Source organism: Emydura macquarii, unplaced genomic scaffold (genome assembly GCF_026122565.2).
Source record: "Emydura macquarii macquarii isolate MOO-44397 ecotype Brisbane River unplaced genomic scaffold, CSIRO-AGI_Emac_v2 contig_561, whole genome shotgun sequence".
In the NCBI taxonomy this organism is placed as follows: Eukaryota; Metazoa; Chordata; order Testudines; family Chelidae; genus Emydura; species Emydura macquarii.
This window is the reverse complement of record NW_027130698.1, coordinates 11,149,379-11,221,110: the sequence shown is the minus strand read 5'-3', so window position 1 is coordinate 11,221,110 and position 71,732 is coordinate 11,149,379. Positions and strand designations below refer to the sequence as shown.

At 39.8% G+C, this 71,732-nt stretch overlaps 4 protein-coding genes across 5 annotated transcripts; 2 read left to right on the top strand and 2 right to left on the bottom strand.

The window, feature by feature from the left end:
- Positions 1-5,274: 5,274 nt before the first annotated feature.
- ATMIN (ATM interactor) lies at positions 5,275-25,168 on the bottom strand. The gene is made up of 4 exons (XM_067540137.1): positions 24,898-25,168; positions 18,783-18,908; positions 16,867-17,066; positions 5,275-15,864 (listed from the first exon to the last, which is right to left on the bottom strand). Exons 1-4 carry the CDS (start codon positions 25,141-25,143, stop codon positions 14,028-14,030), a joined length of 2,409 nt encoding a protein of 802 aa, XP_067396238.1. The 5' UTR covers positions 25,144-25,168; the 3' UTR covers positions 5,275-14,027.
- Positions 25,169-27,625: 2,457 nt separating this feature from the next.
- On the bottom strand, positions 27,626-46,941 carry CENPN (centromere protein N). The gene is made up of 11 exons (XM_067539952.1): positions 46,802-46,941; positions 45,946-46,126; positions 44,345-44,390; positions 41,547-41,606; positions 40,952-41,028; positions 38,939-39,115; positions 37,064-37,165; positions 36,430-36,487; positions 31,825-31,937; positions 30,204-30,327; positions 27,626-29,864 (listed from the first exon to the last, which is right to left on the bottom strand). Exons 1-11 carry the CDS (start codon positions 46,840-46,842, stop codon positions 29,749-29,751), a joined length of 1,095 nt encoding a protein of 364 aa, XP_067396053.1. The 5' UTR covers positions 46,843-46,941; the 3' UTR covers positions 27,626-29,748.
- A 195-nt stretch (positions 46,942-47,136) lies between these two features.
- On the top strand, positions 47,137-71,465 carry CMC2 (C-X9-C motif containing 2). Of its 2 annotated transcripts, XM_067540136.1 has the most exons (5): positions 47,137-47,300; positions 52,915-52,974; positions 53,883-54,019; positions 65,496-65,567; positions 71,016-71,465. In XM_067540136.1, the coding sequence occupies exons 3-5, from the start codon at positions 53,939-53,941 to the stop codon at positions 71,100-71,102; spliced, it is 240 nt and encodes a 79-aa protein (XP_067396237.1). In that variant the 5' UTR covers positions 47,137-47,300; positions 52,915-52,974; positions 53,883-53,938; the 3' UTR covers positions 71,103-71,465. The 2 variants fall into 2 exon arrangements, with proteins under 2 accessions (XP_067396237.1, XP_067396236.1); XM_067540135.1 differs by lacking the exon at positions 52,915-52,974.
- Positions 49,566-52,126, top strand: LOC137147646 (SCAN domain-containing protein 3-like). The gene has a single exon (XM_067539951.1). It carries the CDS (start codon positions 49,789-49,791, stop codon positions 51,463-51,465), a length of 1,677 nt encoding a protein of 558 aa, XP_067396052.1. The 5' UTR covers positions 49,566-49,788; the 3' UTR covers positions 51,466-52,126.
- Positions 71,466-71,732: the final 267 nt, after the last annotated feature.

Genomic DNA, 71,732 nt, shown 5'->3' with positions numbered 1-71,732 from the left:
CATTAGAAGTATTTCACATGATAAGCTTCTTATGCAGCCAAGACTAAAACCCAGATCTCTTGCCTCCAAATCCTGTTCTCCAACCACAGAACGGCCCTTCTTTCCCTACACTGTCTTCTGTTAAGTTATTCTGGATTTAGGGTAGCAAGGCTGAGATCAGAATTTGGCCTTGAGAATAGAACGCATTGTAGCTGTTTGGGTGAATGTGGAGATGGTGCTACCGTGCGGAACACCACAAGAGTTGCTCTGAGTGAGATACAACTTCCTACACAATTGCAGTAACCAGTGAGGATTTCATAGCAGATAAGAAAAATTCAAATAAGCCTTTGCATACAGAGTCTCAAGTCCATTTGGATTGGAAGGAAAAAATTGATGATGATGATATAGGATGATATAATAAGGTGTTGAAAAGTCATGGAAATCTGTGAAAGTCATGCCCCTAGATAACTGCCCCAGAACTTGCAGAGCAGTCATCTCTTAATCTGACCTTAAAAAGAGTGAAGAGGCCTGCAGTCTCTCCTGCAAATTTAGGACTTGCTGGAATTGCTGAAAAGAACTTTTATAAGGAAGGAAAAGAGGAAAAAAATTCTTGGTAATTTCAGGCACTTTGGTTCTAAAGAGGATTTGATGAATTGTAACCAAAATACTAACACCACAACTGCACTTAGTCACTGCATTAATTATTAGTTTTTTATTTTTATGGTTATAAAATCCATTTATATTAATATATATTTAACATGCTTTTGTACTTCCAGGAAAAAGGCTGGGGTAAAGATGCTCCCTTCACCTGCTACCAAGTACAAAATAAGTCTAAAAAACCAAAGAGAAAGGAAATAGTAACTCACTTACCCCGCTTAGATATAGTGCCAGTTACCAAAAAAAAATTGGCCCAGGCAATCAAGTCTACAAAAGATCCATCAAAGCCTAATTACAAATTAACTACACGTACAGTAGGAGACACAGTTTCAGGAAAAGAAAAGGTTCCAGCCTGTTGTAGCGACTCTTTCAATACTCCTATGACAGATGGTGCTAAAGAAGAAAGGAGTAATGGCAAATTGCATTTGACTCAGACTTTCCAAAGTGAAAAAAGTACCAAAAACTTGCAAAGAAACAAGTACAATAAAAGACAACTGGAAAAGCTGATAAACAAATCCCTAGAATGTAAAGGTATGAGCCTGCCACACTTAAGCCATGGTAATCCTCATGAATGCCAGAGATGTATGACCTTAAAGACATTACTGGTCCTACTTCCACTGAAAGAAGCAGCTCCCTGTTTGCATCTAGATTCTTCTTTTAAGAAGAGGAAAGCAATTTCCATCCAGGGAAATGAGAGAAGTCTCAATGCTGCTTCAACTGAAACAGCTTCCTATATCAGAGCACTAAAACAAAGCAAGAGGATGAAAAGTGAATTTTGACAGCATGAACAATCCAGAGATGGATCGAATAAAAATTAATGCACCACCATTTTTTGATAGCTCCCTTCCAAAAGTCTCATTCTTTGAGAAATTGCATTTCTATTCCACAGCAGTTGTGTGTGTGCTCCAGTGCATAGTTGGAGTTTTTACCCTTAGCATTGCCCATCACGTCAGCCCAAGTGCCCTCTGCTTTCTCGCATACACCATGCAGACATAAAAGGCCAAGCCGCCAAAGACCCCCTTCAGTTCCTTCCTACCATCTGTAATGGTGGTTGGAGCTCCTGGTCCTTACTTCTGCAAGTCTTTTACTCGATACACGTTAATAGTTAATGGATAGTGTCGTGAGTTTAAAAAAAAATTGTGGTTTTGTGTGGTTCTGACAACCCATTTTGTGTACTGGCTCCAGTATTGGGGATATGCCACATTTTCTGGATTTCTAGCTCTACCCCTCCTGCGGTAAGACAATGCCTGTTAGTGACCCTCACCCTCAGCTGCCTCAAGTCCTTGTGGGAGGTTCATGTGAGTGACAAGTGTGGCATTTGTAAGGCCTTCAAGTTGAGGGCATTAGTATCAGAACCTTCACATATATTTTATATTTATATATATATATATATTTTTTTAACACAGATAAAATCTGCCTCTGTCCGCCTCCATGTTTGGTTGATTTTTGGGGGGATGGGGGAGGGGAGTTGTTTTGTTTTTTAATGAGTGATCTTCTCTTTCCATGTCAACCAACCAGTTTTCTTACCAATATTCTTTGCAAAGACCTGCAATCAGGGCGAGTCAGTCCTCACTCTAGCTGTTAGAAGAGTGCGAGCATTCTACCTGGAGCAGACTAACCTTTCCAGGTCTTAGTCTCACTTGATCATTGCATTTGCAGACAGAACGAAGGGCTGCCTGGTTTCCACACAAAGGATTTTTGTTACAGATATCCAGTTGTATTCACCTATGTTAACAGTTTGCTAATGTGAAGTCTTAGGATAGGGTCCTTCAACTAGATCCCAAGCAGCCTCTGTGGCATTTCTGGCTCAGCTGCTCCGTTGGACATTTGCAGAGTAGCAACCTGGTCACCATATCACACATTTGCCTCCCACTATGCAATCTCTCAGCCATCTAAAGACTTAAATTTGGATGAGTAGTCCTCCCATTCCTGTTCAAAGACTCCAGACCCCCTGCCCATAGGGCTGCTTGTGAGTCATCTGCAATGGACCAGACATGTGCAATCACTCAGAGAATTGAAAATGGTTACTAACCTTTCCATAATTGTTGTTCTTCTAGAGGTGTTTCACATGTCCATTCCACAACCCCCTCCCTTTCTTCCCCTCTCTATCGGCATCATTCTGGGAGGAAGGAACTGAAGGCACTCTTGAGCGGCTTGGCCTTTTATGCCTATGCAGTGTGCAAGACACAAGGTACTTAGGCTTCCTCTAAAAGTATTGTACTGCTAAGAGTAAAAGCTGACAACCGTGCACTGAAGCACACAAACACCTACAGTGCAGACATGTGCAATGCATCTCGAAGAACAGTTACAGAAAGATGAATAATTTTTTCCCGCAAGATGACCCCAAACAGTGTCGCTGGCTTTGTGTTTTGTCGGATGGAAACACTGCAACTAGTTCTAATGCTGTGGCCTTGAGATAGAAAAGTCAACTTGCCAGCATGCAGTTTCTGTGAAGAAAGGGAATGCAGAACACTGAACATAATGTAGCCAGGGCTGCTTTCGTTAACAATAAAACTCTCAGTGAGGCAACACACAAGGTAGCAGGACAAAAATTACAGGTCCCACTGATCTCAGAACAGCTACTGCCTTCCTTAATAGTCAGCAAAGTCACAATCCCTATCTATCCCCTCCCCTTTTTTGTGTGTGGACAATGTAACTTCACTGCAATAATCTGTTTTAACATATGATTTGACCACATTGGGCCAAATCTGTTCAGTTAGGCTGCTGTAAATCTGGAGTAACTCCACTAGTCTAATTGAACAGTTTGACCACTACAAGACACATCAGGATCATTGGGAAGGGATGTGGGCAGTCTGTCTTTTCATATGTAATGATGAAAAATAGTTATAAAGTATTTTAAACTAGGATTTAATTTCTAGCTAGTGACCAAGTACTGACTTCCTAAATCATCATGCATATTCTGGTGAAGCTGTAACACCATCTGTAGAACAAAGGGAAGCTTGCAGGTAGGGAAGGCTCCAAAATAAACACTCTTAAAATGTATACTTTCCTTGAAAACATTCAATACAATTCATTTAGTCAAAGTAATTGAAAGGCATCTCTAGGCACTTAACACTCCCCTGCAAATGCTTACAATCAAATATATTACATCCATATATTAGAGCATGAGAACAAGTGATATTTTTTAAAGTGTATTTCCAGGCATAGCATGCCTTTAAACAGATAATTTGACATGGCCATAGTGCAGCTGAGCTGGGCAAATGCAGTGCTAACACTTGTGGGGTTGAACCCTGTCCTAACTTACACCTCTGCACCACAACTACATCAGAGCAAGATCTAAGCCCATTGTGACCCTGTGCATGTAGTCAGATGTTTCACATATAGATTTCACAGCCCTATCCACAGCATCTATACTAGAGCAGAATAATTGAACATTTACTTTCATTTGTTCTTAGTGCTCTGAGTAAATGGGGATTTAGGCAGGATATTGGTACAGAATATTGGGGATATAAAGTAGAAATTAGTACTTTTTTTGGGGGGGGGAGGGAGGAGGAAACAGGCTAAATAGATGGAGAAACTGCATTGGGCATGTCAGAGAAGAGATAACAAGTGGTCCAAACCAGCATCCCATATTCCAACCCAGCTTGATATATAGTCATGTCATCCACACAGACAAAATTATCTTGGTTAGAGGTTTTAATTGTTTCCAATTCTGTTTTTACTTCTGTCCATTTAATATATTAAAACCTGACTTTCTCTTATATTTTGAGACATGCATTTCCATTGAATATTAGACTTTGAGGTTTCATGTAGCTATGGCAAAGTCCAATCTTCTCACTACCTGGGAAGCTAAGCATAAAGAAATGTTTGCACTGTGACTCTACACTATCCTGAGGATGAGACCCGCTGGACTTCAATGCAGCAACACTACACAACAGTTCCAGGCGGGAAAATATTGTATCCATTTGAAACTGGAAGGAGCAATATGGAGGCAGAAGATTCACACCCATTTTGGAGTTAATGATTAGTACGAGAAATTCCAGAGGATCTTAATGACAAACTGTCAGAACCTCAGTTTAACATCTCTTCTAAAACATAGCCCTTCCGAGAACATTGTGCTCCTGGGGCATGATGTCAGTCCTGATTCACAGACGAAAGAACTCTGGCCAGCAGCTAGCTGGCTAGCTAGATTTGAAGACTTGATAGCAGTTTTAGTAGTGCCTATCTCACTTACATAGTTAAAGTTAGTTTTGTTCTTAAAACAACTATTAGCTACTCAGTGAGAATACAGTATAGTCTCTCCAAAATTATAGTTTTTACTCTTTGGATACAGATCAATTTTCTGAATATCGATGAGTAAATCCATTAGTTTTTGAAAAAAGGGTTAATAAATTTAGCTCTTTGTCAGGCCATTTTTGTCCCACCTCCTCAGACTTCCTGGCAACTGGCACTGGCAACATTTGATTTTGTTTTGATGATTAATGGAGTTTTTACCCTTCATAACTCTTTCTCCTTCACTAGAGGCTGAAGACTATGGAATACCACATAGAATTGTCCTTTCCAAACCAGGCATTTTTCATTTCCCTTAGAGCTCTTATAAGTGATAATCTACTGCTTTCCCAAACAGCATACTGTTGCCAATTCAGGCACAGTCATACAATAAACACAAGACAAAAATAGATTGAAATGAACTTTACTCCAACATATTATGCATCATTTACAAGATTATTTAAGTGTTTCATTGGTGAAAAGTGCTGTAACACTTATAGCTTTGTGTGTGTAACATTACAACTTCAAAAGGTAACAAGACAAATGCAAAAAAAACTTTTGGCACAGGGTTTTAGTGCATGCATTATACTAAACAGTTTCACAACTATCAAAACAACATTTCTTCTTTGGGATTCCCACTTGTAAATTCTATATAAAACAAAAAACTCACTTGCTTCTGGCTGTTTATTACAATTTAACTGACTAAAATGGCAAAAGTCAAACAGGAATATCCTTCTGAAACTAAAGTTTGTCCACTAGATGCTCAAACTCCACACAGTGAGAAGTAAAATAGACTTCTGATGACATTTCAAATGCGACTGACAAATCTAGCTGCTTAAACATGCTTTGGGACACACTCATCCATGGAGTTTGGTACTTACCCATTCCAAATAATTTTAAATTTAAGTGGACCATAATCAGAAACTAAATTCTAATAAGTGGTTAAAAAATGAAAATAAGGCCTGTTTGAAAACATGGCTCATAACCCACCTCTCCCGTATGTGCTCTTGCAAATACATGTATTGAATACTGTCAGCACTGCAGCCAAGTGAGTGCTTGAAGCACACATCCGCAAAAAAGCACATTCCAAAATGGAGGCCACTGTAATCCACTTTTGTATTGTATCAGCAGTTTCAGAAGTTATCTAATGTTTTCTACCAAAAGATAGTATAAAGAAGGACTTATGGGACTATATAAATCAGAAGCAGCTCAGGGGATTGCTGATATTTTTAAGTAGTAGAAAACTCATTTGGAGATTTCCACTATTGCAAACTGTCCAATTCAGTTTTTAGTAACCTGGAAGAGGTATGCACATAAATAATACAAATTCTGCATCAATCTGACTACAAGTCAATACAGACTTGAACAATCCGGCCCTTTGATTCCATTCATTGTATAACAAAAGCATTTTAATAAGAGTACTTGCTGGCAAATCCTTCCACTAACTTGTTGGCCACTCAAGTTCGGGGACTTTAATTCACATCAGCTAGTTTAAAAAAAGCTTCAGAGGTTTTGAGAACCATTTAAATTCCTGCAAATTTGCACCATGCATAGAGAGAGTGGACTGGCACTACTCGCCCCCTCCCCCTATTTACCACCCAGTGTTTATAGAGAGCATTATGAAACCAAGCGTGTTTGCAGTAGGTTTGTTGAAATACAAGCATAGCAGCATTTTAAAACAAATCAAAGTGAGACTACAAAGGCCCACCTCAAACGACTTTTGGTGCAAGTTTATTTGGAACAACAGAAATCTGTATGTGAAGATTTGTGTTGTCAAAATGACAAAGAGCCCCAAATTAGATTAAAGCAAAGGAAACTATTGAGAATTACTCTGCACAACTTTCATGATAAAAATAATTTAAAAATAATTTGGTTGACCTCAGTATTGCAATTTCAGCACCAGATATTCCTTTTGTAAATTAAGAATAACTTACATTGACTGAACAAAGCATATCCATATTAGTCGCATCCGTGCTTTATTCAAGTATAGTCTACACCTGTTAATTCATATTAGATAACCTTTTAATTTAAAATCCCAATCCTTCCAACATATATGCACTTAAAGTTCAGAATGTGAGCATACCACTGAAATAAATAACATTATTCACATGCTTAACATTAAGAATGCACCAAAATATTGGCAGGACCAGGGACTAAAATACCAGAAAACAGCCACTTTGTTCCTCAGAAGCACGCTCTATCATCTTTTTGTTAATTCAGAGTAACCACAGGTATTAATCTGGATATACACATGAGTAAGAGCAGAATTTAGACTCCTAAAAAAGGATAGTATATGTGTACTTAGAGGTCAAATTTCCAAGGGAGTATGAAAAAGGAAACTGGGAAAAAACAGATGCGGATCTGGAGTGGTTTATAGCTTAAACAAGTTCAGCAAGACCAGTTTTACAGTGTCTTAGTTTCTTTAAGATGCTTAACTCTAAGCTTAATATAAATGCTTTATGCTGCTTTAGGATTTCAGATAACTTGGAACGGAAGTATTTCTAGACACCAACTACTTTACTTTGTGTACATAAATGTACATGTATATTTAATAGTTAGATTTATTATCCTAGACTGCCAATTTCTGTCAGGCTGAGGAAACAAAACTTCCCTGCAATTGAAACACAGTATTTTTTCATGCTATCAAATAATAGCTCAAATAAGTATTTACAAGTGCATACACACAGAAACGGATGCCTACATAGCTCCACAGTATAAACAAACATGCCTCTGCTCTGTTACCAGGGCTTAACGTAAACTTCTAACTACATAGTGACACCAACAAATGCAAGGCAACTCATTAAGTTTGACATATCTCTAGTTTTTCAGCTGTTTTTGTGCTTATATTTTGCAGACAATAAGGAAAGGGGCTGTGTCCTGAACTTATTTATGTTTCCTTTGTATTAACGAATGGAAGTGCAATATGTTTAATTTGCATACAAATGTTAGTATTCTTTCACGAGCTAAAGCTAGTTTTGGGGGTTTTTTTTGAAGCTGATGTATGCATACGTTCATGTCCAAATAGCCACATACATGCACATTAACAATATGCCACTTTTCTGCCCAGATGAAGGGAAAAATACCCCATTTACAACATAAACATCTAAATCCCTAATGTGCATAAGTTAGAAATGTCCACAATTGCATTACATAAGAGCAACCATACTAGATCAGACCAATGGTCCTTCTAGCCCAGTATCCTGTCTTCCAACAGTGGCCAATGGCAGGTACTTCACAAGAAATGAACAGAACAGGTAGTCATCAAGTGATCCATCCCTGTCACCTATTCCCAGCTTCCAGCAAACACAGGCTAGGGACACTTCAGAGCATGGTTTTGTATCCCTGCTCATCCTGGCTTATAGCCATTGATGGACCTATCCTCCGCAAACTTATCTAGTTTTTTTTTTAATTTTGTTATAGATTTGGTCTTCACAACATCCTCTGGCAAAGAGTTCCACAAGTTGACTCTACTTTGTGTGAAGTACTCCTCAATTTAAATGTTTTGTCCTTGTATTTCTCTCACTAAATCTACATGCCATCAGTCTTATGTGGATGTATCCAAGAGACAGTACAGACTAATCTCCGGATTACTATCTATTACTATTACTATTTACTATCCTTTGAAAAACTGGATGCTTTAGACAGACAAGGTAACATGCAACTTTACCTTCCCTGGCTGGTTGTAAAAAGAGCACCTTCATCTTAACTCGTGCTTCAGGGCACAATAAACTGATTGTAACAGAACAGGGAAGAATTTGTCTATTGAGACATTGAGAAAAAATGTTATATGGTTGTCTAAGGGCCTGATCCAAAAGCCCCCTGAGATCAACAGAGACACTATCTATTTCAATGGTTTTGGATCAGACCCCAGAAGCATTTTAGGGATTTTCACTTTCCTTTGAAGGATCAGATAATGACCATTGCCCACAGTAGGATACTGGATTTAATTAACCAGTTGGTTGATCCATAATGGCAAATCCTACATTCAAGTTTTTCCCACACACAACAGGTCATGAGATGCATGATCAAATGTACCAATGACAGCTCATGTGAGCACAGAATGGAAGTGGAGTTCAGAGTGGCATAACAGGCATAACAGATCCAATAGCTGCAAGGATGAGAAATTGGGATAAAGCAGGAAATGCAAGAAAACAGTGCAAGTATAACTGTTTGGAGAAAAGTTTGTATGGAGAAGCTATGAGGAAACATGGCTATTTTGGGTGCCAAAAACAAAGTCTCCCTTCTACTTGCCACCTAACTCATTACAGACATCTTCACTACTCCACAAAGAAACTTAGCTAAGCAAAAACTGCCAACCTGCAAATTGAAATCTACAATGTAAAACTCAGCCAAAACAACAATATGCAACAGAAGTGTAGTAAAACATTTAAGTCATCATTAATAACTCTGGGAAAGAATCCAGCCTAAAATCAATTTTACAGACTGACACACTTAAGGTAGTGCAAATTATTTTGGAAGGGCAATGCCAAAGAAAAACCTTTAGTTTGGAAGAATTCATGTTTAACTGAAGGTTTCAAATCAAATTTTAATGTGTTTTTTCTGTGCCTAGCACAATAGGGCCCAATTTGTTTGTGATCTAAGTGGTTGTTCATTACAAGTGTTAATAAATCCAACACTAGCGATATATTGATGATGTGGAACCCATTCCTTTAGTGTAAGGAATTTTCCACAGCCTCATTTTCATAATTTCAAATGAAAATAATTTTCTACAATTAGAATGAACACACCACATTTGCTTAGAATGCAGGTAACTTTGGGACTAAAGTGACCCATGCCCACCAAAAGAAGATTTATTTATTAAATTGTTTTCATGCCACTGGATTTTATTTAACAATTTCAAATTGTGATAGTACCATACTAATTTAAGGGGATACCTAGCAATTAAATATTAATCCTGTGAGGGTTGGGAGAAATGGGGATTATTTATATTGCAATGGCACCCGGAAGCTCCAATTCTGCATTAAAGCCCTATTGTATTACTGTGGCCTGTAACTGCATATTTCGGAGAAATTAATATCATACCATTGAATAAGACAACTGTACATGGTAACCAGCAGTGTAAACTCATTTCTACTGAAAAAAATGCTGCTGGTTTCCTACAGGCCATAGTCATTGGTAACCATGCATGCACAATTTGCTACATAAAGAGTTTTAGGCTTAAACCAAAGAAAGGATAACCTGCAGCTCCAAATCAGGAGCCTGTGGGGTGGACAGCTATTCTACTCAGGTGGCTAATTGGGGGAAACTTATCTGCTGCAATTCCACTCTCTGAACGCATCACAAAAATTGATTCCAACTCTTGATTTTTGGGCTTCTGGAACAAAGCCTGAACTTCCAAAATGTAAATTGGTGCAGAGCCACTGACCCCCCACAACACCATCTCTTCCAGGGCAGATGGTACATTTCACCTCTGTACAGCATGCTCGGTCCCCAGTTGTTGGTTCCTCTTGAGCAAGAGGGTGAAGCAATTATGTATGGGAATCTATGTTCCTCTCTGCTTCCTTCTGAGATGTCAGTATAATCAGTGTATCAGTTGGATAACCACAGCTGTCTATGCACTAAGAAATGCATTCTCTGGATCTGCCATGAGCCAGCAAGAAAGAGCTTTTAAAACCAAAGCATAAACATTGCTACAAATAGCAATGGATAGGATGGATTCATCTAACCATCATTTATCTCTCTCAAGAATTGGGTGGGTGAGTAGGAATCCGGTCATATGATACCTTCAGAGAATCAGAATTACATCCAAGTAATTTTCCCTTCTCTCAATATACCATGTTGACTGGGTTCCTGCTGCTAGAGACCAAGACACTTGAGGGCAGTTTCCACAAACCAGGAGACTCATCAAATCATGAAGAAATAGATTTGTGAGAGGCAGTTTTGTATACTCAGGATTTGCCCCATCTGAGAATGTCAGGGAGATATTAAATAGGGGACAAGCAGCATACGGCATGCACTGCAAGGCAGGTATGTAGAAGGATTTGTTGTTTTCATTACCTAATTTTAAGCAGGGCATACAGATGTCAACCAGCTGAGCCTGTTGGCTTGATTACAGTACATTAAGGAAGCAGGAAAAGCCAAAAGCCTCCCCAAAAAAAGACTGATTTGGCAAAGGAATACCCGGCAATAGAACTGTCCCCTTCATCTAGCATATAGGTTAAGTCCCATACAGTAAAGAGGGAAACATTCTCAGTTTTGCCCTGGGAGCTGTGCCCAAAAAGGAAGGGCTATAGATCACTTCCATCAGGCCTCCAGAAACAAAAGCTTCTACATAGATGGATATATGTTTGACACTGACCAGTCACTCAATACCTCACCTCTTCCTGCTTGGTGCTTTGGTGGAAAGCACAAACCTTATCTTCTCCAAACACCCTGCTCTGGCAGACGCAGATGGGGCAAAGCTCTCCAACAAGTTGTAATTGGAGCCACTCCCATGCACATGATACACTGATGTCTATGTATCTGACTTCTTCCTCTGGATGAATCAGGAATCTGGTGCCCAATGTGCCAAGACACCCTCAGGCAATGCTTTGCTGACTGGCACAGCAGTGCTCCAAAAAAGGAATGGACTATGAAACACTGGCCTGAAGAGTGGGCTGCAGAGTTCAGAGGCATAGAAATTGCGTATCTGCTCTCCCAGGCACACCAATCTAACCACAATACATCACACTAAGCCACCCCTATCACAGCAACCTTTTGGTGTACTGTGACAAGTGATCATGCAGAAGCTAGCGCTGGGAAGAGGTGGTCTGAAATGCTCTGAAACAAAGCAATTCAAGCCACGACCATGAACAACTCCCCCACAGAGAAGGCTCTACAGTGTGCCAACCCATAACCTTCTCAAACTTACCTCCTCAGCACTGGTGCTGTGGGTGAACATCTGCCTAGTGCACCGGGGAACAGCTGGGTAATGCACCTGTACATCATTGTGTAAATTATTCTACAGCACTGAAGTCTGGTATGTTAAGGGTGACCTCTTTGTAAACAAACAAAGTCCCCTCCAAGATACTGACTGGCATGCTAGTCAGAAATGCACCAAGGCCTCTGTTCTGAGCCACGACCACATAGCACTGACCCAGCATATTAGAAGTAGGAGCAGCAAACAAGATCCCTGGCTCCAAGATGTGCCTGTGCTGGGAGAGTATCACTGAAGTGCCAAGCTCTGAGGCAATCCAAGATTGTCCACTAGTGCACCAAGCTCCAATGACACACCAAGCTCTAACAGATCTGTGACACTTTCAGTGCCCTAAAGCTTCACTACACTCTGATGTAATGCTAAAATAATCTAGGCCCTAACATTACAAATTCATATAATGTGCAGAGCTCTGACAACACACTAAGACAACAGGTCTTGCTAGTGTGTTGAAGCAATCTGACCCCACTGCAGTGTTCCAAACACCCATGGAGCCACATCTATCTGAATCCTGGAATTCCACTGCAATTGCCACCACCACTCAGGTTGCACCAGACCAGTTGCACTTTGAGTCTCCTACCAACACAGATAGAGGATTGTGCCTTTTACACATTGATCTTCAGAGCTGTGCCTTTTCCATAAACTGGAGACAGAGGAGCATAGAATCTGTTCCAAATATTTCTGGATGGCACACACAGGTGCTCTAAGACAAGGCACAGCTGCAACCAGCCTTCCAAACTGAACTTCAGGGCAGAACTGGATGCTCCTGAAAAAAAGTTACAAGAAAATACAAAAGTTAACAACACTTCAGAAATACCAAAAGACCCAAAAAAAAAAAAAAAAAAAAAAAGTTATGTAAGGCTGAAGACTGGCTCTCAGGGCAGAAATTCACATCAGAATAACTGCCTCTTCACTGACATATACAACTATTGTAACTGACCAGTTAGGAGAGGAGATGACCAAAATCTCCATGCTTTCTTGAGAATCATCAGTTTTAAACAGATGACTGCTGAAGGGGGGACACTTTACAGTGAAGCCAGCGGCATGGGGGGCTGCTGAGCCCACTGTGCAGAGGAACGATATACCTGCTGCTATATGGGGAAGTCAGCAGCCCCAAACACTCTTAACTTGGGGAGTTCTTGCTCTCGAAGCGTAAGACTTAAGATTAGGAAACTAGTCAACAGGCTATCAGAGAATTCAGTCATTACAAGTCTAACAGTTTCTAAGGTCTCTGGTAAGGTTGATTGTTATAGTATAACCAATATACTATTCCTCAAATTAGCAAATAACTGTGCTATTGGTAGGTAAATTACAATGTAATTTGATGGTTTATTCTGATCTTTCACTCAGACATTCTAATATTTAGTATTTCCTTGATTTTGTCTGCATTACAAACAGCATTTCTTGCAAATCAGTTTAGGAACACAAATCCCTCCTTGAAAAGTCCAAAAATACTTCAGACCTGTCTGCTCTCTTTTATTACAGTATGTGCAGTGAAGTTACTGTATGACAACTTTAAGAGTTAGGTATCTCAAAAGTTCTTTTTATATCCCCTTAACATCAACGCTGATTATACCAGTTCAGAGAGAAGTAAAAGCAAGTTTCCCTACTCACACTGGTTGCACTTTAAATTATATATGCAATAACCAGCAAATTTGTGTTACATGTTCATTTTCGGGCCAAGTGCTTGGAAACTACATCTACTAATATATTATTCAACATCTATTTTTATATAGGACGGATATCTTGCCATGTTATAATCTTGTCAAATCTAAGTTTATAAGCAGTTTATACCAGTAACAGCTTTTTTGGTGACAGGGAGGTATCAATTAAATAGACCTACTTTTGCTCCAAGACTTTGTAAGCCTAGATTTGAGCCAGAAGTATGTAGGTATGGACAAATGTAAAAGCCTGAACTCTGGTTCAATGGACATGTTGACATAGCTTTGTAACTCAGATCAATAACAGTAGGCACCACGAAAACATTCACATTCAAGTTCAAACTTACATTAACAGGTTACAAACATATACACATTTATGCACACGTTCTATGTTTAAGTTACATATAGAACAGTTGAAGTACCTTATGCATGAAAAGATTTTTTTTAGACCAACTGCATGTGGGCAACTACATTCAACATAGATAACTTGGTCAGTCCCTTCTCTCCCTCCTCACCCCAATAACTTAGTTTTAAACCACAAGAAAAACAATTTTATAAAATAACACTCAATGGCTTGTTCCAAACTTCTGACAAACCAAGGAACACAATTCTGCACACGTCTGTGTTTCTACTGAACTGAACTGTGACTCCATTGTATTCCAGGCCAAGTCAGCCATAAGAAAGTCATCCATAGCTGTCTGTGTCTCATTGCTAGTAAGGAATAGGTTTCCAAGGGTCTCAAAGCAGCTATCCATAGTCTGTGTTTCAGCACTATTCAGCTGGACTTTATTTTCTATATTTTGACTAGATATACTTTTAGCAGCAGAGTGTATTTCTGTCTGGGTTTCAGTATCAGATGAGTCAGTGCTCATGGAGAAGCTGGACTGCTTCAAAATACTTCCCAAAGGCAAATGGGTGCTACTATCTAAGAAAGAATTTAAATCTGTCTGTGTCTGGGTATCAAACATTTCCAAACCTAAGAAGTTAGAATTTCCTCTGCAGCTATAGGATTGAGTGGCACTGTCCGAAAAAAATAAGTCAGTCTGGGTTTCAATGTCCAGAGATTCCAAGACCGGTTCAGAGTTCAGGTTACCAAGTTCACTCTCCTCAGTTTGAGTTTGAATATTAGAAGCTGAAAAAAATTCTTCAATGTCGAAGTCTATTCCTGTGGTCTGTGTTGGGCCAGATGGCAGATGTGTGTCAGCATTTGAGCTAGTATCAGACAAAAGACCACGATTTTCCAATGTCTGGCCAGACATGTTACCTGAAAAGATGTTTTCCAGATCACTTAGTAAGTCCATTGTCTGGGTTTGATTATCTGTCATATTTTGCTGTGGGAGTATATTAGTCTGTGTACTAAAGTTGATAATGGGCTCAGATTTTATTGTATCCTGACTCAAGATCTTGCAGTTACTTCTTTGCAGCAAGCTTTGATCCATGTTTGTAGCCATTAAACTGTTTTCTGGGAGCCCAATCTGGGTTGAAACATTATAAGATGAATGAACACTGTCAAAAATGTCATTGCACATTACAGCCTGGTCCATTTGTACTCTCCCATCAAAAGAGTTCTGCGTCCCATTAGTTTGAGTCTCTCTAGAAACACCACATGACTGGAAACAAGCCTGAGCAAAAGCATCAGTCTGGGCAGCTATGGATGAAGTCAGTCTAGAACTGGGCAACAGTGTCTGAGTCTGAACACTAATTGGTAGTGAAACCTGTGAACTGAATGTTAGGTCTGTCTGAGAGCAAGAGGATACAGAAGAATCAGGAGTCCAGGCTGCAGCTGGCACAAAGTTCTGTGAAACGTAAGATAAGTCAGTTTGTACATTTATTGAAGAGATTTTATTCTTGTGACACACACTCCCCAGCTCTTGTACTGTATTATTTGATGCTACCTTATCCACGTTGACTTGGACACTAGTGCTAATTGGTTCATCACCACCAAAATTTGCCATTTTTGAAATAGGCACTGCGTCTTTAAATACAAGGGCTTCTGCCTCCAATGCTGGTATCAGAATTCCTACAGACTGAGGTAATAAGTGAACGGTATTCATAACAGAGCCTTGATTATCAACAGCCACTACAACAGGTTTGACAGAGGAATCTGTTGCTGATACAAAAATAGGCAAGTGAGCAAACTGCATTACTGGAAGTTTAAGCAAAGCCATTTTGGGCTTTGGCAAAAGCATCTTCGGTGTACACTTTGGCTGTGAGAGAGTTTGCTTACTGATATTAGAATTGCAAGAGCCTTCAAAGGAAGCCATTAGTTTCATCTCAGATGATTCCAAATCCTGAGTGCAAGTACTACTGGAGCGTGCATAGACGAATGCTTCACTTGCTTTCTCTCCCAACTGTTGATTGTGCACTGAGGTTTCCATTTTCCTTTTCTTACTAGGTGGATCCCTGTAAACACGATATATTAAGAATTTATCTCTCAGTTTAGAGACCAACAACAAAATCCTCCCTCCCAACTCTTTTAGTCATGGCATACACCTTAGTGGTGGAGATATAAATTAAATCCTTCCCTAGGTCTGAATTGGCAGAATAATTAATCTTGACCATGAGCTTTTTTTCCACTTTAAGGAGCGAATGAGGAAAATGCTAAAAGAGTAATCTCTCAGCATTTTGGGTTATGGTGTTTAAGAAAACGTTCAAAGAATTTTCAAAGTAGGTAATTACAGTCTTATAGAAACTCGGAGCCTAGGTTTTCCAACCCTGGCATACAAGAATGCATAGGTATAATCTTGCAGCATCTTACTCTGCAAATCAAGATATAATAGGATTCAGTAAATAGATTGTTTCATGCACAGACACTATTAGAAAGATGTATACACATTTTATAGATGGCAATTTTTAATGTGATAGTTAATAAAAAGATAACTGCCAATCTTATTGTCTTACTAATAGAAGTAACTAACGTATGGTGCTGCATAAGTGTTAAGCGTAAAAATATTTAATTAATACTGCTTACTTCAAGCTACAGAACCACATCAGGTGCACATTCCCAGTCCAAGAGAATTCCATTTCTATTTTCATGGGAGTGCAGGATGCACAGTTCCAATAAGAATCCCTAGTAGTTCTGCTAACAAATACAATAAATGTCAACAGCCATAAGAGGACCATAGCTGGTAGTCCTTCTTGTGCTAGACACTAGAAGCTTGATCTTACATAGTATTGCACACTCAATTGCCGTTGCCTTCAATGGAGCTAAAACTGCTGTAAGCAATGGAAGGAAGCAGCAGCAAACTGCATTAGTGTTTGTGGGAGTTAACTGCATATAGTTAGGAGATAGTTAATTCCTTTCTATTGATGGGATGTAGGCCTATGATGTACATATAGGAAGATGTCAAAATACTTCATATAAAATAAATGAAGTCACTTAACCAACAATAACTTCACTACTACCTGTGCTCTGCAGGGATCTCGTGGCCAGTTCTGTAAACATGAGACAGTAATGCTGTTCTGCTGGCATAAGGGCACCCACAAGTACACTGGAAAGTCTTGCCACAGTCTTCTGTATGTCGTTTCAAGTCCCATTCTGTGCCATACGAGTTGCTACATTTATCACATTTGTGCTTCTTTTCAGCATGCATTTTCATAAAGTGCTAAAATTCAATGAAAGTTGGACAAGTTAGCAATACAAAGGAATTGGTTAAGAGGTCATTTCTTTACAAGACAGAGGGTATGCCTACACTGCCGGTGGCATTGCCAGAAGCACAGGATCAATAAGCAGCAGTGGAGACCTGCTCAGTCGATCCTGGAAGTCAACACCATTAACCTCCCCTTCTTCCCCCTGAGAAGAGTAATGCTGTGTTGACCAGAGGGCGTTTCCCTTTGGTGCAGTGCAGCAGGAACGCTGTGGTAAGTAGAAGTTAGTAAATCAATGGGAGATACGCTAGCTACTCTACAAATCCACTGGCAATGTAGACCAGGCCAGACAGTGCTAGCGCATGCAAAACAATTTAGGAGATACGCTATTATTGGAGAAGAGTGAGAAAACTATCCTTAATTAGAACCATTTTTCAGAATCCAAAAGAAATATTTAGGAATTTCACTGAAAAGAGATTTAAGTTTAAACATTTTCTTGCACTGCTCAAGGCACAAAATACAATACAATACTGTTCTAGAACCATGAGAACTAGAGACTGAAGAGAAGTTTAGTTTCACTGTCCACGTTGAGGTGACGTCAAAAAGTAAATAATGAAAAGTTGCTTAAATTAGTTTTAATAATGGTTTTAATTAGTTATTTGTACAAATAAAACCAGTAGTTTAAATATGATTTTACACCATCATTGACCTAATTGCTTTTCATTAAGTTTTACCTGGGAGTAAGCCTTCATACAATACCAGAGAATGAACTTGTTGGCAAACTCATACACCTGGTCATTAATTTTATGTCCTCAATTCCCACAGCTTTTAACTATAGATTAACTATGGCACTTAACACTTACAGGGCCTTCTCCTATACCATTGACATCAATGGGAGGCTTGCCATTGAGTTCAGTGAGCACAGGATGATTTATTAACATTAGTTAAATCATCAAAATACCCATCCGGAGGGAGGCACTCTCGAGAAGACTAGAACAAAGAAGAGAGGCTAAGTGAGTTGTCCAAAGTTCTCAGAGTAAGTAAATAGAACCTCTTATTTATGGCCCTGAGCTCTAGCCATTAGACCACATTACTTCCATGCTGGATAATATAGTTGACGGACACTGAAGATGAGTCACAAATACTGGGAGTTGGGTTTTCAACAAAATTTAATACTATTCATAGAGAATGCATAAGTGACGCATTGCTTAACAAGAGATAATCATGATTAACATGCAACAGAAAGTCAGCTGGGCAAAGAAGTGTACTCGAGACAAAAGTATAGGAGTAAGCCTTAATTCTTATACATTTAACATGGCTGAGCATTTTAAACAAGCTTATCGCCCTTGGAGTCATAATGCTGACTTTTCTTGTTCTACTTGGACATTTATAGAAAAATGTCAGCCATGTGTCAGCTCTTTAGAAATGTTTTATATGACTGACCTTTTCTAAGTTGTTCATTTTTTTAATCAGATTTTTTTCAAAAATCAGAACATGCCAGTGTCTGCTAGACACAAAGACCCAAGTCTTCCAAAGTGGATGTGCAAACTGCCACCTACACACAAACTGGGGTTTCTCCACACACTTCCTCTGCAACTTGAGTATACACATTGGGACGTCTGGCACATGTGTTTGGGAACAAGAAGGTATATACACTCTTGAAAATTTGGCCCATCTTGTCCCCAGCTTTCTCTTACACTATTACTCAAAGAAAAGTAGCTCAGAAAAAATACCTGTTTTACAAGTGAAAACTGGGAAAACGGTCTGTTTGGTCCTCTAGGGCAGCCTTCAATAGGACAGCAATAGAATTTCTGTGTAGTCTTCAAACCCTTCCTTATGGATGCACTTATTTTTCCATCCTGAAAAAGCACATTTTTATTAAAAGTTGGCAAAAGCCTGTGGATCTGCACTATTAATATAGTGTTCAGAATACAGATTAAACTTTGCTCACCATTTTGTTTACCTGTCTTGACATTCAAGCTGACAGCTCTTTGCTAAGTAAATTGGTAGGGTAGCCAAATGAAGTTACTTATCTGTTCAGATACTATTTTGTAACTATACGAGCAAAATTCTCCAGTAATCACAACAGATGCTCCTAGAGCAGTACACTATTTTACTTCCAAATATTAAATTCTCCTCCCCATAGAACAAATACTTTCAGAATCTAAGCAATTTACACCAGCTATTTCTTAAACGTTTAAAGTCCAAAATGAATGCATCTAAAGTTCCAGACTCTACATTGTATTTCATTAAATATTTAGTGTGTTCCAATACAATGTGGTTTTAATTTTCAGTATTGCATTGTGGTTAGCGTTTTTATCTAATAAGACTTCTACATTACATTTTATATTTGCCTGCAACAATCACACTGCCACCAAAGTTGCTGAAGCCAGTAAAATTAAAGGACTAGTATTCTGTGTGCCACTTAATTTTTTTTGTTAGTTTGTGTGGTTTGCATGCCGTCTAGATGTTCACAGCAATAGACTAAAGAACCAGAAAACCAACAGGGACAGACTCTGCTTAGTTGTCTGTGGAAGAGACATCTCCCTCATTAACGAAGATTGGCGCATTCTCGATGACATTATTCTGCTTTCCACAGATTTCAGCCACCTGTGCCTGGACACTAAGCCAGGTCACTAACCAAGAAGGCATTTTGGGCTCAAATACTCAGCCATACCACAGCAGAACGCAGTGCTTCAGAGAGGCATAAAGACAAAAATAGCAGAGTTCTCTATTCTGTCCCTCCAGATCCTGGAACTGGCTGGGGAACCAAACCAGTTCCCAGTGCAGTTTATAATACTTTGTAATGGTTCCCTGGCAAGAATGATAGGAGTACAGCGTGCTCCAATCCCATCCACCTTTCAGTCTCTATCATACTGCCTATCTCAGGTGCTGTAAGATTGTCTATCTTGGCTATTCACCACCAAAGGATTCGTCAGCTGCCCTTTTAGGGCAGCTTTCCAGCTGCTTTGTAGCGCAAAGCATCACAATGGGGTCAGAGGATCTGGTTCATTTTCTTATAGTAGTGCTTCAGTTAGAAAAAAAAAAGTTACTTGCTATGCTGTTAAATTCATTGCCTCTGCAGTATTCCCACTGGGATGCACCCCAGAGCACTGGAAATTTTCAGGAAAACAGCATCAATTGGAACCACACAAGCATCCTCTCATGGCACTGAACATTAATAGAGTGAAGGTCACAAGAGGGCTGTGCATCAACTACTCAAATGCCTTCCACTGAACAGGTACTTCCCTAGAAGAATGCACACCAGGATATGCCAATATGCTCTAATGATGTTTAAACTCCTGAACTGACTACAGATGGAGAGGAACCTAGAGTCCTAGGAATTAGTACCATTGACAATGCCAGAGTAACCCTTAGCACTTATGGGGCCATAGCAGGAAACTCAGTAGCGCACTGACAACTCATGGGGATGTGCCTTGCTCTTTCACAATGATGCTCAGAACACCTGAATGGAAGACCCATTAGAACTCCTCTTTCTTGTGCTTGAGGGCAAGTGAGAGCATCATGTAAGCATCTTTTAAGTGGATCTGCTTGAGGCAGAGGAGACTCTGCTAACGACAGCTTACCGCTGGCCTTGTGTTACAGCACTGACTTCCTTGGAACCAAGGCTTGTTCCTAAAGAACATACTCTTCACTGCCAGAGTCTTCAGCACTTGCATCAGTAGGTGTCTGCTTAACACCAAATTTCTTAGAACCTGGCAAGTTCTGAACACAACTGAGGCACTGATACGATGACAGATTTCTTAACAGCTGAATCCCAGCTCAACACAAATAAAGTCCCACAACCAGAAGGTGCCCATAGCAAGCTTAGGCACCACAAACCTGGAGATATGTCTTTGGCACCAACTTCTTCCGTGTAAAATTAGACTTTGACTTGACTGGAATTGAAGCCTCTTTTCACAGAAGCAAACTGCTAATCTGCTGCTGGATCCAGGGACCAGCCCCATAAGGCCTCCTTGATGAAGGCTCAGATCCTTTGCTGCTTATCAATTCAAGCTCAAGGTGTGAAAGTCCTATCCATAGGAGCAGCAATCCAAGGAATGGTTTACCACTGCAGGCAGAATAGCAGGTACACACATCTGCCTCCAAAACATAGAGGGACACATCATACACTGCTTAAATACATCCTTCTTACCTGAGACCTCAGAGTCCTGATAGACATTTTGGTAATAGCCAGAGAACCTTAGGGCCAAAATAAAAATTTACTAGTACAACAGTGAAAGTTACTTTACACTAAACCCAATTAATTAAAATACAGTGCAACACTAGAAGTTGAGTTTTGGATTAAAAAACCCCCAAGAAATCACTCTGGGAAGAGAGAGAAGGTCCATGCATCTGGCCACAGAAATGCACAAACTGAGGTAGTTTGGGACTGCAGATATTTGACACAGAAATTATAAAAATGCTGTGAAATGAGAAGGATGCTTATGCAGCTCCAACAGGCATTGTTTTCCAGGAAGTTCCTGCAGCATAGTGTGAGGTAAATCCCACACAGGAATTAACAGATGCCACATTAATGAGCTGATTTTTGTCAAAGTGAAGAATTAATAGATGCCAAACCAAGATAACTTACAGTTTCATTTAACACAATGTAATCAATGCTATACAAGTAAATTGAATGTTTCTACGCATTCAAACCTGGCTTCTGGTAAAGGACATTTTGTTGAAAGTTAGTTTTACTCATGCTACAAGTCCATACAATGAAATTCAAAAGAATCTAATGAACGAGACTGGTCAGCCATCTCATTTCACCAAAAGAGAGTTCTGTAAACTGAATATTTTTTAAGAATGTTTTGTGGCATTTTGGGACAAAGCTTTTATTTCCACCTATTTTCCTTTGACTCCTGAAAGTATCAAAAGAAACTGCCTTCAGAGAAAACTAAATACCACAATGTTCCAAGTTTGTTATCTTGTTACACCATGGTCCACCACCACCAAGTTACTAAAGGGTCAGATTGTTTGTTCATTTTGTAAAGGTATATTAGGTGCCTAAAAAAGCAGATAATCACCCACTAGAATTCTCAGACGTACCACTGACTCTCTAGGTGCTTTTGAGAATTCCATTAAGCGACTATCTGCTTCTTTAGGCACTTATTTAACAATGCAGCCCTAATTGCTAAAAGGATTTAGTAAAAGTAGTAAGATATAAAACAATACTGAATATGGAAAAAGCTCAACATATATTGGTAAAAAGTTTCCATAGTTGAAACTATCTGCATGCAGCTCTAAAGATTCATTCAATCAGTCATGACCAGGTAAACTATCTTTAGAATCTAACCTCCATAGACACAGTCAAAGTTTTCTCAAAACAATGCTGCATCTAATTAGATTAAACTTCACTTATTTACAAAAACCTGAATAGAATCTTGGAATCTTAGACATACACTAATAAGTCTTTTCCATATATATCTAGTTCCATCCCTCATACGTGCAGAACGGTACCTTTATAGTGCAAATTTCTGCCCTGTGATAAGGAATGTTTATGAAACAAATGCATAACTGAATAATTGTGAGGAATGTGTGCATTTGAAACAGGTCCTCATATTATTTGTATGTGAAAGACAGAAGAAAGTGAAAATCTATGCTGCTGGTTGAGCCAAGATTAATTTAGCAGGGCTCTTTGGTATATTGTCTAATTTAACTCTTGCCCTGACAAATTAGACAACTGGGTTTTAAGCCAAAGGAGGACATTCGAGTATGGCTACAATATAGCACAGTACAATTACTTAAAAAAAAAAATTTTAAACCAAAGAAATCACAGAAAAAAAATATATTGACTGTTCTTTTCTAACAGTGAAAATTAATCAATATGAAGCCTATATTCAGATCAAATTATTTCTTTCAGTGAAGAGTGCAGATAAAGATTTAAAAAATCCAAGTCACTAGACATTTTAGAAAATCTAATCTGCAAGCCTTCCCAGTAATAATGTTATAGATGTGTCTGAGCACCACAGTGTTCAAATACTAGCCTAAGCTATTACCAAATGGAAGAGTCACATACAAGAAATCTCATGAGTGTATATGGCACTGTGATAACAGATCTGAGAGCTATTACAGCAGTTCATGTGGGGAAAGAAAGCATTGTATTTTCTTCCCTGATAGCAAACTTGGAACAGAACAGTTAAATACCACAGTAATCGTGGTTCAAGATGACAGCCTGCATGGATCTAGAAGTGCTTGCATGTGTCTCAGAGCACAAGCCTGAAATGTTTAGAAGAACAAAGTCTGCTGGAACTGCGCATAAACCCTACTCATTCCTTGTGTCCCTCCACCCAAGGAGGCATCAGCTGATGCCACTCAGTTCCCGCTAACTGCTTTTGAGCTGAGATCCACACAGACCAAATTTAAAAAGAAACACCAGTTAGCCAGGAAACCACACCAAAACTTGGAAACAAAAGACTGAATGTCTTTTGAATCTGAAGAACATTTAAAATGAATTTTTCTTCTGGCCACTAACAGGGGCAGAACGTGTCTAAAACTTGACCAATAGGAAACAAATCTAACCGGATATTTTCTTGAACAAATATGAGCTTTTGGTGTCTGGGGGATTATGATATTTGGATTCCTGTAGCACAATATGGCCAGCGCCTCCAGGTGCCACAGCAATACAAATATTGAATAAAATGATAAATGATCTTTAAAAAGACAAAAAACCCAAGCCACTCTTAGATATATTTCAAGAATACCTGATATTGTTATCTATCTAGCTCTATATCTATATTTATATCAAAAGATATCACACACAAATACTACATAGACTAACCAAACACTAAGTACATATATACTGTTTAAACAAGATTATGTATTTCACGTTGAAAGGCGTTTAAAACAAAAATGCTGTTGCTAGAAAATGCATCAGTCTTCCCACTGTAACAGAATAAAGATGATACACTATTCTAGAACAGCTCATCAACACCTAGATAAATCTTTACAGTACCCTTTGAATAACTGTGGCTTTAAAACAACTGTACACCTTACTGTGTTTCTAAAGGATGCCAACTATCCCTTGCAGAGGACTTCAAACCTGGGAGCTTCCCATCTAGATTGTGAGATAGATCAGAAGGCAAGAAGGACCCAGGAGACACAGATGCTGGACAAATGGTAGGCAGTCAATGCTCAAGTACACATCTGGAGTCAGGCTGGGAGCATAGGTCATTATTTAGACCTGGTCTGTATTACTCTGGTGCATGATCAGGGCTCTGGGCACCACAGGTGGCAGTCCACATCAGTACCAAGTGGATTGAGCTCAGTTGTAGACTCAGGGAGTTTGATACTTGGAACCAATAGTCTTATATAGGGAGTCTGGATCTACACATGCTTACATACATCCACAATACTGGGTCAGCAGTGGCGATATGGCAAGGTGGAGTTTGAGTCCATGGCCTTACTCAGGTGTTTGTTAAAGGCCAGGATGGTTTTTTTGGACATGCATTTGTGGGAGGAAAGCTCAATAAGTGGTCCTTCCTTGGATCGGGCAGAGGGGATTTTCGAAGGGTGTGTGTGTGTGTGTGTGTGAGAGACCTGGGTGGTTTTGTTCAGGTGCATGCTCAGGGCGGGGCAGAAAATGGTGTTAGTAGCTGGACCCGGTAGATCCTGCTCAGGAACAGATGCAGGGCAGGGAGGGCTCGGTACCCAGACCCAGCGGGCCGGGGGAGGGTCAGTACCTGGACCCGGTGGGCCTGGCTCAGGTGCATGCTCAGGGCCGGGCCGGTACCCGGACCCAGTGGGCCGGGGGAGGGTCAGTACCTGGACCCGGTGGGCCTTGGCCAGTGCATGCTCAGGGCCGGGCCGGTACCCAGACCCAGCGGGCCGGGGGAGGGTCAGTACCTGGACCCGGTGGGCCTTGCTGAGGTGCATGCTGAGGGCCGGGCTGTTGGGCAGCACCTTGCCGCAGCCGGGCACCGTGCACAGAATGTTGGTCCGCACGGCCCGGGACAGCTCCGTCACCGACGGCCGCACGAGCTCCCGGGGCACAGGACGCTCCCCGTCAGCGGCCGAAGCCCGGGGCCGCCTCAGCCCCTGTTCGCGCCGCCCGGGCTCCGCCTCCGCTTCAGCAGCACCAGGCGCCGCCATGTTGTTTTCGGCCGTTCACAAACAAACCGGCCGGGCCCAGCAGCGACAGCACTTCCGGGTACCGCTGGAGGCGGCTCATCCATCGTCATCTTGCGTGTTGAATATTCATAAGGGGCGTGACGAGGCGCACTGTGGCCACGCCCCTCAACCGTGGCTCCGCCCACAGAAGCCCCTTCACACCCCACCCTCCGCCCGGCAGCGTCCAGGCTTGTTCCGTTTCCCTTCTCCCGCGGCGCTGCTCGGGTCGCGCCTCGTTCCCAAATAACCGCCACTCTTCTCACGGGCAGGGGACGGGGGCAGGAGTGAGGAAGAGGAAGGTGGGGACGGGGCAGATGAGGAGGGAGGATGGGCAGGGACCTGACAGGGCGCTGAGCGCAGGCATGCCTCTAAAGCAAGGCCAGATGCAGGGCTGCCTTCGACAGGCTGTTCCCACCCAGCCACAGGGCAGGGGAGGCGCGGCAGCCTCCCACCTTTGGCTGAAGGGTGTAGGCCTAAGGGGGCTGAGGCAGAGTGGTGACCAGCGGTCCTGAGTTCATGGGGCACTCCTGACATGCAGGCCTTTTTCTTATATAGGCACCTATCACCCCCCACCCACCCCTGTTCTGATTTTCCTGGTCACCCTAGGGTGTGCTTTGATCTCATACAATGAATGAAATCCTTCTAATTAACTACAAGTGGATCCAGGCTCAGAGCATTCCTGAGGGTTATAACCATTTAGAAGTTGAGAGCAAGGTTTTTGCTTCAGGCATTAAAATTTTATTTTAATCTACTTACACTTTTTTTTTATTTTTAATTTCGTTACTGCTGTCCTTTTGTCCCTGGGGAAGGATTAATTTGAATGCAATGTACACTGGACTGAAACAAATACTCGAAATGAAACTAATTAAAGCTAGATCTACTTACTATGAATATTTGCAACTAATTCATTAAGAAACGGATGGCTAATGAAGATGTACAATGTTATGATATTAAATTTTATACATTAAACGTATGTTTCTACTATATTGAATATGGAAAACAGACTTCTCTAAATAAAAGCAACAAGGAAAGAATTAAAGTTATTTTATTCTTCAGCTCCTCTCCTTATGGGTAGATAAATCTGTCATGAAAATCAGATTCATGTGTGAAAACATAACAGGTTGTTACAAGGAGGAGGGAGACAAATTGTTCTTGTTAACCTCTGAGGACAGGACAAGAAGCAATGGGCTTAAACTGCAGCAAGGGAGGTTTAGGTTGGACATTAGGAAAAACTTCCTAACTGTCAGGGTGGTTAAGAGCTGGAATAAATTGCCTAGGGAGGTTGTGGAATCTCTGTCATCTGAGATTTTTAAGAGCAGATTAGACAAAACACCTGTCAGGGATGATCTAGATAATACCTAGTGCTGCCTTGAGTGCAGTGGAGTAGACTAGAAGACCTCATGAGGTCCCTTACAGTCCTCTACACATCTATGATTCTGTATGATGGTCAAAGGTCAAAAGACTAAGTACATTCCTCCCTCACCATTATCAAAGGAAAAGGCCACATGGCTGCCTTGTGCCTATATATTGATATAGTCTCTAATTAGCTGATCACATACTATTTTTTCCAGAGGACCCCTGCTTCATTCAGTGCACAGGATAGACAGTGCTCTCTTAAGAGAGCACTATTTGATATTTTGTTTCCTCCCTTTTCAGTGAGTGAGCCTATGCCTTATTTACTGCACAGTATTTAAGCCCAGTTCTGAAGACAATTATTCATTAGCTCATGGGGTTTTTTATGGCGCTTATTACTATACTATGAGTGCTTATAAACTTATTTTCACAACAACCCTGTGAGATAAGAAGCTACCCAATACGGCAAGAAGCTATTCTTCACACACTTGATGGAGTAAGAATAGTGTCTTTTTAAATCACCACTACAGGAGAAATCATTCAGGAATATGCCCAGCCTACTTGTAGTACTCATTGATTGTGATAATAGTAAAGTGTGCCTCTAGATGAAAAAGGTGGTGTTACATTCTTAGGGTCCTAACTTTTCCTTTACTTGTTTTTGTTAAGACAACCTCTGTGGAAAGCAGAATCAGGCAGCAGTCAAAGCTGCTAGCAAAATACTTTGATAATGAAACTGTGCCTTTCTATTATAAATCAGTATCACTTGGGAGACAGCACCAAGGAACCAGACTGCACAGACAGGGATATAGGGTAGAAAACTTCATAGGTCTACCATTTATAATGGCATATGATGATACAAGAGAGAAAGATATCAAGAGGTGGTTACCAGTGGAAAACTGAACATTAAGCTAATCTTTGTAGAAATGTAGTCACTAGTTGTCCACAATGGAAGTACAGATTTGTACATTAATCTTTTGTGGATTATACTTTTATCAATAGTCTTTCCCTTCTGATAGCGATTGTGGGCAGGCCTGGGTTTGGATCACAAATTAAAACATGGATTTTTAATAGTAACAGCTTAGTATTACACTTAAAAACTTTCAGTTCTCCTGTAGTGAATTTTAGTTAAAAGTATACTGGCAAAATAGCAGCATATGGTCCAATAGTGTACAATACTCAGAATTCAGTTTATAATCATTAAAAAAAAACTATTCAGTATAAATTTGTCACACTTCAATCAGTATCTCAAGCCAAACAAACTTCAACCAAGAAATTCCACTTGAAATTTTTATTGGTCCTTTCATATGTAAGAAAAACAAAACATCATACAACCTAATAAAATAGTTAGATATACTATATCATAACCTTTCTGAAAAACTCTGTGCATATGGATATTATCTAAGTGAATACAAAAATTCTAATACACAAAACATTATAAATTGCTAACCAACACAGAATGTAAAGGTCACTTTGCACAATGAAAGTGATCTTCAAACCAAATACTTTAAATCTGTAGCTTAAAATACTAAGAGTTAAATTCAAAATTTCTATTTAATTATGAACATTTAGAACTTTACTGCAAACCCTATTTCTGCTTTAACACTACACTAGCCTGGTTCTGCAATCTTTACATACACAAAGTCAAAAGTTTTAGTGTGCAAGTGGTGTGGCGGGATCCAGACCCTAGAAAGAGACGCATTCAGAAACACTACTTCCCCAAAGTAAAAAAGTTACATGAGCTGCATTATGTTTTAAGACCTACGATGAAATATCAAGATAGTCACAGAAACAGACACAAGTATAATTAGAAGTATGCAAGCTTGTTATTGGTTGTTGCTCTTTGCGAGTACAAATTTTGGGTCTGATCTTACATCCACTAAGGTCAGATGGAAACTTCCCTATTGGACTTCATTAGTAGCAGTTTTGCAACTGTAACTTTTGAATAGTTCTTTCAAGATAAGATCACCCTTCAGTAAGGTACAAACCACATTCCTGACTTTATGCACAGGAATAGTTCCATTGAAATCAATGGGACTACTTACATGTTCAAAGCAGGGCATGCACTTTGATATATTGCTCAACTGGGTCCCAAATTAGATAGTTTAGCAGATTACCTCAGCCTTTTATAGTTTATTACAGCTAGTATCTTGTCCGATTCGTGGTTAGAGATTTGTTTAACTATATAATAGCTTGGATTTTGCGAATCTCATGTCTAACTTATTTCACCTCATTAACAGCAACCAACATTTAGTATTCACCACAGAATTTTTTCCTACCAACTATATTAAGGATATTGTAATAACTAGGGATATGTACACAACTCTAATAATGCACTTTGCAGGCCTTCGTAAGATCTCAAGTGTGTTACTGCTTTATAATTTACTCAAATCATTTGCTTCATCAGAAAGTTTCAGCTTCTTTTACTTTTATGGAGAAACTTAAATAACTATCTTTAATTATTTAGATACCTAATTACTCAGTCATTTGATAAAATAAACCATTAAAAACCTATTGTACATTAAATGTCACATCTGTTTGTTGGATATTGAACACCATTATAAGGATATGAAAAATATGCTACGTTTGATACTAGCTTTTTGCTAGTCAAACAATCAGAAGTCCAAAACTTCATTTAAAAAAAATAAAACAAGCATTCAATTACATGCATCTCACTATAAATGAAGTCATGACAATAAGAATATTGTCACAGGAAGGAAGTCTTCTGTTGAATGAAAGTGTCAAGGCGAGGCTGGAATGTTCATTTTCCAAGTAGCTTATGTTGGCCTCGTGACATTCTCACTCAGAATTAGATGTAGGTTTAACCATTTTATTAAGTGATGCTGGTACAGTGAAAGAATGCTAATCTGCCAAATTATTAGACCAATTGCATTCTGATTAGATCTGTCCTCTAATTTATGTGCACCCACCAAATACATTGTGATCCATAGAAGAACTTCAATGAACTAGTTTAATTAGCTGAATTTACTATTTCAGCTATCTGCTAGATAACAGGCCATTAGTCAATATCATTGGCTAACCCATCTGTTAAAAACGATCAGTAGGAAAAAAGTATTACCTTAGATTTAAACTATCGTTTAAAATGCTACCAGGGATTACCAAGGAATAAATTAGTTTTAAAAAAGGTTCTTCCATTTATGTTTTGATTAAATACAAGTAGTTAAATACGTTATATACACATTTCTCTAAATGAGTCTTTGCAATTAAAAAAAAAAGTCAGGGGCCTAGACAGCTTGCTGAAAGTAAACCTTTCCTCTCTTTAATTTTAAAATAGTTCCTGGCTTTTTGCGGTATGCATGTAAGTAATGGTGAAAGAGGTGCATCGGCCATACCTGGGAGGGGAGGGGGAGAAAGAAAAAAATAGGAATTATTGTCTAACTCATCCACCACTTTACCTTTCATATACATTTTAGATTAAAGGTACAAATTGAGTATCCATGTACAATCATTGTAATTCTGTAAGCAAATTAGACATGTAAACTCATGCTTTTGTGCAAATTGGGCCTTATCTGCTAAAGTTATCTACAGAAGAATTTTTGTAGTTTACTAAAATTCTATTTATATGTACACAGAATTAGATTAACCACTCATAAGTATCCCTTATGAACTATATGCAAGCAAAATGGAAGACAACATAGTAACTAATTTCCTATTAACACTGTAGCACTCACCTGCTGGTGCTAAGGATTTCAATGCTTCTAAAAGATGAGGACTGGAAAATTTGACTACACATCTGAATGGTTCTTTTTTAGCCAGGATGTCCATTTCAGGTTCACCTTTAAACATTGTTTCAAGCTGTTAAGACAAAATATTCAGAGGATATAAGCAAAGGATATGTTATATGTACATGGTATTAAAAACAAGGCAATATTAAGACTATAACCATGCTTTTTTGTTGGATGCTGTCATCTTTTCTCTTTGCTAAAAGACCTATAAAAAAATCTATGGAAACATCAGTTTAACACCATACCAAAAAGGACAATTACTATTTAAAAATTGGCTGTCATAACTGTTGTGCTAAATTATAAGACAGGCATTTCTTGGTAGTAAGTGAGGACCCCTGCTGGCCCTCATCCCCTCTAATCAGACATCCAGTTGAACTTCTTAAAAAAAAATTAAAATAGGCCAGTTAGTGTTCTTTATTTATTTAAATATTAAAGGAAACTGCAAAAATTAGAGACACATTTAATTCTTCATTTAAAAGAGATTTCAAGTACCACACTTACCCATAACCAGTCAGCTTTGGTTGTTTCATAAACACAGTTTTATTTAAAAAGAGTTTCTCTCCCCATTTGCTGAATAAAAGACCCATGGCAAACAGAAAACTGACTAATGCATCAAACAAACAAATTAAATTCTCTAATCTCTTTCAGTTAAAGTCACCCATAGTGTTGCTTGGAATTGTAATAGGTAAACACGTTTTCAAACATAATCACATTTAAATTTAGTGTCCCTTTAACCCCTTTTGAGTTAAGCACAGAAATGATTAATATCCCCATTAACTAGGTTGTGGGAGAAGACATTCCAATCACAAATTTCACTTATTACTATAGCTATAGTTGGTGTTTTACAAGAGCAGCTGCACCAACATGCTGCTGTGATTAACTTCTGACTTCAAGTTTTAGGCTTACACTTAAAAAGTTAGTTTACGTGGCCTGTTAGAATGATTTTATTTATACTTTTCAACAACCGGTTTGCTAGCATTAAAACATTTTTAGATAGAAGAATACCTTGTTAATGAAATCAGGGGTGCCCCCCTATAGCAAACAATTCTCCACTAAAAAAAATGCAACTATGTCCAGTGTATGTGGTAAAACATTATGGGTCATCTCTTGGAACCCCTAGTGATACATTAAGAGTTTGTTTTGTTATAAACAGATATATTTCAACTTATCTATTGTGTGTATTGGTAGTTAGCTTTATAAGTACTCTGTATAACCTAGACTTCCTGTGCTACATTTCATCAATACTTCAAATCTCATTTTATTATAGTACAATATCCAAAATACATTGCTCCCAAGATTCTGATCAAATTAAAGTTACTGTCATTCAATTAGTGTGTACAATGCAAGACTGAGATATGATCCAGCATTTTAAATGTAAATTCTTTGGGGACTAGATCTCATGAACTCTGCATTAGAAAGCTCTAGTTGCAACTAGTTTATGGAAAACTAGAAAAATTTTGTGCAAAAAACTGAAGAAAAACCGAGAGAATTCATTATAATTGTGGTCTAACATGTCTACTGATTAGTCGTTTTAACCAAATTAGAAGGATTAAAATACATTTATCACCTTATATTGCGCAAATTCTAGTTTTGGCTGGTGACCATCACCAAAGACCTCCTGATTCACTCTCTGGATTCTCTCTTTTTCCCTTTTATTTTCTTGAATTATCCTTGGATCCACTGGGGGGAGGGGAAAAAAAAAAAAAAAACACATCCTGTTAGATGAACTATGCCACATGAGAGTTATTACGTACACATTCCATTTCTTTGGGAATGATTTTTGGAAGTGACATACCCAGAAAAGGTCTAACTGTAGAGAATGCACAAAATGATCATCTGGCAGACAGTCAGCTGGTGAAACATGAAGATTCACCACTTAAAAGCAACTCCAAACCAATAAAACAGAAAGACCAAATAAGGAAAAAAGTTTAGTATTGTGTACTTTGTGGGCGGGGCAGTATATGCTTGCATGCTACCCCTCATAGTCTGCCTAGTTCTAAGCAAATGCTATAAGCAGCTTAATTTTATGAGCATCAATCCATTTAGGCTTTTAGAAGTTAGATCATTTAAATTTAAAAAGTAAAGATTGCTTTCTGGTAATTACCAAGATTTCAGTAGCTGTTTTTCAAACAAACACTTAAAAAGGTGCTAGGGAAATCACATAAATAAGTGAAGGTATTATTTTTCTGACTCAAAAAACAAGCTTAGGAATAATAATAATTTTTTTTAAAAAGTCATAATTCAAGACGAGTTCTCTGTTCTCAAAAGGTAACAGCTTCATAACTGCATGCTGGATTTCTTAGTTAAGACAATGCTGTAGAAGCCAGCCTGGAAATCAAACAGCATGTTACCTCACAAAGGAAAGAAACTTTACAGCAGCTGTGATTCAAGATGTTTTGTCCACATGGATCATGCACCTCATATGTGCAAGACCAGAATCTTTTGACCAGAAGCATTCACTGGAGCTGTGCCTGTGCCCTGCTCATGCTTTCCCACCCAGAGGCAAATAGGGCAGAAGGCCCAAACCACTTCAATTCTCTTGCTAATTCGTCTTCAGAATCAATCTGTGCTGAGAATGAGTGGGAATGTAAGGCAGGTCTTAGGAGCCAGGTGGACAAAACATTTAAAAAGAAACAGTTACTGTAAGGTAGTGCAAATCTACTCAACCAGTCAAGCTAGCATAAGAATCAGAACCGTGAGATGAGTGTCCAAATGATATTCGGCAGGTTAATAAATAGACCTCAGCCAGCTTTGGAAAGGGCGGAGGCATAATCTGGCAAGAGAAAAATCACGGAAGTACACAATGCCATAAAACCTAGTGGTTTGAGACAGTTTCTTGCTGTTATTGCAGGGTTTTCACACAGATGTGGAAATCAGGGATGTGATGGTCTAAAGCCTAGATGGAAGAATACATTTGCTGACCTGGAGTCTAGAAGGGCCCCTGTAAATTCTATGGACTAGGTAGGAGTGAGGGATAATTTAACTCACTCTAGTCTAAGGAATGAAATAAGTTTAAGACTGGATAGGGTGCTGGAAGCTTTCTGTGAGATATCCCTCTCAGAAATCAGTTGTCCACGTACAAGACGATATGTATTCCTTTCTGGCTCAGATGGGCTGTGACTATTGCCAAGCATTTTGGGAATACTCTGGGGCTGTAGACAGGCCAAAATGTAGTATGCTGTATTAGTAATGGTTGTGTCCCACCATAATCTGGAGATATTTTCAGTGGGCCAGATGAATTGCTGTAAGAGTCCTGAAGGTCAAGAGATGCAGACTAGTCCTGAACTTCTGATATTCAGCAAGATACTCAGAGCAAGTGGCTCTTCCATGTGCCTTCTGTGGCTCTTTGCAACACATGATATTAAAACACAGATTTAATTATTAACCAATCAGGATGCTTTTACTATGTTATTAACCAACTGTAGCGGATAAAATAATAATACCTGGTCAGTCATTTTGCTGTAAGACTATTATTTTATATTATAAATATATATATATATATATATATATATATATATGTTTCATGTTTATATGTAAACAGTAAATGAAAATGAATTCACACAACTGTAGTTCTTTCGGGTAATGTGGATCACTAATTCGGCTCCTAAACCACAGAGGTCTGAGTATCACTGTTCTAAAGAGAAAGTGATGGAGGCTACTGTCACCATTTTGAGTTAGTCAGCAAATGAACGTTAGTCACTGCAGGTTCAGGATAGGATGCATTCTTCCTTTTCTTTTGGGTATAAGGAATCAGAATAGAAATTCCTCCTTCTGAACACCTGAGGTACTTCTATAGCTCCTATTTTCAGTACTGAATCCACTTCTCTCAGTTTAAAAGACACTAAAAACTACGCCTTGCTGCCTAAGAAGTCAAGTCTTTTAGGATCTTTGTCCTTAAGAGTGGCTTTAGATGCTCCTACCTAGATTTCTCCTGTAGTGCAGATACCACCTGGCAGCCACAAGTCAGATGAGAAAAAGCTTTTTTGAGGTACTTGGTATCTTTTCTCTGCTTGTTTGAACATTGGGGGTAAGATGCTAGAGTCTGTACAAGTCTTTTGCAGGCTTTCAGACCCCATTTATTGGCATTGCCAACCTGTCAGGGAGATTAGAATGTCATATAACGTATATGCTTTTTTCTGCACTACAGATAATTCAGTGTCCAGAGTGGTCTATCCTTACCAGCAAGTTCTGAAATGACTTGAAGTTGTCAGGAGATAGCATGAGACCAGGTATCACTGTCTCCTCTGGCAAAGTGGAAAACGGATTTTAGGACTAAATAGCTGGAAGGATTTAAGAGGAGTCTCCTGTGAATCTAGGAGACTGATTTTTCCACCTGAGCCTGTGAAGCCTGCTCATGTTGCTCTCTTGTTCCCATGGGAGGTCCACTTCACTGAATGCACTAGTTAGGCACCTAACTGGTGAGGAGGATCTAGGTTGCTTTTAGGAAGAATGAGAGGTAAGCAACTTCTGGTGTGTGTGGGGATAGAATGCCCACTAAGGCCAGGAGGGGGAACTAAAGGGATAAAATTGAGAAGGTGCTGCGGTCCAAGGATTTATCTGCCATGAGATATCAGGACACATCTCAGGGTATACCCTGAAGTCTGCTGGCAGTGATCATGAGGGTAATCCAGGAGTTGCTGTACTTAGAGACCCTCTTCAAAATGTCCATTCTCTACTAAATTCTGGAGAGCGTGTGGGTGGGCAAACAGTAGTAGTAGTAAATCTGTTCTAGAGCTGGTGCTGACCTCTCAGCAGTGGGACAGAAGACTACTAGCACTGAGATTTTAATTCATACCAATCTCTGGCACCAGCATGAAGGCCAGTGGCTCAACGTCTGAAGTCTATTACAGAACTGTTAAGGACTTTGGTACAACTACAAGCTCTGGTGCCAAGAGTCTTTTCTGGTACTGGGTTTCAGTGCCAGAATGAACTTAGCTCTCCTTGGAGCAGGGTGAGGCAAAAAAACAAAACAAAAATCAGCCACAGTAGCCTGTCAAGACTGATCAGGCCTATGATACTTCTTTGATCTCTCCTGTTCTGAGAGTCACCCTTACAGTGGAGCTCAGGCCTGCTCCATCTCAAAGTGGTGCAGGTGGTACTAGACTTCGTTGCTGTGCTTCCTAGTCAATGCTGAACTCTATTTGGAGGACAGAGGATGGCTGACTGAAAGGGTTGCAGGCCCTCTCTTGGCACCACTAAATGGAAACTTTTGGAGTATTTGCTGTACATACAGAGGCGCTGAAAAAGTGGGATCTCTGAGAGGAATGTCCATTTTTGGAGTCAAAAGAATGTCTTTTTGAATCTGATGCTCTGCATGGATTGCTCCAGTAGCTTTAGCAGAATATCTCTGCAGCAGCAGGTTCTGGTGGTGGAGAACTAGCATATAAAGCAACAGAATCTGTCCTTCACGCAAACAGGAAAAAACACCAACTGTGTCCAGCAGTTAACAGAATAAGTCCATCACGCAACAGATGGGGCTTAAAGCCAGACGGTTTAAGCTCAGCCATTAGGTGGGAAGAAGTGTTGGTGCAAAGTAGTCAGAAGAAAGAAAACATAAGGGGGCTACCAACAAGACAGCATTTCATCCCTAAGCTAAAGTAAGGAATCTAATATTTAAAAATTGATTTGATGAAAGGATGCTATGGGACAGCAGACAGACACCACCAAGTTTCCACTACCTGCTATGAGTGATAGGAGGGAACTGAGAAACAGATACAGTTGGGGCTGCTCTAGCCGATATGTTCTTGAGCTGGGAGGAATACAAGGACATGCAGGGTACCAGTTACATCCTCAGTGGGCAAAGACTTGAAGAATCAAGGTGTTGTTCCAGCAAGTTTTGGGTAGGTAGTGCTTCACCACTCTTTAGTGACCTCTCCTAGCAGATGCAAAAACTGGCAGTATAAAGAACTGTGCCCAGCCCCAAATCCACTGGAGAGAAAGAATATTGAACATTCTTGCCACACCCAAACATATCAAATATAATGTGGATTTAATACTACAGTAGTATAGTATCCCTTTCCAAAGAAAGAGAATATACTATATTATGTTGATATTATAATTACTTGGCATTTTATAACAAGAAAGATTTAAAAAGAGTCAAGAATACAAACCTGAAAAGTAATGTTATTTCAAAACAAAGCTTATTTTAAAGATCATATAAAAAAGCATATACCCTTTTCTGGAGCAACATTTCTTTCTTGTAGAGGTCTTGGGTGATACGTTTGGAAAGTCTAAAAACAAAATACAAATAGTGTGGGAGAAGGAAAGATAAGGACTTTACAATCAGCTTATTTCCCATCAAGGAGCTCTTGCTAGAAACAGTTTTCAGGATTTCCTGAGGATACCTTCTGAAACAAAGTGCTATCCTTGCTTTTTACCAACTACAGGAAGTTAATAATTCCAAATCCCAGTTTTTGGAAGTGACATTTTCCCTGACTATACTCAGAAAACATCTATTTGGAAATAATCTTTAAACAACCATTCTAATAGTTGCCAAGTCAGTGCTTTATTACTAGTGAAGAAGTAATAGTCCAAACCCTAAGATTAAATCATTTTATTCAACTCTATGTCGTAGTGTTTAATTGGTAATTCAGGAATGCCTCTAAAAAAGCAGTAGGTGGGAAACTAGGTTTCAGATCACCATTTAATGTTACCTTACTGAAAAGGCTGTCGGCCTCAGTAGTTCAGTATTATTGTAATATGATGAACTCTTTGAAGAGGTTTTCCCCACCTGCTAGGAAGTTTAGGGCCAGGCCTGAAACAAAAAAACAAGACTTATCTTAGAATGAACTTGAAAAGTGGCTCACCTGGCTATACCTCTTAAACACAATATCTTTAAGGGAGTCTAAACAACGGCTTCGGAGCTCCATTTCACGGATATCATGGTAACTGGAAGCATGAACCATTGCCTTTAAATAAAAATTGAAATTATTTTTATCATTACTTCTTAAGTCACCATTACATTTACAACAAAACATAACATATTCCTGGCTAATGCAACATTTTTATTCAACTATTAAGTTGTAGGTTCAGCAACTCTGTCACCCAACAAGATTCTTATGCCTGAAAAACGGAAAGTTAAACAGGCTGTTATAAAGTCATATGATCCTTGCAGCAATGCAGAGAATTTACAGTTCTGAGGGAAAGAGGACCCCAACTACCAAAAAAAGGAAGTGTAGTCTAAGTTCTGCATTATCTTCTGCATACTTAGGGATAGCTTGATTCTCTGCATGGTACAATACAGAACTGGAAGGGACCTCCTTGGCTGAGTCCAGTCCTTGTTATCGCAGACAACCCAGTCATATAATTTTGTTCATAAAATTATCAAGCTCCATCTTAAAACTAGTTAGGTTATTTGCTCACCCCACTACTCGCATTGGAAGGCTGTTCCAGAATCACGCTATTCTGATGGCTAGAAGCCTCTAGCACAAATAGCTGTTCTCCCTTCCTGTTTATTCCATGATGTATTTATAGAGAGCAATCATATCCTCCCTCTCCACCCGCCAACTTTAATTTTCCTAAACTGAACAATCCAAATTATTTTAACCTCCTCTCATAAGACAGACTCTTCATTCTCCTGATCATCTTAGCGGTCTCTCTCTGACCCCATTCTGGTTTGTACTAGTCTTTCTTGAACATGGGTGACTAGAACTGTACACAGTATTCCAAATGAGGTCTTACCAGTGCCTTACACAATGGCATTAGTACTTTCCTATCACTCCTGGAAATACCTGGACTGAGTCATTCTAGAATCACATTTGCATTTTTCCTATGGCCACATCACATGAATCTTTAGATGACAGTCATCTTGTAATCAACCAATACACCCAGGTTTTTCTCCTGGACTATAGAAAGTTAAAGGTTATGTTACCATGAATTTGCCCTAAAGTCTCAGATTTGCCCATGAATTTATGGTCAATAATCTGGACATTTAGTATGCTCATTCTTTGAGCCAGTACATCTAGTTCTCATGCTTTAAGGCCTCTGAAGCTTAGTGGTCACCTTAAGAACATGTAAACCAGTACTTGTGATTTGCTTTCACATTTTGATATGTTTTGAATACCTAGAACATCCACTGCTAGTCTCCAGGAGCATCACAAAGGTAATAGGGACAAGCTCCAATAATAAGTAGTTTTAATAGGCGGTAACATGACATGACCTCTATTTTTGTCAGTTACTGTATCACTTCTACTCTAAGCCAGCTTTTAAGTGATTGACCCATCATGTGGCCACTTGCAGCAATTCAGTTTAAAGATGTGAAGTAAAGATAACTTTCAAGCTAACAGGTCTTCCGTGCAAGCACATCTGGTTCACAGATTTAAAAATGATAGTGAGTTTGTACTTTTACAAGACTTTAATAAAATTCATATCAAAACTCCTTAAATACAAACCATGTAGAATAACTGCCTTTAAGCTTTTTCTCTTTTTAGAAATTTCAAGTGGTATATGAGATGGGCTCAAGTACTGCGAAGGTACCTCTGAATGCATGTATGAATTTGTGCCTGCAAACACCTTTAGTGAACTTCATTTTGGGATCTAATCTAAAGATTATGTTATGTTTCCAGACCAAACAACTTCATTCCAGATTTACCAGTGTGATGTTTCCTCATACTTTTAACACCCTCTTTTGATAAGTAGAAACAACATAATGGAGATCTAGAATAGTCAAGTTTGCTCTATACCTGACAAAGCAGAGGGATGTTGCTCCTAAGACTGGAGACGGAAATGAAGACATAGGGAGTTTGCGAGTGATACACAACGTAGGTGGTTTTGTACTGGTTTGGTTTTGAATACTGTGCTCCCCAAGCAATTCGAATCCATATTGCATTATCCTCATATTCTCTAAAGTTGATAGTCACCTGATTAAAAAAAATCCAAAGCTATAACTTAGTTAGGCATTCAAATCAGGAGACCCCAAAGTTAATGTTGTGTGTGTTAACTAATCTCCTGTGTCTATATATTATGTTTTGGTACGTGAACATGTGACAATGCCACTGCTGATGAAAGAGAAACGTATCCCATCGACTTCCATAGGGTTGCACTTCATTTCACCAAATGGAATTTGGCCTGTAGTGTTTAGAAAATCTCTTTTTATCTGAAGGCATCTTTTCATTTTAAATGTAAGCATCCTTACTGGAAGCAAAAGGTAGCTTGTTATCAAATCCCTTTCCATTCCAATGAGTCTTTCCACTACCCATTTTACAGGTGTGATGTTACATTACAACAGCAGTTTTTCAGCCTTAGGATTGAATATATTTCAAAGAGGTCAAGAGTCCACAGTCAAAGCTCTGGGGTAGTTTCTCTGCTCTGTTCCATTTCCTTTGTAACACTCAGGATGCTGTTCAACAGGTTGTTGGTTTTCACCTTCACTCACCCATACCAAGTTACCTTGGGTGGCTGTGTAGGGAAGGGAAGCCACCCTTTGCTAGGTGCTCTCCTAGGTTCAGACAGAGCCAGTCAAGCTCCTATACTGCTTCCAAAGGGGGGGCGGGAGGGGCCAATCACAGCCATTTTTTCCTCCCTCCATTGCAATGCAGCAGGTGAACTGCACAGCAGTTGCAGCAAGAAAGTGCCAACAGCTGCTCACAATGCTCCTGGGTCTGGTAGGGAAGCAGTAGGAGGGGCAGTGTCTCCCTCCCATAGTTTGAGTCTGTTTCATACACTGATATAGTCAATTGATAATCAGATCAAACAAATTTTCATATACATTCACCCTTGACAGCCATGAGTAACTCCCTAGGCCACACACTGGACACTACTTTATGTGACCCAGGAACAACTGTCTACTACACAGTGTAAAATTTCACCAAAATATAACATAACATCAGGACCAAAACCCCAAAACACATAGAAGATATGCTTGAGTTTATTGTACCAAGTTAGAGACCATGTGCAAGAGCAGTTTACTATTTTTACTTCTGTTGCTAACGTCAGAATTGTGTATACACCCTCCCACTTTCAGTTCAATCTCTGTTTTCTGCTTATTGGTAAAAAAAATTACATGGCTACTCCAAATTCCACTGATTGTTTGGTCACAGACATGTTTATTCATATGTTATTAGTTAACACTTATTAACTGTTAGTAGTAGTTATTAACCAACAGAGCTGGTTTATTGGTTGACAGATTAGAACAATACTGATTATATCTAAACCTCATGAACACTCAAGCTTTAAAATCTCAGGTGTATTTATCCTGAAACACTGCACTCTTCTGGCCTGCATAAGCAACATTCCATTTTTGTACCGAGCAACACTTCTGAAGCCTGATTCAGCTATACTTGTCTAATTCTTGTGTTTTCTGAAGTACAGGCTCAAACTTGTTTTCCATCACGATTAGCCAGTAGACGTGCTGCTTAGTATTAAAAAAATTGGAATACAATTTTATTTCTCTAGAACCTGAAACAGGCAATGCCATATTTTAAGACAGAACTCTGCCACTTTTCACTTCTCTCCCACTCAGAAAATAGCAAGTCTGAAGGTAAACACTACTACTGGGTCAGATACAGAATAATATAGTTTCTCCTTGGTATTTCAAATGCAGTCCCCCACATGACTCCAGCAATCCACAGATTTACTCCAAGTTTTGGTTAAAAAAATGCAGGGACAATAACAAGAATTATCTTCCTAAAGACAATATAATAACCACCCATTTATATTGGAGAGCTGCAACGAATTTAGAATGGTTTTATTCTTACATTTTTCAGAGCTGACCGAAGACTTCTCTTAAATTTGTATTTGAAATCTGCCAAGTTAAAAGAGTCAGTTTCTTCACCTGTTATACAAGAAAAGATGCCACTTATTGTAAACACAAAATTATGATTATTTCGGACATAATTTGTACAGTTTGTTACAGCAAAATGGTATTACAGTGATGTAGCATCAACCCAAGAATTTAAACATTTATTTTAACTCTTAAATAGATCAAATAATGTCAGTTTAACCTCCTTCTAGAGTGGGGAGCGAGGCCTGGGGAGTTCTGACACTACTTTTTTTAGGACATGAGCACTGACATACACATATGCATGTGTGCTTGTGCATCTTCCCCTACATTGTCTCACCTTAACAGATAATCTCGCATTTACACTTAGACCAATGTATAAACTTAAACACATCTATCTAACATAATGTACTGAATTTTCTTAATCAGTAGTTTCATATACTTGATTGGTCCACAATTTGGGGGGAGGGGGGGCGTGAGGGGGGGAGTCAGTAAAAACCACAAATGAAGAACCTTTCCTACAAGTGAAACTCGTGCACAAGTGGTATCTTTAGAGAAAGATGTTTACCTACCTGCTACTTTGGTCATTTGGTAAACAGTCCAAATTCTCTTGTTCTGATAGATGTGGTTGTCTGGGGAAATAAAAGGTGTCCAATGATGCAGACAACATGGAACATAACTGTTTTGAATAAACTAATACTATACATTATTTGTGATTAGGTCACTTTCAAACCATTTTCCTGATATTAAAGAAATCCTAGTGATCAAAACTACAGTTAGCTTCTAGTCTACAAGTAAAATAGACATCTTTATACAAGAGGCATTAAAATTTATTGTATTTTGGTTAATTAGAGGTAACCTCCCAATTCACTGTTTAAAAAACAATTACATGTAAGTTACCAAAACTCTTTCTGAATTTGAATTAAGTCATTTAGGATAATTAAATGAAAAAGAAAGACTTGAAAGAGCTTGATAACTCCATGTACCTACAAGTTGGCAATCTATAAGAAACAGCTGGGGGCCACATGCAAAAAAAAAAATTAAAAAAAAAAAATTAATAAGTATAAGTGATTCCAAAATATCTATCTTAAGTTTTTCATATAAACAAAAAAGTTATATATAATTCATAATAGTCAAATTATAATTATGTTGAAGTCAGAGTTCTAGCTGGATTATTAGGAACTGATAGTTGTGCTATATGCTGCTGTCTGAATTAGACTAACACAGTTGGGGTAAAGACAATATTGTTCTAAGGGTGCTGAGCATACTGGAGATAAAGTTTTCTCCCTAAATTTGTATTAAAGTCCTGGATTTGACCTATAACCTCAGTGTCACACAGGATTAGTCATCTCTAGTCACATAACATATGGGCAAACATGTATAATTTGTTGATTTGCTAAAATTTTAATCTAAAATGAACAAAATAGTTCAACTGGAGTCAAACTTCAAATGTAATTTGTTCATACTGCACATGATTGCCTCTTGGAGCAGTTAGACCTGGAACCCACAAAAGGAGAGCAAAGTCTTGACTTAACTGCTAAGTGGAACACAGGATGTTGTCCAAGAGGTGAATATACCTGAACCATTCAGTAACAGTAACCATATTAAAATTATATTTAACATCCTTGGGGTGGGGCAGGAAATAGCAAAGAAGCCCTCCACAGTAACATTTAACTTCAGAGAGGGGAATTACACAAAAATGAGGAAGCTAATTAAATGGAAATAAAAAGGAACAGTCACAAGAGTGAAATGCCTGCAAGTAGCATGGAAACTATTTTAAAGCACCACAACAAAGGCCAGTAAGCCTAACTTCAGTACCAGGAAAACTGGTTGAAACCACAAGAAAGAAAAGCATTATTTGAAACGTAGATCAACATGATATCTTGGGGGAAAGAGTCAACCTGACTTTTGTAAAGGGAAATCATGCAACACCAATCTATTAGAATTTTCTGAGGGTGTCAGCAAACACATGGAAAAGTATGATCCAGTGGATAGTGTACTTGGACTTTTCGAAAGCCTTTGACAAGCTCTCTCTCACCAAGGTTCTTACGGAAAGTAAACAGTCATGGGACAAGAGGGAAGGTCCGCAAAAGATAGGAAACAAAGGGTAGGAATAAATGGCCAGTTTCCATAGTGGAGAGAAGTAAATAGCAGGGTTCCCCAGGGATCTGTACTAGGAACAATGCTGTTCAACATTCATATATGATCTGGAAAAGGAGGAAAACAGTGAGGTGGCTAAATTTGCAGATGATACAAAATTATTCACGATTGCAGTCCGCTTAGGACTTAACTAAGAGTTACAAAGGAATCTCACAAAACTGGATGATGGGGCAACAAAATGGCAGATGAAATTTAATGTTGATAAGTGCACAGTAATGCACATTGAAAAATCATAATTCCAACTATATACAAAAATTGTGGTGCTCTAAATTAGCTGTTACATCTTGGAGTCATCGTGGATAGTTTTTTGAAAACATCTGCTCTTTGTGCACAGCACTCAAAAAAAGCTAACAGACTGTTAGGAGCCATTAGGAAAGGGATAGAAAATAAGACAAAAAATATCGTAGTGCCAATATAGAAATCCATGGTATGCCCACACCTTGAATACAGTGTGCAGTTCTGTTAACCCCATCTCAGAAAAGAACAGGAAAACATACAGAGAAAGGCAACAAAAACGATTTGGAGTATGGAACAACTTCTATACAAGGAAAGATTAAAAATGATTTTAAAAGATTTAAAAATTAAAAAAAGAATAAAAATTAAAAAAAGACTGGGACTGTTCAGCTCAGAAAAGAGACAACTAAGTGGGATATGATAGATGTCTATAAAACCAGGAATGGTGTGGAGAAATTATGTGTTATTTACCACTTCATGTAACACAAGCACCAAGTATCACCCAATGAAATTAATAGGTAGCAGTTTAAAAACAAACATAAGGAAATACTTCACATAATACACAGTCAATCTGCGGAACTCATTGCCTGGGAATGTTTTTAAGGCCAAAAATAACAGTGGGTTAAAAAACAAATTAGATAAGTTCACGGAGGATAGATCCATCAGTGGCCATCAGCTAAGATGGTCTGGGACACAACCCTATGCTTTATGTGTCCCTAAATCTGTGATTGATACAAGCTGCGACTGAACAACAGGGGATGGATCAACTCAATAAGTTGCCTGTTCTCATCATTCCCTCTGAAGTATCTGGCAGCAGCCACTGTCAGAAGATAGGATACTGGGGTAGATGGACCATTGGTCTGACTCAGTATGGCCACCCTTATATCGTTAACATACCAATTCCTCATAAGGGCAATTCCTTATAAAAGTTATTTGATAACTTGACAAAATATAAAGAAAAGGTATTTTTACTTACAAATCATGTCTAAGATGGCTGCTTCCTTGATACTCACAGAGTTTTCCTGCAAAAAAATGTTTACACTACATAGTGAACTTCAGAACCAAAAGTCTTTATAGCGGTTCATTAAAATTGCATGTTTAAAAAAACTATCTTGAATTTTAGCCCCAGAATTTAGGTGCTATTAAAATTACCTGGACTGCACTAATGGCCACAGCATGCCAGGCACTTTCCAAACACAGGAAGACAAAAATCCCTGTCCCAAAGAGCATACAATCACAAAAGATTTTGGCAAGTTCAGTGTCTGTCATGTTTTCTTTTTTTAAAAGAAAACTATTTGAGTGAATTTATGCACTCCCTCTGCATAGGTTTTAATTTAAACATTGCACTTCTGAACTAGTACACAAGAACCAGTACGTGAAATCAACTAAACTTTATTATAAACAGAAAAGGACTAGTGTTTCATTATCCAAACCAAGCAAAAGATAAACTATGATTTTCTTCCCATCAACTTTATTTAGTTTTTAAAACTTCATGCAGTTTCAAGAATCTCAGAAACTCTTAGGAACATAGGTAAAGAAATTTTTACAAAACACCCTCACTATTTTAAATCTAGCATTTATTATCCCACTAAAAGTAAGTTAGCAATGCTAAATATGGTCTTCAGTAAATCTTTTTCGTTTGCACCTAAGGCTTGCTTATTAATATTATAGACAAGGTATCTGTGGAACCATGATATTCCAATGCCTTTGAACCTATACAACCAACAACAGAGTTTAAGGACCAGATACGATAACTGACACGCCACAAAAGCCAGCCTAGGGGTCTGCCCATCCAAAATGAAATGGTAGGATCTGGCCCCAAGTGTGGATAACATTATCACAAGAAGTGTCATATCCCTAACAATTCCTAAGTACATATGCCAAGGCTCCAGTAAAACCCATTATTGTAAGGTCAGAAGAGGTTTTGCTTTACAGCAAGTAATGTGAAAACAAATTTGGCAGAGGAAATTATTCCATCTAATATTTGTCAAAACAAAAACCGCACACACACTTACCTCAGAAATAGCACTACAGAGTTCTAGAATAAAAACTACAGGTTTCTACTCGTTAAGAGACACAATATTTTAGGATTAACATAAGTACATCTCAGCCTTCTAGATGTCCAGATAGAATGGTTATGTTTTACATTCAGAATCACAAATAGAGATGAACTTCCGAACAGCTCCATCCCTGTTGAATAGTCAGAATCCAACCAGTGCCAATACATAACAATTACTCAAAGATGTAACAATAGCAGCCTCTAAACTATGACTCAATTAAAGAGCAAGGAATAATTGGGTCCAGCTATGTTTTCCTATGGGCCAATTGTGTACTCACTGAAATCAATTAGGCCAAGTCAGTGTTCATGTACTATATTTCTCAGACTGGAAACTATTAATCTGGATTAAGGAAATTAAAGTTAAATTGTAAATGAGAGCATTTTCTTTCTTAAATGTGTGTCACACATTAGGAAAACGCCAATACATGCTGTTAGTACACCACCCTGCTATGCAAGTACAATGAAAACGTTTCAGACAGACAGACAGACCGACCGACCGACCAATGGATGTTAATCACCTCACAAAGCTTAACCACTTCTTGGGAAATTCCTTCCTTTATCTGATGCATGTTTATGGTTTGTAGCTGCGCCTTGGAGAGGAAGTCCCACTTCGTTAGCGTTTCCATGATTTCATGCCGTGGGATTCTCAGTACAGTCCTTCTGATGTACTCAGCAACGGTCTCATCCATCGCGACGCCACTTTAAAAAGCAACATGAAAGAGTGATGAGCCACTGACGGGGGAAGAGGGAGTGGGCATCGCTCCAACTGGCCCGGGATGTACACGCCCTCTGCAGCATCTGGCCGCTGTCAGAGAAGACAGGGTTAGACGGACGGTCGCTCTGCCCCAGCATGGCTGTTATGTTCCTCCCTTACCTGGCAAAAATACCCTGGACAGACAGAAAAGGCCCCCAGCCCGTGGAGGCACCGCCCACGCTGCTCCCCGAGACTGGGCCCCCCCCACCTCTGTGATGGGCTCTCTCCGGGGTGTTAGGACATGGCTGAGCCCCCCCACCCCAGCAAACTCCGCTTTAGGACGGGCACATGCCAGCCAGCCAGCCAGCCCGCCCGCCCGCCCGTGCTACCTGGGCCCCGGCGGCTCAGGAAAGGCCCCGCTGCACGGTCCCGTCCACCGAGGGCGAGGCCTAACACCCGTCCCCTGGGGTCGCGGACAAGCTGCGCCCGGCTGGCGGTAGGGGGTGGTGGTGGCGGAGGCCGGCTGGGGCGGGGGGGACGTGCTGCTGACCAGGGCTGTGAGGAAGCCCCTCCCGCGGGACACGACGGGACCAGTCCCCGGCCCAGGCCGAGCGCGGGACGGGGAAAGCCCCTGACGCCCCAGGAACGTCTCATCACGGCCCAGGCCCTTCCCCGCTCACCTGTTCAGGGCGCCCCGACGAGACCGCCCGCTCGCGGCCATGGCAGCACAGCCGCGCCCCGTCCCGCCTCCAGCTCCAGCCCCAGCCGCCGATGGGCCGTTATTAGTTCACTCAACCGCCGCCGCCGCCGCTGGTCCGGCAGCCCCAACCGAAAACCGCCCGCTTTCCCACCAGCCACGGCCCCGTCTGCGCAGCACCCAATCAGCCGCCTTCCTGCCTTTGAATGGCCCAATCACAAGCGCCCTTGCGCTTTGCGAGAGCCGCCTCCTGCCGTAGGCTCCGCCCCCTGTGACGTCTGCCTCGGGGAGCTTTCACTTCCGGAGGCGTCCTATCGACTTCCGTGTCATACCCACCGCTGTCTGCCGGGTCTCGTCTGTCCCATGGAGTTGACCCCGTCCTTCCAGTAGTGCTTAGCACAGCCCCTGAGGTGACGACTGGCGAGGGGCTGTTGCTGGGGCCCGGCGCCTTCCGCTGACGGAGTTTTCTTCCTAGGATTGAAGTAAGTGAAAGGCGGCTGACAGGGGAGGGACCGGCCCGGCCTGCCCCACCCCAGGGGGTAAGAGGCTAACTCCCCTTTCGTCTCCCCCCCCCCCCCCACGCTGAGGGGTTCACTCCTTTCCGGCTCTACTTCCATAGAGATGTGAGACGCTCCTTCGTCTGCGTGCGCGCCTTTTTAGAGCGGGAAGGGGGGGAATTAACCTCTTCCATCCCCCACAGGGCAGAGAATAGGCCTCTTCCATTCCCCCCCTCCATCTGATGGGGGCAGACACCCCCCATGTGTCCAGACACATGCACGAAAAGAGGGTTTATCTCAAGCAGAGGGGAGTATGACTCTCTTCAAGTCCCCTCCCCCCCCCAGGCGAAAATGGGGCCTGGGTAGCAAAACAAACACACCCTTTTCTAGTTAAGGCTACTGGCAGGCTGAGCTGCTGTATGTTGGAGCAGGTGACAGGGGAGTGAGGTGAAGCACAGTCTAAATCAAGGTCGTCAATTATTTTTTGTCAAAGACCAAATTTCTTGCTTAAGATATAAGCAAGGTCCTGACTCCAGAGAAACATTATCATTGTTATTGCCTTGTGAAAAATAAGTAAATAAAAAGATTTCACAGGCCATTCAAAAGCATCTGGTGGTCTGGATTTGGCCTGCTGTCTGCCTACTGATTACCTGGGTTTAGATCATACAGCTTAAAGTAGAGCTTCTCAATCAGGTATACAGAAATCTTCCTGGGGGGTACATCACTTCATTTAGATATTTGCCTGGGTTTACAACAGTACACATAAAAAGAATTAGCGAAGTCAATACAAACTAAAATTTCATACAGATAATGAATTGTTTATACTGTTCTATATACTATACCAGAAGTGGCCAAACGTGGCTCCTGAGCCACATACAGCTTTTTTACGGTGAATGTGTGGCTTGCGGAGCCCCCAGTGTTCCTTGCCCCCCGCCCCCTCCTACCACACTGGTGGGGAGCTTGGCGCTTCTGCCCTGTGACAGAGTGGTGGGGCTAGAGGATTCTGCCAAGCGGGGAGGGTTAGTCACAGGGGTCAGTAAGTTTGGCCATTCCTATACAATACACTGAAATATAAGTACAATATTTATATTCCTGTTGATTTATTTTATAATTATATGGTAAAACTGAGAAAGCAAGCCATTTTTCAGGAATAGTTCAGTGCCATGATACTTACGTATTTTTATGTCTGATTTTGTAAGCAAGTAGTTTTTAAGTGAGGTGTAACTTGGGGGCACACAAGACAAATCAGACTCCTTAAATGGGTATAGTAGTCTGGAAAGATTGAGAGCCATTGGCTTAAAGCACTGGTTCCCAAAGTGGTCGATATCGACCCCCCGGGGTCGATATCGACTTTCAGGGGGTCCGTGTCAGCGACAAAAAAATTTGGGGGTCCACGATATGTAAGTGGGGGTCCACCCACCGAAATCATTATTTCAGGCGTTCCGTAAACTTTTAAGTAGATACTTTAAATTTGAAATAATTAATTATATGAGTAGGTACGATATGTTTTGGACTTTGTTATTATAATTCTTGCAAATCACAAAAATTACAATACAGCTTCTAAAAATAAAGATAGTAGTTTTTACAATGTTTTTTATTGAAAATTGTAATTTTTTGAATTATCATGGTATTTCTTGCTGATATTTAAACCTAATTTTTCCCGCGTATTATTAAAATATGACAAAATCAAATAATTATTGGTTCACAAGATTATTTAGGTATCCGCTTCGTAGTGTTCTATGATTACGTACAAGTTTCTACAAGTTTTCATACCAGCATCGCATCGAGCAACCGCGCGCAGTGAATAAAGTTTGTCCAGACTTGTTCAGACCAAAACTTTTGCACGGACATGTTAAATTAGGCAATTATAAATAGGAGTGTTAGAATCAAACATTGATTATTTCTATTCTGAATTTTGAGAAGAAAAGTGGTTAAAAATATTAACTTTATTTAGTGCAAAATACAGATGCAAATCAAAGTGAATCAAAAACATCTTGTTTAGGAGTGCCTAAGGAAAGTAAGTACAAACTTTTAGTTAGTTAGTCATCCAGATTGCGGTCTCGGCCGCATTTTTTAGTTAAATATTTCAAATAAAGATAATACCTGCTAAAACATATGACCAAAAACTCTAATTGCATGCTCGAACAAAAAATTAAAGAAATAGTCAATGCTTCAGATATAGTAAAAAATAATTATTTCCTACTTTTTAAGGTTTGTTTTTGTTTGTGTAGGCGTTTTTTTAAAGATACTTTTTCAATTTTCATTATACTTAGTTTTAATGTAAGTGCCTCAATAGGGTCTTACTCCAGTCAATTAATTTTAAATTTTTTATCTTATGAGATTTAAATAGCTTGTTTTTTGTCGGCAGATATCTTCTACTCAACATGGCAGAGGCTAAAAAAAATGTAGGCAGTATAGCATTGATTATTTGAAGTTCGGCTTTATTCCATCACTGTCAGACAAACATTTGCCCATGTGTCTTTTGTGCAACAAAGTTTTAAGCAACGACGCTATGAAACCGTCCGAGCTGGAGGATCATCTGAGAAGGTTGCATCCTGATAAAACAGGCAAAGATTTGACATACTTTAAAACACTGAAAGAAAAACTTCAGAAGAGAATCACGCTAGACAGCATGTTTGCTTCAACGTCAAAAACAGACGACGATGGTTTGCTGGCGTCTTACAATATTTCATTACTCATAGCAAAATCAGGAAAGCCTCATACTATCGGAGAACAGCTGATTTTGCCAGCCGTTGAGGAGGTTTTAAAAACTGTTCTACATAAACCTGCATATGATATACTCAAAAAAATTCCTTTGAGCGACAACACAGTTCAAAGACGTATTGACGAAATGAGTCACGATGTGGAAAGCTTCTTGTGTAATTATCTAAAAACAAACCATTTTTCCCTTCAAGTCGACGAGTCAACTTTACCTGGTAATGAAGCACTATTAATGGCATATGTTCGTTTTGTTATGGACCAAGAAATCCATCAAGAATTGCTTTTTGCGAAAACTTTGACAACAGATACTAAAGGCGAATCAATATTTAATGTTTTAAAAGACTATTTCATGGAAAAAGCGATCCCCTTAACAAATATAATATCAGTAGCAGCAGATGGAGCACCAGCGATGTTTGGTCGCTATCGCGGTTTTATAAGCTATTTAAAACAAAATGTACCTGGTATATTTGCAATTCACTGCGTCATTCACCGACAACATTTAGTAGCTAAAAATCTAAGTGCCAGATTGCATCAATCTCTCCAATTCATCATAACGGCAGTAAACAAGATTCGTAGCAACACGTTAAATTCTAGGTTGTTTGAGCAGTTGTGTGAAGAAAATGACGAGGACTTTCATCGATTACTTCTTCACACTGAAGTACGCTGGCTCTCAAAAGGCTTATGTTTGAAAAGATTTTTTTCACTTTTTGAACCCATTTTGGAGTTTTTGGATGATAAAGCTCCCATTTTGAAAGAAAATTTAATAAAATGGAAACCAGATATTGCTTATTTAACAGATTTATTTGCTAAATTTAATGAGGTTAACTTGCAGTTACAAGGAGACAGCCTGAATTTAATAAAAACAAAGTCCATAATTTCAGCTTTTCTTGCCAGAATTAACCTATTCAAACAAAAGATTGGAAGGCGCGAATTTTCGCAGTTCCACAACTTATCATTGACAAACGTTCAGGATGATGACATTTTGGCATATGTTCAACATTTAAATGCCCTCCACTCAGACTTTAAAACCAGATTTGATGATGTTTTAACTATGGAAATACCGCACTGGGTTATCAATCCGTACGGTGCAATTGAAGAATCGGATATCGCACTACAAGAAGAACTCATCGAAATAAGCACTAACGAAGAACTTAAAGTGCAGTTCAAAAAGGGGTATCAGCAGTTCTGGCTTCAGAAAAATGTAGCTGTTACTTATCCTGCATTATGGAGTATTGCAAGAAAATTTTTGATAGCTTTTCCATCTTCATACCTCGTGGAAAGGGGTTTTAGCGCAGTAACTAATCTGCTGACAAAACAAAGAAATCGTTTGCAAATAACTGAACGAGGAGATTTAAGGCTATACCTCAGTCATTTGACTCCAAATATTAAGCAATTGCTATCAGAGCATCAAGTTCATCCCTCCCATTAACACCATTAATTATTGTATTTTTAGTTTTGAACCTTAGCTTTATTTTATGGTTTGGTTTTGTTACTAAGTTCTGATTTTTGTCCAAAATCCAGATATTTACAGAGTTTTGTGCTAAATTTTAAAGAGAATTTTAATTTAGCCTTTTTTTAATTTTGAGCTATTAACGTTTAATTTTGTTTTATTTCACATAAAAATAAGATTTTTAATTTAATTGTTTCAATAAAGGTCTGAATAAAAAATTTAAGTTAGTTTTCTTTTTTTACAAAGCCCTATCAAAGTGAACAGCACTGTGTCAGCTGTGAAAAACATATCTGACGATATAAAGTTTAGGAAAATTTAATATTAGGCAGGCAGGGGGTCTACGGCAAAAAAATAATTCGGAAAGTGGTCCACAGGACAAAAAAGTTTAGGGACCTCTGCTCTAGACTAAAATCTGGTTTAACAAACTAGTCTTTAGTTCAAAATAGTCCTTTCACCATAGTCCTTCTTCCAGCATGACTGGCCAGTCTTTAGTCCGGATCTAACTCAAAGCCCGAAACACTTGGTTTTTTGTCTCCTCAAGTGAAGGAATAAATGGCATTGCCTTTGCTTATATCTTCCCAGAGTTCACTGAGCCTGTTCCAGGAGGCACCTGTGGGTGCAATCGCCATTCCCCATTGAGAATAAATAGTCATCTTTCCCCACTTGCTTACATGATGGATTTGTTTACCTGGCATTTAAATGTGCTTTTCATTGTTCAAGGTCACATCTTGCTTAATCTACATTGAAGATGCAGTCAAGTCTGTAAAACAACATTGCTTTGTCTAGGACCTGCTGGGCTTAGACACTGTCTGCCAAATGCATTTGAGGGGCATATTTCCAGCACATCTGTAAAGCTTTTTGCATGTCAACCATACATACATCATACAAGAATATTAACGATCAGTGAGTTACTAGTTTTTGAATATATTACAAGACACCTTTTAAATAAATATCATAACAGTGTGTGGGGTGCACTAATGTGGGCAGGCCAGCTGAGACACATGGCTTCATACCAGGAAGCCCCTGGCCCTGTCGCAAAGTGCTCCTAGTGTAGACACTGTTATATTGGCAAAGCTACACTTTCACTATCATAGCTTGTTTTTTGGGGCGATGATGATATAAACTATACCAGTAGAATGGTGTTGCTAGTATAACTGTGTCTACATTAGGGACCTCTGCCAGCACAGCTATGTCAGGGATCTAAATCACTTCATTTCCCTGATTGACATAACTAAGCCAGCAGACTTCTGTAGTGTGGACATCAATTTAGTATAACTTCATTCTTAGAACCCTTTCTTCATGCGCATTGCCTAAATTTCTGGATATTGAATAGTGTGCAGTAGGAACAGCAGTTATATCAATATTCCTTACTTAAAGTGTAAAGTCTCTTTCTAGAATGGGGATTATCTGATTTTTATGTCCTTACAGCATTCTACAGTCAAGATGATTCTGATAAGCCATGAAATATTTTTTTGATAGAAAACTTCGGTCAGTGGATTATGTATTTTGAATTCAGTATGTTAACTATTTAGATACCTTTTAATCAAAGTGTGTTAGTTGATGAAGTTTAGTTACCATTTTAATGACACCTTCTACCTGCTAATACACTATATGTCTTTATTTTAGTTTCCTTAATGTTTTGGGGATTATGTCAAAGATGAATTCAGATTATTACTTGTCTTGGAGTGGAGTTAGAGAGAGAGAGAAGATTCCTAGAAAGGTTACATAAAAGGATACTATTATGTAGTAAATATGATCTTGATATTTACTACTTGATGCAAACTTTAGCTCTAAAAATTAAGTAATTTGAAGACCTACTTCCAAAGCATATCAGTGAATTAGATTTTGCAATTTAACACCGATATCTAAGCACAGAAAAAAAAATCAGTGATTCAAAGTACTGTAAAAACACGAGAATACCAGGTGACATGCATACTGCCCTAAACCCACATGGATAGTGGAGGGGTAGTGAAAATTAATTTTTGTTGAAGGGGAAAGATTGAGCATAGTTTGTTTTTACCTTCCCCTAAAAAAGCTAGAAAATGGAGAAGGAATGGAAAGTAGCAAGAAGGAAAAGTTCTTTGATCTTCAAGAACTTCCAAACACTATGAAACACACAGAAGGCATCAATCCCACAAAGCCCTTACGGGTATGCTTAACGTTAATTGTGCAGGCAATCCATAAATTAAGAATAGAAAGGCAGAGACACATACTTCATTTTAATTTTTAACTCCCTGCTTTGTTAAATCAAATTATAACCCCAATAAACAAATTGGGCTGTAGCTATGTTCTGGTTTTGATTAAAATTAAGTTATTTCTGTTAGTAAACTGTCAGGAGATACGTTAGATGGAGATACGTTAGACTTTAAGATATACTTTCATATGTTAATTGGCAGGTGGAACATTTTTCAAGTTTTTGTTCTTGAACTGAACAAGCTACCCTTAACTCAAGATGCATTCAGACTTGTCTCCTCATCTGCACACTGAAGAATGTAATCTAGTTATCAGGCTGCTCCAGGAGTGTCACAAAGAGGTAAGAGTTCTGAAAACTAAAACAAGTGGTGTGTGTGGGGCGGAGGGAAATGTGTGTCAGTAAACTAGCAAGAATATTATGTCGTCATCCCATGAGGTATCTTCAGGCAGAATCATGAAATATTCTTCCTCCCTTCTGTCACACATGCACTAAATTTACCATATTCTGGCCGTCCAGAAGGCAGTTGCTTCAGTCTGTTTGTTTTTAAGTAGGTGCTCTAGGCATATCAAAAGCAGTAAGAACATTCAGAGTGCTTGACTGCACATATGCTTGACACCCACTGTGTGGAGAGTTGAAAATGTAAACAGTTGCTGGGATTTCAGTGAGAATGCTTTTTGACTTCTGTATTTTTAATATGGATCAACCAGCACCATCTAAAGATATAAACTAGCAAATGTATGTGAAGTGGTTCAGAGGTCCTTCATTCCCCTCCTCCCCAGCAAATAGAAAGTTGAGATCATCCACTTGGGGAAAAAAGAAACTTTATATTTTCATTGGCTGTGCCATAAATCTTAAATGTAGAAGGGCCATCTTCTAGATTCAAAGACTAAATAATGTATCTGCTGTATGCGGCATCATTGCTAAATTGTTTTCCCAATTGATAGTTTTACTTTAAATCAGTGTTGCATGCAGAAGTATTTCTATATCAAAGACATAAAAAAGTCAATTTAATTTCATTGTTTTCACTGAGACAAAGAATAAATTTAAATATTGAATCTTAATGAGCAAAACAGTGGCTTGTCCTATTACACATTGAATGAAATATCTTCATCTCAAGTTCTTCAAGCATCACATTTGAATCTTTGCATGGAATCTATTGCTTTAGAATTTATTGAAACTACTAAATGTATTCATATCCTTTCCTCTTTGTCTAGTAGAATTTTTAAATAGCGTCAGAAATAAAAATGTTACATTTAAACTTGAAATGGACTGCAATAACATAGAAGGTATTGAGATCAAAATTAAGTCTCATAAGAGTTTAACCTAAGCTGAAAGAACACTGAAGGAAAATGGTGAAATTTACTAAGCAATTAAGTATAAAAAGCAAACTGAGATTTTTTTGGCCAGCTAATTTAGTTGTAGTCCCTAGATGTTACTTTTATTTCTCATGCATGCAAAAAATTTACCTAAATCTGATTTTTTTTTTCCAATGTGATCATTTAATCAACAGAAACAATTTAAAAATCACAACAAATCATCCGAAGTACTGAGTTAGTTTTAATTGGATTTTACGAGCAGTGTGGGTATAATGCCATGTCATGATATTCTACTGGGTTCTGCTGGACAGAAATTAATGTATTTACATCATGTCAGCAATTGCATTAAGATGATAGGGATGTTTTGATGTGAAGAGGCATAAAAGGCACTCCTATTTAAGAATTGATACATATCCATTTGTATTTATACGACCACTTTGCAAAAGTGACATCAGTAGAACTATAACTTCGAATGAAAGGTCTGAGCCTTTGACACAATCTTATTGGATCTTGAAGTCCTTCACATACTAAGTATTAGTGAACTAGTTCTAATTCATGATACATTATCAATAGATGGGGTGTGAGACAAGTCCACTGACATTGTTTTGGCTTCATGTGTCCCTCAGAGGCCATCAATTATGTGAAATTATTACAGTAGTACTGACAGTTAAAATAGTGTATCCAAAAATCCTTTCTATATTTCAGCTGTGCATACCCCTATATAATTTTGATTACTTTAATGTCATTCTTATGTTTTAAAATAGTAAGACAGTAGTTCACAATAAAGACACCAGCACTTCCAGCTTTTAGTTTATAAATACATATTTTAATTAAAGCTAATAAAAATGTATGAGCTCCTTCTGAAAGTGAGATAAAACTAGGAAAGATGATGAGATCTGCTGTCTGGACCCATCCGTATCTGGCTTTCCTCCTTCCTTGCTGTCAGAGGTTACAACAGCTACTCCAGGCAGGCTCTTTGGCCTTGTTTGAAATAAACAATACATACTGTCCAATACAAGCAATTTTTTATGGTGTATTTTGGTAGGATTTTTTTTATAGGTTTGTGCAACCATTCTGCTGTTTGGTGGTAGTTCTTGGTTTATGTGTAAATAAATCACACACAGATTAAGCAAAATTGGCAGGAATATATTTCATCTGTACATAATTTGCACAGGTTTTAATTGCACCAAAATGAGGACAGAAACTTCTAATATCACTCACTATAAAAATAAACTAAGGCATGGTCTCCTTCATTATGAAACAGAGGTCCGACTCAAGCATTTTGGACCAAATTCTGAGACCCTGAATAAGGCTAGTATCAGAAGGAAGTTATCTTATTCTACAAATAGCTCCCTTGCTTTCAGTGGGACTATTCACATAATAAAAGTATTACCCACCATGAATTAGGGCTCAGAATCTTGCACTTCTGGAGTGGGTTGACTGGCTGTAAATCCTCAGTAAGTGGCGTGGCAACTATACATACTCAAACCACAAAAATTGGTCACTTTTCCTTTTTTTTTTTTTTTTTGGATTATTGCTCAATCTGCCTATAAAATAGAAAGAATCTGAAATGTACTTGTGCTGAAAACTTTGGTGGTGGCTAAATGTGCATTATGCTGTTTCAAACTGTGTGGGGATTGTGTAATAAACGCTTTGACACTATCATAGCTCTAACTCTGCTCTCATGAGAACTTGAACATGTAGGCAATATCATCCCAAACTGCTTAGTGTGGCCCAAGACCTCCCTAACTTAGCTTTAGGTAGTCGGCCCAATTTCTTTAGCAGCCCTGTAAAGGATAACTTCCAGTACTAAAGGACACCATTAATTTCCATTCAAGTTTTGCCTTTATAGGTAGGAACAGATAATTGCTATCAAAGACCGGTCTTTGCCCAAACTTCATGTTACTTGTGTCACTGCTCATCAACTTAAAACCCGAGTGCACTGGAATCTGTAACTCAAGTTCTCATTTAATACTCTTTGACCACAGTATACTTTCTTCAAGTCTTCTGTTCCTGTGCTTGCTCTAAACTCTAGAATCTATGGTAAGGGAGCCTTGCCCAGAAAAGCCATAAATTCTTAAATTGGAGTGGAGTGTCCAGTTTATGCTCTGCATTTCTTCCAAGTTCTGCAGCCTTAACTTTCCTGTGCAGTCTAAATGGTCTAGGTAGTGTGAGGTGTTGCAAGGGCATATGGTATTTCTCAGCCAAGTTTTTCAAAAGCAAGCAGGATTCTAAATAGGCACCTAATAACTAAAACCAGGTGAGGAAGTTCCCATCCATATGAACTGCAGTAGTGTCAAAGGAGGTTGCCAATAGTGATAAGTTCCAGAGGGGTAGCCATGTTAGTCTGTTTTTAGCAAAACAGCGAGAGTTCTGTGGCACGTTAAGGACTAACAAATTTATTTGGGGCTAAGCTTTTGTGGGCAGAAACCCACTTCATCAGATGCATGAAGTGAAAACTTCAGTTTGGTAGGTCTGTATATATACACATGCAAGGATGGGTGAGTTGCATCACAGCGAGGAGGGCAAGTGTTAACGAGGTTAATACAATCAGGGTGGATGAGGCCATTCACAACAGTTGATAAGAAGCTGTGAATGTCAAAAGAGGGAACATTAATTTTTATAGGGGGCTAGCCACTGCCAATCTCTATTCTAACCTAGTCTGATAGTGTGAAGTTTGTATAGGAGTTCCAGCTCTGCAGTTTCGCGCTGGAGTTTGTTTTTGAAGTTAACTTTGACTAAGTTGACTAAATTTGTTAGTCTTTAAGATGCCACAGGACTCTTGCCGTTTTAATAAAGTGATACTTTCCCATTAAATGTGAGCAACTAACAGGAAAACCAAAACACATTTTATTTAGATGGCATGGAATCCTAGTGTTGGGGTTTTGTAATCTCTTTAAAAATACTGAAAATAGCATGCAGGTAAAAGGGGTGGTAGGGAAGAAAATGAGCTCCCCTTTGTATTGCTCTGACTAATAATGTTTACATTGATTTGACTAATGAGCTTTGGCCAGAGAATACTGTTGTTCTCCTTTCACTGTTGGAATTATTGTTAATCTGTGCTTTCCTCTTATAATTGTATAAGTTGGTACAGTATGTCTTTCAAACTTGTCCATGAGCTTTAGAAAGAACTTGATTTGAATATGCTCTTCTACTTGAAATTCTTGGCAACATTGAAAATTGTTGAGAGTGTAAGCCTCTATGTAGCTGAATTCAATTCTCTTAATGGTGGTAACTTGAACTGGGCCATGTGGGCATCTCCACAGAGCTCAGCTGAATACATTTCATTGTGACCTGAAATATACCTACTATATTAAGTTTGTTTGTTGAGTAGAAGCTACCAAGCATGCTATTTGCAGAGTTACCAAAGGCACTTTTGAAAGGTAAATTATTTTTGTGCCAAGTGAGAGCTTTAGAAAGGCCTGTATTTCTTGCATCTGTCAGCTATAACATATGGTTTTACAAACACGTCACTATTATGAGAATGATGCCCATCTTGGAAAAACTGAATTTCCATAACTTGATCTATAAAAAAAGATATTACTTTCATTGCAGACTCCATGTTAACTAGATTTAAAGCAGTAAAATTTATTTTCAGGTTGGGAATTTGTGTAAGTGAAATTAATGTCCTTTGGTAGCGATGCATGTGCTTCAGTTTCAAGGACTTTAAATACAATAGCTCTCACTAAACTTGAAATCCACTGATTTTTATATAGATAATGGATCCCAAAACATCTCAACAAAGTATATCTTAAAATGTAACGAAAATCTCAGAATTCAAGAAGTTGTCATGACCGTAATTAATCTCTAGAGGGAATACAAGGCTCTATGGTGTATGACAGAAGATCATGTAAAGGTTTAGTGGAGAGCCATTTCAGCTTATCATGATACATTTCTTTTGGATGTTTCTTGGACTTTGATAACTAATTGTAAGACTAAGATTGAAGTCTCAAACATGTAACAGTCAAATTCCATGCCAAGCCGTGACTAAAGAATATACCCTACTTTTCTATTGCATGTGTTCCTCAGTAGTATCCATTAATTTGATGATATGTGCTTGGTCTGATGAGCACTGTACCTCCATAATATGAAGACAGGATTTCAGATTTACCTCAATCATTCTCTGAAACTATAAAAATAAGTTGACTCCAAAATCTACATTACACTTACTGAATAAATCATCAATTTAATGGCCAGTCTGAGACATTCTAAACTGTCTTCTACCTTCCCACAAATGAGTGGCTCCAAGTGAAATAATGTACTTTCTGAGGAGTTTGTCTATACTATCGTCACGGCTGTCGTCATGTCACTCTTGCTATTTTTGTAACTTTTCTTTGTTCTGTGTCTCAGCTGGGCTTGCAGATGGTATACTTCTAATCTTAAAAGGAGGATTCATTACTATATGTCCAAATGAACTCCCTGACATGATGCTGCACAAGAAAAGCAGCATCTCAAGTGCATGTATATACAGCAGGCATAGTCTCCCTTATGAGAGTTGAGGTGTTGCCCTCTCTCGCAACCCATGTGCAACTGTTTGATCTCTTTTTTTGCCTTTGCAGTGAGAAGCATGACACTTCTTTCTGATTATGCTGCAGAAGGATAGCAAACTTGATTTTAATTTGGTAGATACATACATGGTTACATCTTTCTTGCAGCTGTAATGGAACCTTTCCTCTTATTTGAATTGTCAGTCATATATGACTACAGCCTTTTTGTATTACAGTGAAGCTGAAACGTTACACATATTTATAAGTTAACAAGATATGTTCTCTGATCAGTCTTATTTGACAAGTAAATTTGATTGCCAGTGGAAGAGAGGGAAAAGAATAACCCTGTTTTTTTAGTTTGTTCTCAATACTAAGGATCCAGAGCACATAACATACATATTTAAAATAATACTGTGGAAGTACAATAACATCTTTCAAACTGAAGTAAGGTGCAAAGTCCCTGAGAAGGTTCACTTCTACAACAAGAATAATTTAGGCAAGCAGTCTTAAAGAGAAACCGTGAAACATTTTTCTTACCCTAACTTCATATTACTCTTTCCTCCCGCGCCTCTTTCTCTGCAATAGCCAGAAGCAGACAGGACATAATTTCTTGTCAGTACTTTGCTCCCCATTTATATTTCATACTAGACTTATGGAAACAGATTTAGTAGGGGAAATGGATCTGAAAGAGCATGAAGTTTGTCAGAGAGAGAACATATCTAGACATCTTGTGGCATGCAGTTTCTTCTTCACTGGTTTCACTTTTTCATTGTGCTCCTTTCAGAGGACTAACAATAGTCGTCTTCTAATCTTTTTTTGGTTTTATTTATTTTTCCCATTGAAATAATTTGCTTTGCTAAGATGGCTTTCTTTCATAGATTCTTTGATTTATCTCTCTCTTTCTTAATGTCTTCCCCCCACTTTGCTCTGCTTTTATTTAGATAAGTACTAGATTCAGCTACTGGAGCCTTCACATACTGGTCTGTCACACTTTCTTCTGGGCAATGTTGCCAGCATTAGGTCCCGTTTTGTCTACTCTCTCATATAGCTGTCTCCATATTTTCTTGCAGCTCCTCTGCACAAATAAAAAGACCTTCCCATTCCCAAGCTGGTCCATAAGGCCACTACCTTACTTTTTTGGAAATCACTCCTGAAGACTCAATCCTTGCATGATGCCTAAAAAAATAGGAGAAATAAACCCCCTATCTTATTTATGTATTTGAAAATCCCTTTGTTATTCCTTCATGCTGTACGCTAGCCTTCCCTGAGTAAGCCCATAATCTTGTTGATGTTGCCCGTTCTTCCTTTGCTGTCTTGTAGCTCCCCTTATTGCACCGTGTCTGAAATTAGTAAGTGCCTCAGGACAGGAATCATGCCCTGTATTCATCTGTATTGTGAGGCACCTAGCACACACTTACATGCTATAATTAAATAAGGTTGAGATTATGTACTGCAACTACTACATTCGGAGATTCCCTTTGTGATTCAATCAAAAGTATATACAGACATGCATATTTTTTTGTATCTGTGCTGAAGTTTTGTAATGTATTTTGTACCATGTCAAAAAATCTACAATGGTTAATAGTTGAACAGCATTTTGGTTTTTTTTCAAAGCCTTCTTTTGTTTCATACTTAATGTACTAAGTGCAAAATAATGCTTTGGATTTCTAAATGGGCAGATGTGGTTGTACAGAAGTTGTAAAACATTTGGGCTGAAACTTGACAATCAGTGTGTCTGTACAGGAATGTTTCTGTGCTGCTTCTCTAGAAATAGATTAGCTCTTTCCCCTCTGGGGGAAAAAAGGTTGCTAACACAGATTTTATACCAGAGGAGTATAATATTTTTAAAAAAATGAACTTTGAATTCTTCTACTTCAGGAAGGCTTAATGCCTTTTGAAAGACCATCAGTGTCCATGTATGTACACACATACAGTAAGCAAAAGATTCCCACCTGACCAGCTCCGCTGGTGGGACCAACTGATACCCCCTCTACTCATGGCCATCCCAGATGTGCCTCAAGCCTCAACCCAGTTCTCCCCACTTGAGTTGCTATACGGGCGACAACCCCAGGGCTTGCTTGACCTAATGAGAGAGACCTGGGAACACACCCTGTCCACGAGCTAAAGGCTCCTGCAGTATGTGACGCAGTTCTATGATGTCCTGATTCGGTCGGGCACCTCTCCAGACAAAACCTGCAGGCTGCATAAGGGATCCAGGAGACCTACAATCAGAGGGCCCGGACCTTTTTCGGTGGGAGACCAGATTCTGGTCCTGCTTCCCTCTGAAGGGTCCAAATTGTTGGCTCGGTGGCAGGGACCCTATGAGATCTGACGGGTGGGGACGGTCAATTATGAGATGCATCAACCCAACCGGAAGAAGACAAAGCAAATATCATGTAAACCTCTTAAAGCCCTGGCCTGAACGAGAAGGGCTGATGGTCGCCCCGTACCCTCTCGAACTGGAGCTGGGACCCGAACTCCCCCTCCTGACCAGGCCAGAGGAACCCATCCGAGGGGACACCCTCGATGAGGGCCAACAAGCCCAATTTTGATGCCTCCTGAAAACATTTCCCCAGACCTTCATGGCCCTGCCAGGGCGAGCTGCCGGAATACAGCACATCATCCAGACAGCCCCCAGGGAAGTAATCCACGAGACCACTCAGCCGCTCCCACGCCACATGCAGGACGCAGTCGAAGAGGAGGTCCAGGTAATGCTTGACCTGGGAGTAATTGAGAAGTCGCAAAGTGAATGGCGCAGCCCCATCATGCTAGTCCCAAAGCCTGATGGGACTCGACGCTTCTGCATTGACTTTAGGAGGACAAATATGATCTCTACCTTTTGATGCTTACCCCATGCCCCGGGTGGATGAGCTTCTCGAGCAGTTAGGGAAAGCCCGATACTTTAGCACCCTGGATCTAACAAAGGGATATGGGCAGACCCCGCTGGCACCGGGTTTGAAGGAAAAGACAGCCTTCGCCACCCCAGCGGGCTATACTAGTTCACCCAGATGCCCTTCAGCCTTCACAGGGCCCCCGCGACCTTCCAGCTTCTCATGGACCACCTGCTGCAGGAGCATACCAGCTATGGATGCATCTGGATGATGTCGTGATCTATAGCCAATGCTGGGAGGACCACCTGCCTCGAGTGGCGGCCGTCTTGCGGACCTTCTGAGATGCCGGGTTGACGATGAACCTCTGGAAGTGCAAGATCGGGTTCCAGGAGATTACCTACCTGGGGTATGTCTTAGGGCGAGGAATGGTATGACCTCTGGTGGGAAAGGTTCAAGCCATCCAGGAACAGCCAGCACCAACTACAAAACGGCAGGTGAGGCAATTCCTGGGACTAGTTGGCTATTACCGCCAATTTATTCCCCACTTCGCCTCTATTGCAGCCCCTTTGATGGGGCTCCTGATGAAGGACCAGGTGCAAAGAGTCCGATGGACCCCGGACTGCGACACGGCCTTCCAAACACTGAAGGGCTGCTTATGCCAGGAGTCGATCTTCTACATCCCCAACTTTGATCAGGACTTTATGGTCCAGACCAACACCTTCATGATGGAGCTCAGGGCGGTCCTCTCCCAGACCATCATTAGTCGGAAGCTGCCCCCTTGGGGGGCGGGACTATTCCATGGTGGAGAAGGAGGCCTTAGCAGTCAAATGGCCAGAGGAGGCCTTGCGGTACTACCTGCTGGGAACCACCTTCACAGTAGTAACGGACCATGCACCCCTCACCTAGTTGCAGATGATGAAGAATACGAATGCCCGCCTTATGAGATGATATCTTGCCCTCCAACCATTCGCGTTCATGCTACTGCATCGCCTGGGTAAGGACAACGCGAACGTTGATGGCCTGCCTTGATCGGGGTTCGGCAGGCCTCCCTCACCCAAAGTTCGGGAACTGGACTTGATGGAGGTGGTGGTGGTGTGGTAAGTAGGTATGGCCTCCCTCTGAAACTGACGAGGAACAGGCCGGGCCTGCAGGGGCAGAGCCAGAGACTGCCTGTCCGCCTGCCTGGAAGTGAGGGGGCAGGACAGGAACTATAAAAGAGGCCCAGGAGCTCAGTTGGCGGCCAGCTGCCAGAGGGAAAGGACATCCCTCCCCGCTCTCGAGAGCTGCCTGCGGTCTGGTACCTGGGTGAGCAGATTGGGACCTGGTACCCAGGTAAGTGGACCAGGGCCTGGGTCCATGCGCTGGCAAATGAGCGGCGGGCAGCTTGGGGCCCAGAGGTACCCCTGGAGCCAAACACCCACTGGAACCGATAATCCAGAGGGGCCAGGACTTGGAGGAGTCGCCAGATGCGGATGAGGAGGAGGTGGCCATGCGGGGGCCAGACTTGGAGGAGTTGCCAGAGGCCAACGACAAGGCGTGGGCCTTGACAGGGCTGTACCTGGAGGGACTGCCCCCCCGCCAACCTCCCTGACAAGCTGCCCGGCCTACTACCCCCCCCACCCCGCCCCGACGACATTGCGGGGTTCTGCAACATCCCTGGGCAATTACCCCAACGAGGTCGACTGGATGGTAGCACACCAGGTAGCCAAGGAAAAGATGGAAAGAAGTAGCCCAGGGGAAGGGTCACTTGGCCCGGTGACCGGGGGATCGGACAGTGAGTCAGTGTGTTGCGGTTGGAACCCTACTGAGTTTGTGGCATACCTCTGTGCCATGGATAGGGACCTGGGCTGGGACGCAGTGAAGTCGGATGGGCCTGCATCCGCCTCCCCCTTTCCCTGACCACCCAGGGGGGCTCTGGTCTGTTGGCTGCCCCGCTGGGGGCCTCTGGCCTGTTGGCTGCCCATTGGAGCTTGAGCTATTGTCTTTGGGCTGCCCTGCCCGAGCCCAGAGACTGTTTCCCTGCCCCAGGTTGGCCAACCCCTGCCAGAGCAGGGTAGGGAGTGGGTGTGGCCTCCCTCTGAAACTGACAAGGAGGGACGGCCACCCACTCTACAGTGGCCAAGCGACTTAGTTTAGCATATAGCGGCAAGTATTTTTGAATCAAGGAATTGTAGGTTTCTGAGTAATTTGGGTGTCTTGTGTACCATTCTATTGCCAAACCACCTGGTATTGTCATCCTGATTGCCATTCTGTGAAAACGGCACTTTATGGAGGTGCAGGCATATTTTGGACAATACTCTTTGGTTGACAATGTGGCATTGCTTCATAAAGTATTGTCTTCAGAGGCCATACTTTCATGGCAGACAGTTGGCTTACTTGGGGAAGATAGCTACAGACAGTCAATCTGAACAGTGGACGTAGTTTTCCCATCTGTATCTTAGAAATGGGATTAGATTTAAAAATATAAGAAGCCCCAGAAATTGCAGTGATTTGACTCCTAACCAGAGTGGATGCAGTCTCAAATCATGGGCTTGATGAATGGGAAATAAGGGCTCCTCTGAATGGTAGATTAGAGGGACTCACCATCTCTTCTGGGCTGAGTCCACTTCTGTAGTACCACAATGATCCCAGACCTCTCTAGTCAGAAGAATCAGTTCAGAGACTTTTACACACATGAGCAGTTCCACTTAAGCTAGTGATACAGTTTGGTGAGTAAATTTTGCAGAATTGACCTTCAAGTTAATAAGAGGTATATGTTTAAATACGTTGCCAATAAGCCATGCGTCTTACTTCAATTTATATATCTTATTTAAGAGTCTGATCTTTCAATGTGCTGAGTGCTTCCCGGGACATGTTAAGCACCTTCAACTCCCAGTAAAGGAAATAGAAGGCTAAGCACCTCCAAAGTTTGGGTCCTAACTGAGTAACAACCCTTCCGAAGAAGTAGTTCTGATTTTTAGATAAAGTAATTTCTCTTGAAACTCAGTACACTTTTTAAAAAAAACAAAAAACAAAAACCCCACATTACGAAGCATGATTTTTCTACAAGAGGAGGAAGTGAAAGGAAGAATAGAACACACTATAAAATACAAATGGATTTCTAAGAAGCTCTAATACTTTACAAACAAACTTTGAATGATATAACATGGTATATTGTGTTTTCTTTCCTATAACTTATTAGCACACCTATTTGAGATTTTTTGGCCACTGCAATGACCTTGACCATGAGATGCGGAAATGCTTAAAGAAGGAGGTAAGGCACTTACACTTTAAGTAAGTGAAACACTTAGTTTTCAAAGGTTACATTAAAGTGGTTAACTATGGTGCAGTTGTGTCTTTCATCTAGTGTGCAATTTGTTATGATAAAGTTTTGTGCATGGAAAATTGTATGTACAAAGTGAGAGACTGGTTTATGACTCATCTGTGCAAGGAATGCAGAATCCAAGCCCTCTGTCAGCAGCCTTACTTCTGTGATCAACCGTAGGCCCCAATCCTGAAAATGGATTCTTGCGGACAGACCTCTGAGTTCAAGCAGAACCCCACTGAAGCCAGCAGAGTGCTAAAAGGGCATAGATGGATCCAATTGCAGGATGGTGACCTACCCTTGATAGTTTTTCAGTTAAATTTAGACTGATATTATATAAAGCATTGTTTAAAATAACTATCGAGTAAAATTTAGATGGCTATTTATTCATCCATAAAATTGGGGCACTAATGATCTGTTTCTTATCTTGCTATCCTTACTTTGGGTTAGCAGCACTATTAAATAGCCCAGAAGTACATTCTGTACTTTTTGATTCACAAATAATGTTGGTATTCTTTATATTCTATATACCACTCAGAAAGGTCTCTTTCTTTAACACTCTTCTTTGGCAATTACACTGTCAGTTGCTTGCTTTATAAGTGTTCTAAGCTTGATAGTATGTGGGTCCCTCTTCAGCAGAAATGTTAATGCAGCTCTAGCGCACACACACAAACAGAACTCAGTGTGACATCATGTTCATTAGAAATAGCGCCTCTTCCACTTAAGTTCTATTGGGTTTTTTTTGTTTTTTTTTAAACCAATGGCAGGAGTCTCTTCTAGAGACCCAGAAGCAGACAGATATGTAATACCTTTCTTTTCCCTTACACATCACTAACAAAATAAAATGCTTCCAGAAAGAAACTGATTAACATTCCACAGATTGTTCCTGCTTTAAAAAAAAAATTGCCTTGGTATTTGCTTTTTATAGGATACCTATTTGTGCATTATACAACATAAAACAGTAATGTCCAACTTCTGTCTGTCGAGCCCTACTTAACATGAGTTATTGGCTTCAGTGAACTATTTAGTGAGTTGCAGAATTGGGCCTTAAATTAATCCTATAGGTATAACATGCCTGCTCTGGCCTCTGCTCATTACAATGCAGTACTGCAGATTAAAGAAAAACGAAAACTATTAGTTAATAATAGCGGAACATCAACTCTCCTGTAGTTAGGGTTGAGAAACTTAGGTGCTCCAAATCTGAATGGTTACTCAATGTGCCTTGAAACGGCATGCTTCGTGGAGGTGTAGGGTATGGTTGTGATCCAAATTTGGGATAATTTGAGAAACAGTCACCACACCCCAGGGAAAACAAACTTTTTGGAAAGTTTACACAGTACGAATGACTTTTGTGCACATGTGGGCTCAAACATTGCTCTGATTATCCCCAACTGCTCTGTTGCTGAATATTTATCTCAAGTAGTGCACGGCACTCTGTCTGTTTAGGGAAGCAATATTTAAATTCTTTCTAAAAGTGCATGCATAGAGGTACTGGAAGAAGGAAAACCAATTAAAGCATTTGAAAAGTAATGTATTAAATTAGGGCTCTAATTTTAAATACTATCCCTTGTTCCCTTTTTCTTTTAGCTAGAGAGAATTTTAGAAAGAAAGGCCCCCTCTCTCCCCCCAATTTCACAGATGGTAATTATCCCAGGTTGTTTGGCATTCAGCTGGAGCTGTTAGGGAAGGTTCTGTCATCTGGGCCCCTTTCTCTGGTCTGGGAATTAGGACAAAGAAGGTCCAGGGGACTAGGAAACGGTGGGGGTGTCAGCCATGAGGGGGAAGCTCCTCCATCTATTATTTCCAAAGACTTCCTGTAGGACGCACAAAGAAAATGGCTTATGAAATGGCCAATCCCCTCATTTTGTCCGCCAATTAGGCCTAGGTTCTGGCATACAGTTTTGGTTAATTTCTAGTTCTACATCTTCTGTTTTTACAAAGTCCTTGGAATCATATCAACTTGGCCTTTTTGATTAGACTAATTTAGTCTTTGTCTGGTTCTCTTGCCCCTGTTTATAACACAGTTGTTGAAGGCAACTTGACTTACCTTCTATTAACATTTGTTGTGTTATTGTAACATTTTATGAACTCATGCTCTTTAGAATTGAGCTTATAATTAGGATAAATTTGTAGGCCCAATTATCCAACAGGCTTCACTCTGATCTCTACACTTGTAATGTCATGCGTGGATGAGAGTATATTCAAAATTTGTGTGTTTCAAACAATAAAATACAGAATTTGTGCATACACAGTTGTATGTGCTAAGCTAGTGGCCATGTTCTGAAAATGTGGCTTTGAAAAGCCAAACGCTGAACAGTCAGAATAGCGTGCCCTACATTATCGATCTGTGAGAATGCCACTTCATCTGCTTGGACTCTAATGGCATAAACTCAGTGTAATAAAACTATGGAAAATAAGAACAAATATTAGCACAGTGCCTAGAGTGGATCATAGCTAAAGATGCCAAACGCAGGACAGGCTGTTAGAAAACAGGGCAGCCCCACCCAAACTGGTGGTAAAATCCAACTGTAGACTATACCAAGCCAGTAACAAAAGTGTATCCTTGCATCACTATATTAGTTTTACCAAGGAGTCACATGCAGCCTCCTTAGCATTCCATCCCCTTACCACCTAGAGAAACTGGACTTTATTATAGGAGGTTATTAAAACCAAAAAACCACACACATTAGGTTCTTGCAGTCCCAAAAGACCAGTCACTCACCCCAGATCACTAGATACTTCAGGATCTCACCAAAAACAATGCTGTTAGCAATCCTTAGTAAAGCCAATCCTTAACTAAAGACTTAAGAAAAGGAATGAGGTAACAGATTAAAGCAAATAATATACATTACAGATGAAATAGAGGCTGTAGTCCAAATGATAGCATAGATGTGGAGTCTATTAGAGTCTTTTCATAAGTCCTCAGGGCTTCCCGAAAATGAATTCTGGGGAGTCTCTGTATGCTTAGAACCCCCCCTGCCAGAGCTCAAGGTCCAGAACTGAATCAGAGATAGCAGGATCATTCCCAGGCTCCAGTATTTGTAGTTGAAAGCAGCTCAGTGAGGGTTATTAGAGTATGGGTTTTCCTCTGAAGAATAAATAATACAGACAGTTTGAGTCTCCATTGTTAAACCAACAACCCTTGCTTTGAAATTAACTACCTACTTCCCAAGCCTACACAAATAGTTCAGTTACACTGATTTACATTAGGCAATTGCTGGCCATTCATTAAAACATGAACAGATAAATGAGGACAATACAGGAAATATTTATTAGTCCCATGCAGTGTATACACATTTCTGATCTTGCAGCTAAACTGAGTATAGGCTATAGAGAGAGATGAACATACAAACAACAATTTCCTTGATTTCTTATCAAAGCCAGTGAATGGGCTTATGTCTCCCGTCCAGCCCATTTAACATCCCTTTGATACCCACACTCAATTGAATTGGCCTCATTGCATTGCAATGCTTCTTGATGTACCTTTAAAGGTTACACACAGGTGAACTGAGATATTATGTAACAATCTTCCAGTATAATGCTAATTTTTTTCTTCCATTTAAATCTTTATATATTGATAAGATTCCTGAAAGGCTGTGGATTATCTGCTCCCTTAAACTGTGGCTACAGTAATTATAATAGTGTAACAACTTCCTGAAAGGGTCAAAAACTTGTTGGTGTAACCTGGCAGCAATCTTAAACCATCTTATTTCTAAACATAGTACACAACAGTGACTGTAGTGAATGTACATGGGGGGTGGGGGAAATCAGAAAAGAAGACTATCAGTGAATCAGTCTGTACTCTAGAACCAGCAGAATCTAAGTGCTATACCAGAGGATGCTGCTTTTTTTTTTCTTGTGTATTATCCACATGAATTATAAGCCTATAGTTGTGCATTTGTTCCAGACTGCACAAACTTTATGGGGTTATTCCAATTTGTTTCTGGCTCAGCTGAAATCAACAGTCACACTCAAGATATGATATTTTGGGGATGGGACACGTTCAGGTATCTGGTCATGATCATTGGATCCTCCAAGGTGAAAACAAGGCTTATGTCATTGCGGGGAGGTTCTGTTCCTATGGCAAGACCTAGCAGGCTGGCTCCTGTTAACATCCAGAATGCTGTGAAGGAAGGTGTTGCTTAGTCATTGGGTTGCTAATGGAACATTATAACTAGGTATGGCAGAATTCGATTTTTGTCTTTTGTTTATATCATTTTTGCTTAAGCATTTTTTTCTATTAAATTTTCACAGTTGTAAGGAATTGAGGGAGAGGTCAGACAGTAATTATTTAATGACAGTATGTTGAAATTCAAACAGTTTAAGCTTTATAATAAAACAGAAATTGTCAACCTCACATATCCAACATATAAAGTAAACATCTTCAAATCAGACTAAGTGCTCAGACAACATTTTTGTTACTTTGCCTATCTGTAAATTTCAGTTATTGATGAAAATACTTTTCATCAATGTGTGTGTGGTGGTGCAATCGATGTTTCCCGACAGTTACCAGTAAAAATCTAATCCTTCTAAACCTAATTTATAACTATCCCGTCTGTGACAAAATATACCTGGAGGAGCATAAAGCTGTCTTTAACTTATAAAACTGCATTTCTCAGCTAGAAAGACACAGAGGACATCTTCATGATCCAGGATGGCTCCTCTACTTTCTGGATTTACGGCCATGTCTATACTGATGGTGGCAAATTCGCCGCCACCAGATCGATCTTTCTGGATCGATTTGAGCGGTCAGTGTAGACCCACTCAATCGATCAGGAAGTCGATGCTGGTAAACCACCCCCTCAAGTAGCTTAGCGCTGCGTCGATGGGAACACTGTTCCTGTCGGCACAGCACAGTGTAGACAGCGCACAGAAAGAAAGCAGAGCAGTCGACGTGAGTTACACAAGCTACTCTGTGTAGTTTGTGTAACTCCCGTCGACTGCCGCCGAATCTCTAGGTAAGTGTAGACCAGGGCTTAGTCTTTCCATTAGGGAGGAATTGACTGGAGCAGTGCCCTGATATGGTGTTAACATTCTACACAGGTGCACCTCTTTAAGTCGTATATTGTTGATCCAAAAATAGCTATATTTCTCATCCATGAGATGGCTGGGTAGATAAGTTTCCCCCATAAGCATATATCCTGTACTCTTACTAGAATTGTTATTCAGTTTTAGTACTCATTTCAAACTGAGAAAAATGCTCTTCATTATGAAACAAATTTAATTTGATAGTAAACTGAGTCAATAAGAAAATGAAATAATGAAAATCATTGTTTGTCAATGCATACAAATTTGTCAAGCAAAAATATTGGTTTCCTTCCCCAGTGATTAAACCTGTGCTGTATTTTAAATTCAGTGACATAACATCTATTATTCATTTATTTCCTTGTCTTCCAGTATGAAGAAAACAGAGCTAAGAGCCAGGCACATGCCGTAGAGATGCGGCGGAAGCTCATTAATGGTTCAAAACACTCTGAGAGCTGAGCTGTGTTGCAGCTGGACAGTTATACATCATATGGACATTTGGCTGAAAGCTGAAGGAACCTGTCATCTTGGTTTATCTTCTAGACACTTGGCTATAAAAAGCTATTTACTCAATTGCTAATGTTTGTAATAAAAATGGCTAAAATTTACACTTATTGTTGACAAGATTTTAATTGTTTGACTAGAGATTTATTGGAATATAACTGTTTCTAGGGTTGCCATAGTGTAAACAATACTTAAATTTGAGAGGAAAACAGGGTTAATTAAAAATAATAAGCACATGATCTGTTACTGGGTGCCAAAAGCAAGGTAAATTATGAGCTGGTACCTTTAAAGTAAAATAAACTGGCTACAAAATCTTAACCTGAGGTTTCATCTTCATTTTAATGTTATTTATTTATAATGTATTATATCTTAAGTGTTTTTTCTCTACCTCTTTTTTAAAAAAAAAAAAACCCTAAAAAAAAGTCAGCTTGAGAAAATCAGGAGAAAAACAAGTGGGCTGTGTTAACTGAATTGTAGCCCAAATGCTTCATAATTGTCGTGGAAAAGATCACACAGCTTCTCTTTTAGTGTTGGATCGAGCAGAACTTTAATTGTGACATACACACAGGTAGCTATAGCTACAGG

Bases quoted from the DNA above. Each gene is read 5' to 3' on its own strand.
- LOC137147646 (XM_067539951.1), top strand. From the start codon at position 49,789: ATGTGTCTTTTGTGCAACAAAGTTTTAAGCAACGACGCTATGAAACCG.
- ATMIN (XM_067540137.1), bottom strand. From the start codon at position 25,143: ATGGCGGCGCCTGGTGCTGCTGAAGCGGAGGCGGAGCCCGGGCGGCGC. The intron at 18,909-24,897 runs GTACTGACCCTC...GTGCTTTTTCAG, and splicing joins GCAAGGCCCACCGGGTCCAG to GATGGAAAAATAAGTGCATC. The intron at 15,865-16,866 runs GTAGTAGTGAAG...TCGTGTTTACAG, and splicing joins GAGATCCCTGCAGAGCACAG to GGATCCACCTAGTAAGAAAA.
- CENPN (XM_067539952.1), bottom strand. From the start codon at position 46,842: ATGGCCGCGAGCGGGCGGTCTCGTCGGGGCGCCCTGAACAG. The intron at 46,127-46,801 runs GTGAGCGGGGAA...TGCTTTTTAAAG, and splicing joins CGTCGGGGCGCCCTGAACAG to TGGCGTCGCGATGGATGAGA. The intron at 39,116-40,951 runs GTAAGAATAAAA...TTTTTTAATCAG, and splicing joins TTCGGTCAGCTCTGAAAAAT to GTGACTATCAACTTTAGAGA.
- CMC2 (XM_067540135.1), top strand. From the start codon at position 53,939: ATGCATTCAGACTTGTCTCCTCATCTGCACACTGAAGAATGTAATCTA. The intron at 54,020-65,495 runs GTAAGAGTTCTG...ATAACTTATTAG, and splicing joins TCCAGGAGTGTCACAAAGAG to CACACCTATTTGAGATTTTT. The intron at 65,568-71,015 runs GTAAGGCACTTA...CTTGTCTTCCAG, and splicing joins GGAAATGCTTAAAGAAGGAG to TATGAAGAAAACAGAGCTAA.